The sequence below is a fragment of the Budorcas taxicolor genome, chromosome 23, assembly GCF_023091745.1.
Source record: "Budorcas taxicolor isolate Tak-1 chromosome 23, Takin1.1, whole genome shotgun sequence".
Lineage (NCBI taxonomy): Eukaryota > Metazoa > Chordata > Mammalia > Artiodactyla > Bovidae > Budorcas > Budorcas taxicolor.
Genome location: NC_068932.1, coordinates 34,105,446 through 34,176,040, shown reverse-complemented (window position 1 = coordinate 34,176,040; position 70,595 = coordinate 34,105,446). Strand labels below are relative to the sequence as shown.

At 49.4% G+C, this 70,595-nt stretch overlaps 1 protein-coding gene across 1 annotated transcript; it reads left to right on the top strand.

Annotated features, from left to right (window-relative positions):
* The first annotated feature begins 25,425 nt into the window (after positions 1-25,425).
* Positions 25,426-67,525, top strand: AFAP1L2 (actin filament associated protein 1 like 2). Its single transcript, XM_052660745.1, has 19 exons — positions 25,426-25,507; positions 33,052-33,126; positions 34,486-34,580; positions 42,863-42,953; positions 45,470-45,553; positions 48,268-48,473; positions 49,597-49,776; positions 50,617-50,706; positions 52,730-52,814; positions 53,369-53,473; positions 55,917-56,128; positions 58,762-58,907; positions 60,194-60,305; positions 62,278-62,523; positions 62,619-62,784; positions 63,299-63,454; positions 65,202-65,383; positions 65,490-65,612; positions 66,518-67,525. Exons 2-19 carry the CDS (start codon positions 33,075-33,077, stop codon positions 66,542-66,544), a joined length of 2,358 nt encoding a protein of 785 aa, XP_052516705.1. The 5' UTR covers positions 25,426-25,507; positions 33,052-33,074; the 3' UTR covers positions 66,545-67,525.
* Positions 67,526-70,595: the final 3,070 nt, after the last annotated feature.

Genomic DNA, 70,595 nt, shown 5'->3' with positions numbered 1-70,595 from the left:
ACAACTACCATAGTAAAATGGCCATAGGAAAAACATATGGGTTTTCTGCCACTCATTCATGCATGGAGAACCACCGATGAATATTGGGGCATTAAGAATATCAGGAATTTTTTACCCTAGAATATTAGTCATAAAAAAAGAATGAAATTTTGCCACTTGCAGCAACATGAATGGATTCAGAGGACACTGTGGTAAGTGAAATAAGTCAGATAAAGGACACGGTGTATGGTATCACTCATGTGAACTCTAAAAAAGACAACAAATAGTGAATAAAACAAAAAATCATAGCAGATATCGAGGACACACTAGTGGTTACCAGTGGGGACTCAGAGAGAGAGGGCTAATACAGGAGTAGGGGGAAAGAAGAGCAGGAGTTTTGTAATGATGTTCATCTAAAAGTTGCTGAAAACTAACATAACTAGAGTGAAAGAATTTATACCAAAGGATATTGATGGGTACTTCAAGAGGGCCATACCCAGTTTATTTAGTGGTTGAATCTAAAGGTCTAACACATATTTGTGTGTGTGCTAAGTTGCTTCAGTTGTGTCTGACTCCTTGTGACCCCATGGACTGTAGCCCACCAGGCTCCTCTGTCCATGGGATTCTCCAGGCAAGAGTACTGGAGTGGGTTGCCATGCCCTCCTCCAGGGGATCTTCCTGACCCAGGGATCGAACCCAGGTCTCTAACATTGTCTGCTGCATTGCAGGCAGATTCTTTACTGCTGAGCCACCAGCAAAGCTCTTCACATGTATTAGGTGCTCCAAAAATATTTGGTGAATAGATGAATGCCTGAAGAAATGCAGCTGTGAGAAGACTAAGGACAAGGTCACCTTGAGACAAGATCCCGCTACGGTATATGACCTCTTAGCTGCCAGAGTAAAGTTGAGGTGTTCCTTCACTTTGCACAGTCTTTGCAGCAGAGCCTCTCTGCTCAGATGTCACCTCACAGATGGAAGTGCTTTTCTTAGGGAAAGAAACAAAATTAAGTTTATATTAAAAGTTGGATGCCAGGAGTTTGGGAATAATCTTGACTGTCTCACTGTTATATCCCAACTGGGATCAGTTGAGACATCTCAGAGTCCATAACCTTCCCAGGCAGAAGCTTGTCCACCATTTTCTGCCAGGGTTCATTTCCTGACTCTGGGTCCCACGATTTCACAGGAATAGAATATAAGCAAATGGAGAAAATTTTTGTACTGCTGTGAAATTTTGCTGGGAAAAGAAAATGCATGCTCAAAAGTTCTAAGAACTTCTGAGCCTCGTACCCAAGAGACTGTACAGATTTGTGCATTTTGAACCATGCTTGTTGGAATAAATTTGGGTTGGGAAAGTAGCTAGGAGGTTTGAGGTTTCTGGACAATAGTGGTGAGTGTTTTAATTCCCAACCATGTGAAATTTTCCTTGCTGTTTCAAAATGTCTTTCAACTTGAATGGGACATCTCCTTGGTTTGCAAAGGCTCTGTGTATTAGAGTTCTGCAGAGAAGCAGAACCAAGAGGCTCCCTCCCTCCCTCCCTCCATCTACCCATTCATCCATCAGAAGAGATTTATTATAAGGAATTGGTTCCTGTGATTATAGAGGCTTGTGGCCCAGTCAAGTTGACCCCTAAAATTAACCTCGCACTGAATTTCTATGGCATATGTTCATTCTTAGCTCTAGTAAGGTGGCAGTGTCATAGATATGACCCCTTGTAACGTCCTTGGCAAAGGTATAGTCAATTGAAACAAAAGACTGTAGGAGCCAAGGCAGAAATCCAAACAGTGGCTCCTAAGATAGGATGTTTTCTTAGCCTTGTAAATGTCCATTGGCTTCCTTTGCTTCTTGTCCTGTCTGTGTCTGTTTCTCTTTTTTAAATGAGTGAAAGAAAAGATGGGTGAGATATGTTATTACAGTGCAGAGAGAGGTGTTGGGGTTTCTTTGACCACATCTACAGGGCTTTTGCTTGAAACCTGTTTCTAATAGACAGAGGAAGGCTTTGATTAAAACTATATTTGCTCGCCAAACTCTTTCCCTTTTTATTAACAGATATAGCTCTCCCCATTAACCCACTCTGACTGAGGAGACTTGCTATGCAGGGGGCAAGGAAAGTCAATTAACTTCCAGAGGACTTGGATGAATACCTCCAGTAGGACTGGTCCATGGATGTTCATTAGGCCTCCTTCCCACCACTTTTCATTTCCCAGTTGCTGTGTTGACTAGTGAAAGGCATGTTTACACATATGGCTTACAAAATACATTTGAGTGGTAGATTTTTGTTTTTAGCTAACTTGATTTATGGATGTGAAAGCTGGACTGTGAAGAAAGCTGAGCACCGAAGAATTGATGCTTTTGAACTGTGGTGTTGGAGAAGACTCTTGAGAGTTCCTTGGACTTCAAGGAGATCCAACCAGTCCATCCTAAAGGAGATCCGTCCTGAGTGTTCTTTGGAAGGACTGATGCTAAAGCTGAAACTCCAGTACTTTGGCCACCTCATGCGAAGAGTTGACTCATTGGAAAAGACTCTGATGCTGGGAGGGATTGGGGGCAGGAGGAGAAGGGGACGACAGAGGATGAGATGGCTGGATGGCATCACTGACTCGATGGATGTGAGTCTGAGTGAACTCCAGGAGTTAGTGATGGACAGGGAGGCCTGGCGTGCTGCAATTCTCGGGGTCGCAAAGAGTCAGACACAACTGAGCAAGTGAACTGAACTGAACTTGATTATAAGGTATTTAGTCTTCTTAAAACCAGGAGTCATTTAAAATCCAGTAATAAAGTCAACATTATTTGTAATATGGCCATTAACAGATATTGTATTAGCAAAATAATCACCATGCAAGATTTATTGGTAAACTTGTCAGGTCAATGTCATGCATCAGAAGCTTTAGTAATAGTGGTCTCAGCACCTAGTTAAATATATTTCCTGAGTGTTTTACTATTCTTTTTTTTACTGTGTTACTGTTCTAATGGGATATGATGTGGTCGTTGGCAGCTTGGATGAATACGGAGGGTTGAAGTGGACTACCAGAGGTCTTCTGTATGTTTATATGGATCTAGGCAATAATATTCTCTTAGGTATGCCAGCTCTGCTAGGTGCTGTTTTCTTTATGACTATTTTATTTATTTATTTGGCTGTGCCAGGTGTTAGTTATGGCATGTGGGATTTCAAACCCAGGGCCCCTGTACTGGGAGTGCAGAGTCTTAGCCACCTGGGCCACCAGAAAAGTCCCAAAGTGCTAGTTTCAAATGATTGTGAATTTCTTCTTCTTCTTCTTTGTAAGTTGGACTGTCTGGATATGAAAGAAGAAATTGCAGGGGAGGCCAGCCAGGGTTATGGTGGGAGAGGTGAGACTGATTTGCATTCAGATCTGAATTTACTAGCTGTGTGTGTGTGATTCTGGGCAGGTTACATAATCTCTCTGAGTCTGTTTCTTCATCTCTGGGATAGTTGTGTCTACTGTATAGGTTTATTATTAAGAGCTCGGTGTGGTGAAACTTGTCAGTCGTGTGGCTGACTTTATTCATAATAAAAGCAGTTTTCCTCTTTTGGTTTATATTCTTTCTCTTTTACTGGCTTATTATGACTAGCCTTTTGTGTTATTTATTTAACTGTAATTCTGTAATTCTGTCTTCCTTGTTGAAGTTTCAGTAGAAAACTCCCCATCATAGAATCTCTTAATCCTGGTTGCTGAATCCAGAGTTCATTGTATTTTTGTTTGACTTTCCACCAAATTACATTCAGAACAGTGGTAAGGCAAAAGAAGGCATCTTTATTCCCAGGTTTTAAGAATTAAGCCTTACTTCTGAGTAAGCAACTCCTGAACCAAGTTTGGGATTCAGAGCTAGGATTGTTCTGGAGATGCTGGATGGGTCCCAACAACCAGTTCTGAATGGGAACGACAGGTGCTTTCAGAGCCATGGGCTGGAATAGGGGGATTCTTCACCTACTATAGTCATCAAATATGTTAATGCCGGCTCATGGGAGTGTGAGCCTAACTGGTGCCTAACAGGTACCTGATCAGGGACTTACCAGGTGCAGCAGGGGATGCTGGTAAACTCTGAAGCTTGCACTACAGAGATCTGGTTTGAGATTCTGACCAGACACAATTTTAGCATTTAGGAGGCTTGAAAACACTTAGAAAGGAGCTGGTCCAAAGAAACTTAACATGGTACAAATAGCCCCTACTGTGGTCGGGAGGGGAGGTGCTGATTGAGAGATGATTGTCTGAGATGCCACTGGTTACAAGAAGCAACCTCAATTAAATAGCACCATGGCTGAGGGAAGAGAATACAGGAAGCACAACTACATTACCTGCAAACTGAGTTGCAACGTGCATTCTTACTTTATGATTTCAAGGAATATATGTCAACTGAAATAGACATGTGCCTGTTTTTCTCCCCTATCATATTGCTTTGCATGGTCCTGGCAGAGGGTAGGAGCTGACGTCGTTAAAGGGACCACTGATGTACAGCCGGTATTCAGGAAACACTTGCTGGACAGTTGGCATGAATAGACAGGTCCAGGGTACACTGTGGGTTGAAATGCTGACCATGCTTTGTGGGGCGGGCTCATAAAGCCTGCTTTGAAGGTCAAGCGGATAGTAGTTCAGAGAGAGTGTGGTGTGCATGAGTGTTGCATTAGAGAACTTGGCCCTGGCAGAGAAAAGATGTGGCTAAAGACAGTTCCAGAGTGCCCAAGGCTCGTGCCCACAGTGTTGGAGACATGGCCACAGGGAGATAAGGGGCAGAGCAGTCCCTCTGAGATTGGCCAGGGAGGCAAAGGGAGATGGGAAGAAATAGCCAAATGTAAACTTTAAAAAGCCTTCTCCCAAACTGAAATGCCCTGGAAGAGTCAGAAATTGTACTGCAGCAGTTTGCTTTGACAAATTTTGTCAAAACAAAAAAACAATGATCCAACTCAAAACTCTGTGATACCTTTATGTTGTTTATATAGAGGGTCTTCAAGGGTTTAATTCAGAACATTTCTGTGATGAATGACTGGCTCTTGTTCATGTAAACAAAAACCAGCCTGGACCAAGGAACCAAATCTTTTTCATCCGGGTCACAGCCATTTCCCTGAAGAGAGAACTTCCCCTCCCTGCCCCTTCTCACTTCTGGGAAACATGACCAACACTCTTAGAATCTTGTCCCTCATCTGAGGCATCTCTGCTGCTCCCATGGGACTCTCATTTAAGAGTGACCCTTGTGCTTTTCTTGGATAGGATACTACTTGAACTTAGATTTAGAAAGCTTTGGGCAGTTACAGGAAATACAGCTTTCTACAAACTCACCATATGACCTTGGCACAGTCCCTTTCTCTCTGAACCTTTGTTCCTTGCCATTAGAAAGGATAACTTTTTTTCTTGCATTTAAAATGCTCTAAGGAGCTTGCCTGGTGGTCCAGTGTTTAAGACTCCATGCTCCTATTGTCAAAGGTCCAGGTTCAATCTTTAGCTAGAGAACCAGATTTCACATTCTGCTAAGAGTTTGCATGCTAAGACCTGGCCCAACCAAATAAATAAATGATGATAAATATCGTAAAAATCTTCTAAAAAATGAATTTAAAAAATAAAATGCTTTGAGTCTACACTAGACATTTAAGACCAGTGCTGTCCAATAGAAATATAGAGCAAAACACATATATAATTTTAAAGCACGCTTAAAATGTTTAAATTTTAAAAACAGGTAAAATTAATTTTAAGAATGTTTTATTTAACTCATACAGCCAAAATACCATCACTTCTATATGGAATCAATAGAGTGGAAAAAAAACACAAAACTGTTAATACAGTTTACATTCTCTTTTGTGGGAGAGGCGCTAAGCCTTTGAAGTTTCGTCTTTACACTTATAGCACATCGCAGTGCAGACAAACCACATTTCACGTGCTCAGTAGCCGCATGTGTCTAGTGGCCTGAGAACCGAACAGTACCATTTGAGACCGTGAGTCATGAGAGACCCCCGTTCAGATGCAAAGTGAACCTGAGGAGGATCATTAAAAGGCCCTGCCTGTAGCCCCATGAATTTCTTAGACCTTGCAAGGTTTGGCTTAATTCATTAAAAGCCTAGTGTGAGTTTGCATTATCCATGAGGTCTTTTTCAAAAACTGGAAAATTAGAAGTCAGTTTTGAGGCAGAAGAAGGACAAAGGCCCTGCAAATCCCTTGATAGGCCCACAGTGTTATCTCCTCAATTCCCAAATCCCCAAACTGAGAAAGCCAGAAGTTTGTGTGTGTGTGTGTAAGGTTGGCACTGGTTAATTTGGAGGCATGTGATGTGATGTGAGGGGATATCTGCTCTCTCTAGCCCACTTAACCTACTTGATGCGTGTGTCAGGAAGTAGTAAGGGTTCAGATGTTGTTTAGCCACTTCAGTCATGCCTGACTCTTTGCAACCCCATGGACTGTAGCCTGCCAGGCTTCTCTGTCCATGGGATTTCCCAGGCAAAAATACTGGACTGGGTTGCCATTTCCTTCTCCAGGGGATCCTTCTGACCCAGGGATCAAACCCGTGTCTCCTGCTTGGCAGGTGGATTCTTGACCACTCAGCCAGCTTAGCTTGAGTGTTTGTATATTTTGCTGTAGAAATATTAATGGGTTTTATTCTTGTTTCCACAGACCTTGCTGGTAGGTTGTACACCATGATCCTTTTCTAGAATTTGAAATGTACTGACTTTCCAAACACCTCTGGTTTTGTGGGTTTCAAATAAGAGATCATGGACCTGTAGTTGAATTTTTCAAATCTTTTGATATTAACCATCGTAAGAAATGTATTTTACATTGTATGTCAGGACACACATGTTAAAAACAAAGGTTTTACGGAAGATTACACTCCTTTTCTAAGCTGCTGGCAACTCACTGAGTTGACAGCATAGCCCACTAAAGGGCCGTGTCCAGTTTATGAGCACTGCAGAAGGCTCTGTACTGGGGACCATGGAGAGCAGTTCAAGGACATGGACGTTAGTCAGAAAACAGAAGAGATGCACTCCTGGCAGGAGACAACCCCCCTTAACCCTGTTCATCTATCGCTAGGCCTGCTGCTTCTTGTGGTTTAAATGAACCATCACAGCTTCGCCTTCAGTGTCTGTGGGCCATTATCAGCTGTTTTACTGGTGGTTTCGGTACCATATTGGTCATCCAAGAAAATGACCTGGCTTTGTGCTTGGGCCTGTCAAAGGGGGCAGGAAATTAAGATTACTCTTGGGCCATTTTATGGCTTTGGGAAATCAAGGTACGCCTCATAAAAGAGGTGGTTTACATGAAGCCACCCTTTGTTCAAACTTTACTTAACACATGAATAAGGATTTTTTGATCACTGGTGAGTAATCCCGTTTATGTGAGAAAGGTTCAAAGGTTGTTGGCAAGTTCAAAGGTAGTTGGCAAGTTCAAAGGTAGCTTCAGGCATGGCTGGACCTAGGAACTCCAGCAATGTGGATAGGGCTCTTTTTCTCCAGTTACCAGCTTTTTTTCTCTGAGCGCTGGCTACATCCTCAGATTGGAAAGGGTGGGAGGGGACAGGGTTGACGGCAACTCTAAGTACATATTCTCATGGTTTATTTTCTGAAGACAGGAAAGACCTTTTTCTCCCAAAGCCAGCTGAGCAAATCCTAGGGAAAATTCTGTTCTTGCTTGAACCCATCACTGGGGCGTAAAGAATGGCCAGTCCTCAGCTGTGTCCCCACCTCCTATGGCTCAGGTGCAGTCAGCCAAATCTGAACCATATGGAATAGGTCCTCCCATTACTGAAAGAAGTGGGAAAGAATAGTAAGCAGAGCAAAATAATTAACTTTCATTCATTATTATTTTTAAACTTTTTATGTCAGAGTATAGGCATTTAACAACGTTGTGATCATTTCAGGTGGACCGTCAAGGCTCTTAGGTGCACATACCCATGTATCCATTCTTCCCCCAACTGCCCTCTCATCCAGGCTGCTACATAACATTGAGCAGAGTTCTCTGTACTATACAGTGGGGCTTTGTTGGTTTTTCATTTTGAATCAAGCAGTGTGTACATTTTTTTCCCAAACTCCCTAACTATTCCTTCCTCCCATCCTTCCCCCCAGCAACCGTAAGTTTTCTAAGTCTGTGGATCTGTTTAGTCTGTTTCCATTTTGTAAATAAGTTCATTTGTATCATTTCGTTTTAGACTCCCCGTGTAAACAGTATCATTTGATACTTCTCCTTCTCTGACTTGATTCACTCAGTGTGGTAATTTCTGTGTCCGGTGGAGATGCCGCAATGGCATTATTTCATTCTTTTTTATGGCTGAGTAATAGTCCATATATATATATATGTATCATATCTTCTTAATCCATTCCTCTGTTAGTGGACATTTAGGTTGCTTCCTCGTCTTGGCTGTTGTACACAGTGCTGCAGTGAATGTTGAAGTCCACGTATCCTTTTGGACCATGGTTTTCTCCAGATATATGCCCAGGAATGGTATTGCCAGATCATATGGTACCTCTATTTATAGTTTTTTAAGGAATCTCCATACTGTTCCCCATTAGCTTCCATTCATTACTGATTCCTAACTTTCACAAGGCTGGGAACTGATTCCTTGTTGATGGGGTTCACATATGGGATTAGATATGGTCTCTGCCTGATTATCAGTTCTCATCCACTGGAGATGTTCTAGCCAGCAGAAGCAGGACTGGTCTAGCTGGAAAGCCATTCAGAACTGCCAGCTTTATTAAAATTGATCCTCTGTGTGGGGACTTTTGCTTCCCCACCCCTCCTAGTAGTAAGGGCCATTTTAGGCAGACCATATTTTGTGCTCTCCCACAACTGAACAACCACACCCTCCCCATTGCTGTTCCATCCTTCTGGTCTGACCCTGGCACTGAGGAGTTAGCTTGGGGATGGCGAGCTCTTTCCCACCTCTTTTGCTCCCTGAGCCAAGAGTTGCAGCTGCCACCATTGTTTCTCCTGTCAGACTGCCCTGGAGGGCTCGGCTGTCTTGAAATCCATCAGTGTTGCCTGGAATAAGTGAAAGTCTTTTTTTCAGGTCCTTCCCCATCCCTGGATGCCATGCCCTGCTCTGCTTCTACCTGCTGGGCCTTTGGAATTTCCCTTTCAGTTTTCCTTCCCATCTTATTCCCGAGGTGGGCAGAAGTTTGTGTTCACTGCCCTTTATCCATGGGTCTCTGCCCTCAGCCCAAGCCTTGATGACATTTTATCCCAGGCTGCTCAAGGTACGTTTCTTCCTGGATATTTTCCCCACACTTTGCTTTCATTAGAATGTTTTTTATTTCTACTCTCTGGAGTAATAAGCAAATCTTTACCAATATAAAGTAGACTTGGATAATGGAATAAACTCTAGGTTTGAGGTCAGAAGGATCTGTTGTTGATTCTGAGCCCTGACGTTTACAATGTGACCCTCCTTTGGCCTCAGGTCTCCCCTCTGTGAAATGGGGATGATGATGCCTACCCAGCAGGAGGAACTGAAATTGTATCTGCAGATAGCTGGTCCAGATTCCAGGCTCAAAAAAAAATATGCTCTGGTAGTTGACTCGCCCTTTGCAAGTGAGAGAACCCAGCTCAATCTGGCTTAATCAAAAAATGGGATGTCCTGGCTGTCCATAACTGAGTGGTAGAGGAGAAGGCTAGTTAGACTCGGGGCTGAGCAGTCAGAATATCTAGGCTCTATTTTCCTTCCTTGGGAGGCTCTTCCTGGAGATGGCTAAGATGGCCCCAGACTGACATGCTAGCAGCTCAAAGATCAAGAAATAGTTCCAGGAAGAGTCCCAAGGCTGATGCCCATTGGTTTGGCTCTCGTCACGAAGCCATCTCTAAGCCAATCACTGTGGCTAAGGGAATGAAACACTCTAATTGGCTAACTCCAAGATCATGTGGCTGTCATGGAGTCAGGGGTGGGGCTTCTACTTCTATATAAGACACAAATACAGTTGGGTAAAAGGGCTTCCCAAAGAGAAATTGGGTGCAAATTAAAAGGGTAAGTGGATGCTGGGAAGGGAGGAAGCCTGTGGTAAGAGTCACTGTACACATTCTCGGGTTGTCCCTGCTGAGGCAGTGTCTGCAGTGGTGTTATGCTCTCTGCCCATTGGAATGTTACCTGGGATGCTGTCAATGGGTGTTGCCCAGGCTGGGGTTAGACAGCGTGGGAAACAAGCACAGGACCTGGTAGCCACCCCTCCATTCACAGCCTACCATTCACTCTTGTTCTGCACATAGGTTTCTGGTGTCAGTTTAAGCTGGACTGGGGAGCAGTGGAAAGCTTGGAAAACCCTCACTTATTTATTTTCAGCATTATGTGTTTCGAGAAATATGGTTCTCCAGAGGGGTTCAACCCAAATTCCACCTCAGTTACACTTGCTGCCTCTCTGCCAGGGCATAGTTTAGTAGTCCGGCAAAAACAAACAAGGATATTTCCGATCACTTTTTTGAAACTGTTCTACTAAACTGACAGTGTGTTTATGTGTGTGTGGGTGGGTGGGTGTGAGTGAGTGTGTGTTTATGGAGGGTCTTCCACATCCATTTTATAGGAGGGATTTAGATTTTATTTAACAGTGGCTCAGATGGTAAAGAATCTGCCAGCAATTCAGGAGACCTGGGTTCAAAATCTGAGTCCGGAAGATTCCCTGGAGGAGGACATGGCAACCTACTCCAGTATTCTTGCCTGGAGAATTCCATGGACAGAGGAGCCTGGCGGGCTACAGTCCATGGGGTTGCAAAGAGTCAGACACGACTGAGCTACTTTACATACATATACATATAGCAACTAACATTTACCTTAGTATGTGTACTTAATGGAATTATTTTGTGACCTTTATACCAATGCTATGAAATGCAGATACTGTTATTAATCCCATTTTACAAATGAGGAAACTGAAGCACAGAGAGGTCAGTTAAGCTCCAAATGCCACACAGCCTGTATGTGGTGAAACCAACCCAAGGCTGAGCCATGATTTGGAATTAGGATTAAGCAGTTTAAGTTTGCAGCCTGGTACAAGTGGGAAGGACATGGAGGACACTGCTTTCTCTGGACCAAGAACCAAGCGTGAAAGGTACTTGTTGTTCAGTCATTCAGTCGTGTCTGACTTTCTGCAATCCCGTGAACTGCAATCCCATGAAGCAAAATAGTGGAGGCTCCTCTGTCCTCCACTATTTCCTGGTGAACGAGTGACTGATAGTTGTTCAGTCATGTCCAATGCTTTGCAACCCTGTGGACTGTAGCCTGCCAGGCTCCTTTGTCCATAGAGTTCTCCAGGCAAGAATACTTGAGTGGTATTAAAGAAATGCCAATCAAAACTGCAGTGAGATATCACCTCACACGGGTCAGAATGGCCATCAAAAACAGTCTACAAACAATAAATGCTGGAGAGAGTGTGGAGAAAAGGGAACGCTTATGCACAGTTGGTGGGAATGTAAATTGATACAGCCACCATGGAAGATGGTATGGAGATTCCTTAAAAAACTAGGAATAAAACCACCATATGACCCAGCAATCCCACTCCTAGGCATATACCCTGACGAAACCAAAATTGAAAAAGACACAGGTATCCCACTGTTCATTGCAGCATGATTTACAATAGCTAGAACATGGAAGCAACCTAGATGTCCATCAACAGATGAATGGATAAAGAAGTTTTGGTACATATACACAATGGAATATTACTCAACCACAAAAAGGAACAGTTCTTTTGAGTCAGTTCTAATGAGGTGGATGAACCTAGAGCCTATTATACAGAGTGAAGTTAAGTCAGAGAAAAATATATATTGCATACTAACACATATATATAGAATCTAGAAAAATAGTACTGAAGAATTTATCTGCAGGGCAGCAATGGAGAAACAGAATAGACTTATGGACATGAGGGGAGGGGAGGAGAGGGTGAGAGAGAGAGTAACATGGAAACTTACATTCAGTTCAGTTTAGTTCAGTCGCTCAGTCGTGTCCGACTCTTTGCGACCCCATGAATCCCTGTCCATCACCAGCTCCCAGAGTTCACTCAGACTCAGGTCCATCGAGTTGGTGATGCCATCCAACCATATCATCCTCTGTCGTCCCCTTCTCCTCCTGCCCACAATCCCTCCCAGCATCAGAGTCTTTTCCAATGAGTCAACTCTTCGCATGAGGTGGCCAAAGTACTGGAGTTTCAGCTTTAGCATCATTCCTTCCAAAGAAATCCCAGGACTGATCTCCTTCAGAATGGACTGATTGGATCTCCTTGAAGTCCAAGGGACTTTCAAGAGTCTTCTCCAACACCACAGTTCGAAAGCATCAATTCTTCGGCGCTCAGCCTTCTTCACAGTCCAGCTCTCACGTTACCATGTGTAAAATAGATAGCCAGCAGGAATTTGCTGTCTGGCTCAGGAAACTCAAACAGGGGCTCTGTGTCAACCTAGAGGGGTGGGATGGGGAGGGAGATGAGAGGGAGATTCAAAAGAGAGAGGATATATGTACACCTACGGCTGATTCATTGTTGAGGTTTGACAGAAAACAACAAAATTCTGTAAAGCAATCATCCTTCAATTAAAAAATAATTCAAAAAAAAAGAATACTGGAGTGGGTTGCCATTCTTTGTCTAACCATCTCCTGGAGTTTGCTCAAATTCATGTCCATTGAGCCGGTGGTGCTGTCTAACCATCTCATCCTCTGTCGCCCCCTTTTCCTCTTGCCTTCAGTCTCTCCCAGCATCAGGGTCTTTTCCAAAAGGTACATGAGCACCCCCCCTCCCCGCCCCCATCCCCTACCCCAGGCTGCCCAGGACATTCTAGCAGTTCACAGGGAGTGTGAGGAATTTCAGGTCCAGTAGCCACCAGGGTCCAGGCCAGGCAAAGAGGCTAGGGGGCTGGGAGGCCTTTGTCTTCTAGCCCAGCCTCCTTGGAGCCCCAAGGAAGGGCTCTTGACTATGTAGGGCAGGGGGCACTGGATCAGGCTGGGGTAGCCTACTGCTGGCTGATCCCAAGGTCAAGGTGGTGGTGGTTTTGGACTGCTGTGGCTGATTTTGACCTTAGTGGCGGAGGCCTGAACAGGATCAACAGGCCGCACTAGTACATCAGCCCAATGGTGGGTCATTCCTGTTGCCAAAAGCTGGAAAGAAACAGGAAATCTGAAGAAGACGGTGATTATTTTTTCTTTCCATACATTTGTAGTTTCTGTTCTTTTTGTCCAACAGTGAATAAGGACAAACCTCAATTTGCAGCCAAAACCGAAAGCAGAGCGGCCCCTGGGCAGCATCTTCTCTCCGTGTAATAACTCACTGCTCTTTTGTGTTGATGAACAGGGAAGGATATAAAGAAGGAATGAAAAATTTCCCAGAACCCCTCCACAGAGCGATAACCACTGTTATTTCCCAGACTTCTTCTTCTTCTTTTTTTTTTTTTTCTCTATTAGACGCTGTAGTTCCCAAACTTGCAAAGTGAACTTGAGTGACCCTCGTTCAGAGACTGCAATGGTTTGCACCAGTTGTTGTGGGCCCTGCCACTCAGGGAGCCACCCAGCTGAACCTCTGTGCCTCCCACCCGCATAACTGAGTCTGAATGAAGCCAGTCTTCTGGCAGATTGCATTTAAGGAATGTCCTCACTGAGCCAGGGGAACAAAGGCCCCCTGGGCCCCAAAGCCTCTTTGTCTGGCCGGGACCCTAATGGCTGCTAGAACCTGGCTGCCCCCCCCCCCCACCCCCACCACCCAACGGCCTCTACGGCCTGAACTGCTGGAGTGCCCTGGGGGTCGAGCTCCTTCAGCCCTAGGTTCCTGGTCTCTGGGGGAGCAGCCACCTCCATGCCCTTCCCACCTGCACCCTGGAAAATGTTCTCCCAGCAGAATGCTGTCCAGGTGTGAGATAGGCCCAGTGCTAGGGGCTGCCTCTGGGTGGTCCTCCCAGAGCTGTTAACTGTGGGGACCTTAATTGTGGTCTGTAACTGGTGAGCCCTCTGCCCGATCCTACTGGACAAAACTGCTCAGATACTTTCAGTGCAAGACAGTTCAGGAGGAGCCTTCACTGGGGGTGGGTGGGTGTCTGTGTGTGTCTCTGAAAGCCTTATGCTCAGCAGATGTTTTCCAAGCATCGACTTTTGAGCAAAGCACTGTTTAAGCATAGTGTGGCAGTTGCTCAATCATGTCCGACTCTTTGCGACTCCATGGACTGTAGCCCGCCAGGCTCCTCTGTCCGTGGGATTTCCCAGGCAAGAATACTGGAGTGGGTTGTCATTCATAGTGGGGGAAACCAAACCAGAAGATGTGGTCCCTACCTACTCAGAGCTTTCAACCTCACTGGGGACTAAGGACTTGCATTCATGGGACAAATAGAAAATTAGAGATGGGAGAATCGCCAAATAATAGCCCCTCTGATTTGGATTGGGTGGCCAGGTGGTGCTTCTGGGCAGGTTGAAGCAGAGGGAAAGTGGCCCTTGGCCTCTCAGCCTTGCTGTGCTTAGTTTGATGTCTTTAGCGGTTGCTGTGTGAATTTCTGAGGGGCCATATCTAAGCGGCTCCGGTTCCAGCTGGCTCCGTCACTGGGGTTGGAATTCTGCTCTTGGGGAGGTTTGTTCCATCTGAGAGGTCACCAGTGAGCAGCTCGAGTTGTTTTTCCAGGAGTGCAAGCCGTGGCAGAGCATCTGTGCACTCTTTTCAAGCCCACACAGCTAATCTGGAAGGGCAGAGAGCAGCCTTTTCTTGGAGAAAGTGTTTAAGTGATGAGACTCTGAGATAGGTGAGAAAAGGCAGATCTTGCAAAAAAATAAAAATAAAAAGGATGACAGACCTTGAAGGTCAGGCTCAGCAGGGAGCAACGCAGTCACAGCCCTGGTAAAGGGAGCACGGCCGTCTCCCCCTCGCTGGTTCTTGGAGATGGAGATAAAAACGCCTGGAGTATTTATCCTGGAGAAAGTTATTTACATTTCTGGCTAGTCTCCTGAGGTCCAAGCAGACAGGATCAGTGATAGCCCACCAAGGAGGGTAGCCTGCAAATCTTGTGGGTGCCGATTGTCAGTGATAAGAACTCCCACTTGTTCAAGCAGGACAAAGAACTGAGTTCTGTGATGTGTCAACACAAAGACTTCTTGGTTCTTGTCTTCCGCACTTCCCTTCCTCACTGTCTAGAAGGGAAAAGATGTTAGAAGAAAAAAAAAAGATATTTTCAAGTGTATCTAACTTTATATACACTTTGCTGGTAGAGGTCTGCATAGTCAAAGCTGTGGTTTTTCCAGTAGTCATGTATGGATGTGAGAGTTGGACCATAAAGAAGGGTGAACACCAAAGAAATGATGCTTTCTAGTTGTGGGGCTGGAGAAGACTCTTGAGAGTCCCATGGACTGCAAGGAGATCAAACCAGTCAATTCTGAAGGAAATCAACCCTGAATACTCATTGGAAGGACTGATGCTGAAGCTGAAGCTCCAGTACTTTGGCCACCTGATGTGAAGAGCCGACTCACTGGAAAAGACCCTGATGCTGGGAAAGATTGAGGGCAAGAAGAGGAGGAGGCAACAGAGGATGAAATGGTTGGATGGCATCACTGACTCAATGGACATGAGTTTGAACAAACTCTGGGAGATAGTGAGGGACAAGGATCCCTAGCGTGCTGCAATCCATGGGGTCACAAAGAGTCGAATACGACTTAGTGACTGAACAACAATTTTATGTAACAATCATGAACCTAGAAAGTTCTCCATGTGAAATCAGAACTGAGTTATGTAGCAGCACTATGGTTGTTTTGAAGGACTCTTATACAGTTTTTTAAATTTAGAAGACTTTTCATGAAGCAGCCATCACACCTTTTATCTCTCTGGTTCATCACCTTGGCTGCATGGTAGAATCATCTGGAAAGTTTTGAGAACTCCTGAGGCCCAGACCACACTCAGAGCAATTACAGCAGGAGCTCTGGGGATGGACCAGGCATCAGGAATATTTTCTGAACTCCCCAGGTGATTCCAGTGTGCAGGCTTTGGTAAGAATCACCGCTTTGTCTTTTGTATGTCTTTTGTTTGTATGCCCTGAGTGGTCATCCATTTGGTGTTCAAGTCATGCCCTTGAAAGTCAGCAAGAGGGTATTCAAGAGCATGGAAAACTGGTGGGAGGACACAGAGACCAGCAGTGTCTGTGCTGAAGCCCCCAGCAGAGAAGATACCTTTGAGTTTATGGAGACATATGGGCTTGTGGGGTGGAATAGTACACAGCAATCAAAAGGAACAGAATCCTCATACATGTACAATGATGGACAGATCTGAGATGCCCTATGTTCAGTAAAAGGATCATCGTTCTCCAGTCTTGAGAGTCCCATATGGTCGTGAGAGCCTCCTGCAGGTTGCCAGGGCCTGGGAGTGAGGAAGGAGCCACCTGCAAAAGGGCACAAAGGAACTGTTTGGGTGATGGAAATGTTCTGCCTCTTGATTGTGGTGATAATTGCCACAGCTGAGTGTGTTTGTCAAAACAATAGAACTGTGCAGTAGAAACAGGACGTTACTGTGTACAGAAATGATAGCCCAATTAACAAGTTTTTTGTGTAATAAAATCCCACTTCCTCATTAATAATGAAGGGTTAAACAGAAGGTGGTATATCCATACAAGGGAACATTGCTCAGCCGTAAGAAGTAATGAAACACTATACATGCTATAGCTTGGATGGATCTTAAAATCGTGATGAATCATGAAAGAAGTTAGGCTCTGAAAGTCACATACTATATGATTGCATTTGCATGAATTATCCAGAATTGGCAAATCCGTAGAGACAGAAAGCAGAATTGTGGTTGCCATAAATCTAGGGGAGGAAAGAATGGAGAGCTACTGCCTAATGAGTTTGTGATGAAACAGTTCTGGAACTAGATAGTGGTGGTGATATTTGCATGGCATTGAGACGCCGAATTGTAAACTTTAAAGTTGCTAAAGTAAATAAACACAAAGTTATATTGTATTACCACCATAAAAAAAAGAAACCTACTTCCTATCAACATGCCTGGCACATACCCACCAGTACATTGGGTACTTGGTAAAGGTTGACTTGGCATTTGGCTCTTGTAAAGAAACAAGGCTTTGACCTCCTTAAAGGGCTGGGGGGAGGGAATCTCCTTTTAGGTGGAGCAAAGGGGCATGTTTTCCAAAAGTTCATTCTTTTCCTTTTTTATAATTATTTTTAAAAATAACCATGTATTTTTTGGCTGTGCAGGGTCTTTGTTGCTGCGCAAGCTTTTCTCTAGTTGCGGGAAGCAGGGGCTACTCTTTGTTGCAGTGTGCGGGCTTCTCATTGCAGTGGCTTCTCATTGCAGAGCATGGGGGCTGGGGCGAGAGAGCTTCAGGGGCTGAAGTACATGGGCTCAGTAGTTGTGGCTCCCGGGCTCTAGAGCACAGGCTTAGTAATTGTGGCACATGGGCGTAGATGCTCCACAGCATTTGGGCTCTTCCCGGACCAGGGATCGAACCCTTGTCTCCCACACTGGCAGGCAGATGCTTCACCACTGAGCCACCAGGGAAGCCCCAAAGGTTCATTGTTGAGAACTTGAGGATTCTCTAGGCTCAGAAGAAATCTGCTGGCATTTTCTGGTTTCCATGGCAACCCACCTGCGGCCGTTGCTTATCACAGAAACTGTCACCAGCTTCATGACTTCAATTGGTCTTCAGCAGCGGGTTTCATGCAGATAATATATTTATAGTGGCTCATGTTAGGAACCAGTGGGATACGGAGGGGAATGCATGTCTTTATACTTAAAGAAGAGTTCTGCTTAGTTTTATGTTTGGAAGGACAATCACCCTGAATCGTGGGTCTTCAGCACATGCAGCTGAATAAATAAAAATACGTGCATAAAACAGCAGGGGAACCACGAGGAGCAGCTTTTTTGGCATGTTGGGAAGACATGTATGTTTGGGAACTTAGTGACCACAAAGCGGGACTGCCTCAGAATGAGCGGAACCGGGGGAGGAGGTCTTCTGGAGGCAGAGCCTGGCTGGGCTGAGGGCAGTGAATCGTACAGTTGAACCCGTCCAGCTCCGCGTGGGCCTTGCGAGTCCTGAACAAGAATCTTATTGATGAGCTGTCAGATCGTGAGCAGACAGCTCTGAACTTGAACAGAGGCAGGATGCAAAGACTGCACAAGGGCCTACAGTTTGCACAGTGAACAACACGCTTATTTTCCCCTCCCTCCGCTGGAGGACCAGGAAGAGACCAAAATGAGCGGTTTGGGGGAGGGTGGGATGGGGGAAGGGAACTGAGCACGTTCCAGGGTCTCAATGAAAGGGCCGCATTCCTCTGAGCTCTGAGGGCTTTAAAATGTCACTGGGGTTGGCGCAAGATTGGGGCCTCGCTTTTATCAGTTGCTGTTTTCAAGGATCTGAGCTCTTGGTTTCCCCTTCTTTTCCAAAGTTTGCTTCACGCCACTTGGCTTTGACGAAAGCAGGTACATGAATATCTGCTTTGGCTAACTGAAATCCACCCAAAGAGGATTTTCGTTTTTCCAGAAAAAGATGGTCGCTGCTTCACCTTCTGCTTATTTGGCTTGTGAAAGTCTTCATTGGAACGCTTTGCTTTGGAATCGGGGGACCCCGTGGCTGGACCCTGGAGGGTACGATCTCACAAGCATCCCTGGCCTCTTCTGTGTTTAGTACCTTGTCAGAGGCCCAGACTTCCAGAGGCTGACCCTTGACCAGAACCGGGCTCAGGCCTAGCCCAGAATGTAGATCTGGTACAAACCGAGACAACCTTGAGCAGCTGGACTTTGACAGTGAGGTCTGTAGGGAGGCAGAGCTGGCCAGGGAGCTCGGTCATGGGAGGCTTTGTGGACAAGAGACCTGGGGAGACCTTGAGGGACGACATGGATCCAGAGAAGAGGGAGATGACCTCCGGGCTTTGTGACTTCTGCTGCTTCTGGTCCTGTCTTTCTCCAACCCCGGGGCTTACCTTTCACCTAGCTCAGCTCTTTTCATGAGAAAGGAAGCTTTCTGCTTTCTCAGTGTTCCCCATCTGCCCATCTTTCCTGTCGGCCTGGCCCATCGGTTCCCCAGCAGCAGGGACCACAGCTGCCCGATTGACTGCAGGGTCCTCAGGCCTGTGTGTCTGGTGGCATTCCACATCTCCTGGCCACCCGCAGGCACCTTCACTCATAGTCTCCACGTCTGATGGAATGATCACCGAGACCCATGGCCGCTGCCTGTCACGTGTCTTAAGTACAACCCTTCCATCCTGTCCCCTGCTACCTTGTGAAATATAGAGGAACGGGAAGCAGAAGCCGTGATCCAGGGAATCTCTCTGACTTCCCCTGGGGACAGTCTGCAGCCAGCAGACTGGACTGGAGCCCCAGTGCCACTGCTGACTGTGGATGTGACGAGTTAGGTTGTAATCCAGCCTCAGGAGCGCACTCTCTGGCTCCACGTTTGCAGGGTGCTCGGGAGAATTGGATTTGGTGGGGGGTGTAGCACCCTGTACTGTCCCAACCGCTGTGATTAGGACACACCGTCCTTGTCATCTGTGCTAATGCAGTCATCTCACCGGCCTCCCTGCCTCCCCTCCCTGTCCCCAGTTCCCTTCTATCGTCCTCCCCACAGTCGGCAGTTATTTTACTTCTAGCCTGCTTGGAGAATAGTATTATATGGCTTCCTCCACTGCGTTGCCCAGAGTCCCTGCTGGAAAAGGCACAAACTCCTTAGCAAAGTAGATAAAGAAAGCCCTTAGATCTGCCCACCTGATCTAATTCTGCAGGTCTGGCCACAGAGCCCACCTACTCCCCTTTGAAGCCCACCCACTGTGCCCTCTGCTCTGAGTGCCCTGACACACAGAGCTGCTCATGGTTTCTCAGATGCCCGTGTGCTTTCAGTACCTGAATTGTCTGAGTGTCTCATTGCCTTTTCTTTAAATGCCTTTGCCTCTTTCTGGCAAGCTCCTATTCATCCTCAATGACCAGCTTATACATTCCTCCCCCTGAGAACCCCTGAGTTTGTTTCTTTCCTTGGTGCATTCCTGATCCTTGGAGATGTCCCTGGATCCCTTCTGTTTTACCCAGTGTATTCACTGGCACCCCCATTTCCAAGAATCTGGGTCACCTTTGTCTCCCCAGAGCCAGGCACAATGCTTTTCATCCTTTGGCTTGGTATGTATTTGCTCACATAAGAAATAAACAAAGGCTGTTTTCCAGGAATCGGGCAGCTTTGGGGAATAGCTGAGGATGTGGAAGCAAGGGACACTTTCAGTACTTGGGCTTATTTTCTTTTTTTGTTAGCAGGGGTAGCAGGAGTAACAGCCCAGCAGAGGTCAGAAGGTCAGGAAAAATGTGGTTGAGATCCTAATTGTTTCTCAAGGTTCTTCCTTATCCACTGCAGCTGAGGTCAAGGAGAAGTGTCACTTATCCTTTGTTTTCCTGAGTTTGCCTTCTTGAAACTCAGTGCTTTTTAGCCTGTGAGTTTCTGCAGCCAACAGGAAACTCATGAATAGCTGTTCAAAATCAAACCAAACCAAACAAAAAACAACACAAAGCCTTACTCTACTATGGCCTCTTCCTAGAAACCTTCCAGCCTTCAGCCTCTTGTCTATCACATGTGAAGTGATATCACCTGCTTGATTCTTGAATTTTTGGTGGCATACCTTGGTCTGTTGATCACGTCACTTCACCTGTGCTGGTCTTGCCCTGCCAACGAGCTTGCAAGAGAACAGAACCACGTGATCCTGATTGCCTTTCCAGTTTCCCAGTAAGTTTAGGCTGAGGGCCTTGCTGAGTGCTGGGCACACTTTAGGGTCTCACCTGGTACAGTAAGTCCCCTGCAATCAAACCTTTAAGTTGTGAACTTTCAAAGATGCGAATGTGCATTGAACACCTAATGGAATTAGAGGCCCAGAGAAAGGATTAAGAGAAGCAACAGGAGGAAGTAACTGAAGAACCAAAGAGATTCACGATGAAGTAAATGGCAAGGGGAACTGCTTCATTTGAGGAGGCACTGTTCGTTTCCGAGGCATGGGACAGTTCATGCAGGTTGCAGCAGCCATCCAGAATACAATCCCGGGCTACCATGTCTTCTATGACAAGCAAATAGGAGCTGCTACCCAGATGTTGCTGGACCATTTTTTCCCCAGAGAGTAGATAGAACTGAATCCCACGAGGAACCAGAACCTGTACCATCAGCATTAGGTGAAAATTGCAGCTTGCCCTCCGTCTCCTGTTGTTGACGACCCTTCAGTTCTTCCATCTCCCACATCCTTTCCCTCCTCCGGTCAGTAACTCTTCTTGCCTGTTCACTCATTGCCAGCCCCTGTATGCCAGCGGTCATGCTGTACTACTGGACTTTTCAAGATGCAAACTGTAAGATTCAAAGTGTTCTATTTTTTGTTTTTTTTTTTTTAATTTTTATTTTTACTTTATTTTGCTTTACAATACTGTATTGGTTTTGCCATACATTGACATGAATCAGCCACAGGTGTACATGAGTTCCCAATCCTGAACCCTCCTCCCACCTCCCACCCCATATCATCTCTCTGGATCATCACTGTGCACCAGCCCCAAGCATCCTGTATCGAACATAGACTGGCAATTCGTTTCTTACCTGATAGTATACATGTTTCAATGCCATTCTCCCAAATCATCCCACCCTCTCCCTCTCCCACAGAGTCTAAAAGTCCGTTCTATACATCTGTGTCTCTTTTGCTGTATCGCATAGAGGGTTATCATTACCATCTTTCTAAATTCCATATATATGTGTTAGTATACTGTATTGGTGTTTTTCTTTCTGGCTTACTTCACTCTGTATAATAGGCTCCAGTTTCATCCACCTCATTAGAACTGATTGAAATGTATTCTTTTTAATGGCTGAGTAATACTCCATTGTGTATATGTACCACAGCTTTCTTATCCATTCATCTGCTGATGGGCATCTAGGTTGTTTCCATATCCTGGCTATTATAAACAGTGCTACGGTGAACATTGGGGTACATGTGTCTCTTTCAATTCTGGTTTCCTCGGTGTGTGTGCCCAGCAGTGGGATTGCTGGGTCATAAGGCAGTTCTATTTCCAGTTTTTTAAGGAATCTCCACACTGTTCTCCATAGTGGCTGTAAAAGTATTACACATCTATTACAGTACTATAGAGCCGATTGTGTTAGTTGGGTCCCTAGGCTAACTTTGTTGGACTTAACGAACAAACAGGATTTATGAACAGGCTCTCAGAATGGAACTCGTTTGTAGGTCGGACACTGACTAATTCAGTGAGCTCAGGGAACTTTTGCTGGTGCTCTTTCAAAATTCACTCCGTAAAGACTTTGATCAATTTTAAGTAAAACTGGGCAAAAGCCACTGGCCTCTTGGAGACTTCTCAGGGTGCTCTTTCCAATACATAAGGATGGGGCAGGAGGCTCTGCTGTTGGCCCATGGTTCTTTGCCAAGCAGAGCTACCCAATGCGGCTTCTCTCTCGTCTCGCCTCACCTATCACTCACCATCTACTCATCTCATCTCTGGCAGAGCTGAGGGCATCTCCCATCCACCCCCTCATCTGAGTGAGCAGGCTATTTGATCTGACGATCACATGTGTCCATACTTTTGTCACTCTTTGAAATAAACATCCTCATTCCCCTTTTGTTTCCTCCAGCTCTCTCCCAGTCAACGGCAATACTCATTCCAGGGAGTTTGGTTTTCCAGGAATGAAGTCGGAGGCTACTGCCCCACTGAGAGTCAAAGGGGTATTTGAGCAGAAAGAGGCCACTGAGCTCTCCGTTAGAACTAGGGGAGCATGAGGGCTTCCTTAATAGTCAGGGGGGAAGTTAGCAGATAGTCTCAGATTCTGGTTCAGTTCTGGGGAGCCAGGCCTTTCCGGGATGCTGGAAGAAGGCCCTACATGGAGGTATCAGTTGGGGTGTTGCCAAGAGCTCGGTCTTGGAGTCAGAGAGCAAACCCAGCTCTCTGCTACTGGCTATGTGGGGCATTATGGGTCTTCTCTGGGCCATGAGGTTTACATCTGCAAAACGGGCATAATGTTACTTACCTCCTAGAGTTGTTATGAGCTAGTAGGTGCCGAGTTTACTCATTCATTTATTCATTCTTTCCATAAACATTCATTCAACACCTATAACAGTGTGAGGTGCCAAGGATTAGGACGGATGTGGTTCTGATTCTCACTGAGCTAACAGACTAGACCAGGGTGAGAAAGACAAAGATGCCTGTTAAAAATGAGCAAGTAAATAACAACTATTATTTCATTTGTTATTGATGTTACTCATTTACAAATCTTAAAAATGAGGTATATTCTTATTACTAAGAAGTAGCCCTACTTCTAGGCCTAGGGCTATGAAGGCCTAGATGCTGAGTTAGAAAATGATAATAAATAGCTAGTTTGGAGAAGGTGGTCGAGCAAGGCTGCTCTGAGGAGGTGACCTTCCTTTCCTTCCATCACCTTCCGTGGTAGGGAGTGTTAGGGGCAAGGTTTTGTGTTTTTCTCTAAAGCGGAGCTTAGAGATGAGGACTCCAAGGTGGAGAATAAGAAATAACCAGTGATGCCACAGGATGGGAGGAGACAATGACAGAGCTCTTCGTGTGGTTAGCGTAGCATTTCACAAGTGAAGCTGTGCAGAGCTTCACAGGTTTTGTCTTTTACACCAGCCTTGTGAGATGGGTGGGGCCCACGTGGTCTTCTCCATGGGACAGAGGAGGGAACAAGCCTGGAGGTTGTGCGACTGCTCAGAGTTCCCGCAGTAGGTGGTGGAGGGCAGGCCTGGGCCACTCGGTTGCTGCCCTGGAAGCAGAGGCCACAGGTGTGGCCCCTGGCCTGGCGTTCAGACCCATGCTTCTCAGCTTCAAAGGCTCATACTGTTTGTTTCAAAAGCTCAACAGATGAAAAGTTTCTTTTCTAGGAATAAGACATTTCTTGACACCTTTATCATGTATAACAGATCTTTGCTTTCTTTTTTTTTCCTTGTGGTCTTCCAAGCTTCTGGTTAGAGAAAAAGAAAAAAATGTGTCTTAAGTCCATCACTGTTAACTCCCTGTGACAGGGAAGAATAAAAATAATTTAATAGTTCAAAAAATAATAATGCTGGAAGCTGTCTACGAAAGACTGAATGTCAAAGTAAAAAGTGTACATACTTGTAAAAGGAATTTTTAAACATGTTTATTTTCTTTTCATTTTTTAAAATTAAAGGGATAGTTGAATCAATAAGCATGTCAGGTTTATTGCTGCAAAAATAAAATATCTGCATATCAGAATCACCTGGAGAGGTCTGAGAACTACTGACCCCTGGGTCTCACTCCCAAAGGCTTGGATATCCATCTGGGTGTGGCTTGGGCGTCAGGAGTTTGAGAATCTCCCCAGGTGATTCCAATGTAGCCAGGGTTGGAAAGTACTGTTTAGACCCTCAAAGCCGCTGCTGTTAATGAGCACATTCAGGAGAGCCAGCTGGGCAGGGAGAGCCAAGGTGAGGACCCCACCCGTGAACGCCGCATCCTGTTCTTTTTTTATATATATTTGTATTTATTTGTATATTTGGCTATACTGGGTCTTAGTTGTGGCACTCAGGATCTTTGATCTTCATTGTAGCATGAGAACTCCTAGTTGCTGCATGTGGGATCTGGTTCCCTGGCCAGGGGTTGAGCCCGGGTCCCCTGTGTTGGGAGCGTGGAGTCTCAGTCACTGGACCATCAGGAAAGTGTCTGACATTCTGTTCTTGGATGAGATTTAGGTCATTAACAGTAACAACAACGACAGAAATGGTGTGGGGAAGGTCCTGCACCTTCCCAGTTGCCCAGTGCACTAATAATTTCTGCAAGGTGCTTCCAGCTGGAAGTCGACAAGTGCTCCTCTAACAGTGGCACTTGAGAGGCGCCTGTTAGACACCACAGATAAGGGCTGTGGATTCCGAGGCATGGCAGCCCTTAACCACCTTGGGAGTGATGCTGGACTCGTGACATTGATTCTCAGTCAGTGAAGAATCTTGGAGAAAGGTTTTGTTTGTCCAAGCGTGGCTTTTGAGGGGTTGTCTATATTCCTGCAGGGACAGCATAATCACTGTTTCATCTCCCTGGAGTGACTCTGTGTTTCCCCATCTTTGGGGAAAGGTTTAACAACTGGGTCAAACACAGCATTTCTTTTGATGGTTGTGGGTTTGATTTGTGTTTGAGTTCCCCAGACCGTGAGCTGTTCTTTACTTGAGGAAGAAAATCCTGTTTCCAGACTCTCATGGCCTGAGAGGCTTGATCGGGGCACTTAGACCACTGTCGCTCCAGCAGATGGTGGCCCTGCAGCTTTGGCCGAGGTTGTCCATCCCAAAGCTAAGGGTGTGTTGGCCTGTCCCCACCACCCTGGCGCTGGGAATCACACCTATTGGCTGAGTCCCCTGTGTGCTGCCCGACCTCACCCCACACCCCTCCCCCTGAGACCAGAGGGTCCGTCATGGGATGCTATGAGATCAGAGGTGTATCTGAGTGGGGCCTTTAGGGAGAAGGCAGCTGCTTTAAGAGTGTCTCCTGTTTTCTGTCTCTAGCCCTGGAGCAGCTGCTGACAGAGTTGGATGACTTCCTCAGGATTCTTGACCAGGAGAATCTGAGCAGCACAGCCGTGGTGAAGAAGAGTGGCCTGGCCGAGCTTCTCCGCTTGTACACCAAGAGCAGCAGTGAGTGTGGTCGGGGCCTTGGTGAAGGGTCCCCGCGGAAACGGAGGTGGTCGTCAATGTGTTAGAGCTGCCGTGATAACAGCCTCGGACTGGGTTAAACAACAGGAACTCATTTTCCCACAGTTCTGGAGGCTAACAATCTGTGATCAAGGTGTTGGCAGCGTTGCTTCTTTCCGAGGCTGATTTCCTTGGTGTGTGTGGATGGTCCTCTTCTCCCCGAGCATTCACATCGTCTTCCTGTGCATGCACGCCAGTGTCCAAATCTCTCCTGTAACAACACCGTTCATATTGGAACAGGGCCCACCCCAGCGCCCTCATTTAATCTTAATTATCTCTTTAAATATCCTTTCTCCAAATATAGTCATATTCTGAGCTGTTCAGGGTTAGGACTTAATTTATGCCTTTTTAGCAGGACACGGCAGATGGTAACGATAGTACAGAAGTGATGGGACGTGTGTGGCAGCCCCACGAACTCTCAACACAGTAGCCCACAGAGAGGTTTCAAACAGTGTTTTCAAAGTAGTTTTTCTATTATTGAAAGTAGAGAAGGGAAAATAAACTAGTATTATAATGATAGCTAGTGCTTCGTTGAGTTCTTCCCACCTGCACATGTGTTAACAAGGCTTCATCTTCAAAACACTCCTGTGAGGTTGGTGCTATTATTACAGATGAGGAGACCGAGGCCTAGAAAGTCTAAATAGCTTGTCCAGAGTCATAGAGCCCAAAGGAAGACTGGAAAACATTGCTTTAAGACTGTATATCACAGAGCTTCCCTGGTGGCTCAGTGGTAAAGAATCCGCCTGCCAATGCAGGAGATCTGGGTTTGATCCCTGGGTGGGGAAGATCCCCTGGAGAAGGCAATGGCAACCCCCTCCAGTATTCTTGCCTGAAGTATCCCAGGGACAGAGGAGCCTGGCAGGCTACATCCATGGGGTTGCCAAAGAGTCAGATATGATTTGGTGACTAAACAACAACAAATCAAAGAACCCAGAGTTAATTATCTTTTCTATCTTTTTAATCAAGCTAGATTCTGTATCCGGTCAAGTACACAAATCTGGAGTAGTCAATTCAGTGAGTTTTGACAACTGTATGCACATGTGTGTGCGTGCAGGTTAAGTCCTCTGTTAAAATTTTTAATAGAGGAGGGCAAATTCAACCTACAGACTACAAGAGTAGTAAAGAATATTATGAGCAATACTACTTTATTCTTATTTTAATTTTCTCTTCAGTGGTTTTAATTGAGAATGTAGTGTCCGACTCTTGCGACCCTATGGACTGTAGCCCACCAGGCTCCTCTGTCCATGGAATTCTCCAGGCAAGAATACTGGAGTGGGTTGCCATGCCCTCTTCCAGAGAATATTCCGGACTCAGGGATTGAACCCGTGTCTCTTATATCTCCTGCATTGGCAGGTGGGTTCTTTACCACTAGCACCACCTGGGAAGCTCATACACCTGTGCACCCAGCACCCAAATTAAGACACGGAACATTTCTGTTGTCTCGGGAGCTTTTCTGTCTTTCAAGGGCAAGAATTAATCCCCACCCACCCCAAGGCAACCATTGTTCAGATTTTTTCCACCATTGATTAGTGATGCCCTTTCTGGATATTCATATAAATGAAATTGGATGGCTTGTCCTTTCGGTTGGGCCCCTTTCACTCAGGAGATTCTGCCATGCCATGGGTTGCATCAGTAGTTCCTTTTATTCCTGATTGATTTTTCATTCTTTGAATATACTGCAACCTGTTTATCCAATTCATTTGTTGATGGACATTTGGTTTATTCGCAGATTTGGGCTGTTAGGAATAATAAGGCTGCTTTGAACAGTCTTGTACAAGTCTTCTTGTAGACATATGGTTTCATTTCTAGCACAATTTTTTTTTTTTAAAGAAGAGGCTTCTTGTGAACTCATAACAGTTTAGTCAAGTTTATTTTTATGTTGGATGTTTGAGAACTGAAAGTGATATTTTAGGATCGTAAGAGGGCATCAAATCCATCTGCCTCACCGTGGGAGCAGCTCAGATCCATGCCAGGGCGAGAGGTGCACCTGCTCTGGCCGTCAGTCAGGAACTACCCCCTGACATCCAGCCTGCATCCACTGGGCAACATTTCAAAGTCCCTTTTCCTTTTCTTTGTTCCCTGTGGAATTAGTTTCTATTGTCTGAATATCAGAGAAGTTATAAAAGCCAAAGCATGTTGTTATATGCCTGGCAGCCTTCTCTTCTGTCGGCATAATCTGGCTCCCTTAGCCTTTCATCAGAGGCATTTTCTTGGAGCCCCTTCATTGCCTTTGAGCTCTGCTGGCCACCCCCTGGTTCCCAGGCTCCTCCTGGCTTTGTAGTGAGCGTCTGCTGACCCGCCTTGAGTGCTGATCAGCAGTACATCAAAGGTGGGACGAATGGATGGGAAATGCGTGTTCCAAAGCAGGTGAGTTAGAGAGGAATGAGTCACTCTGCAGAGGGACTCATTGGTGGAACCCTTTAAAGAGCACACTCCCAGACCATTTAGATGTGCTCTGACTTGAGAATGTCTGATGGTAAAGAACACTTCTGTTGGAAATTGAAAAACACCGCGGTGGTGGCAGCTGACCCCTGGTTTCTGGTTCTCACCGCTCCATCAGAGCCCCTGGTGCCAGGGTCCCTTTCTGGTTTAGTGTGACTTCCTGTAGGTGACCTCTGTTTCATCCTTAATCTTTGTATGTTCGGCTCTTATAAAATCAGGCCTTCCCCAGCCTTGGTCTCTGCAGCATGAAGGGCTGCAGGAGCTGCCGAGAGCGGGTCAGGGGCCTCCCCAGTCAGTGTGAGTCGCCCCCAGAGTGCACCCAGACTACAGATAAATATGCAAAGCCATACTGGGACCTTTGGCTGTCACTTCTGTTCAGCTGGTGCTAGTGGTAGAGAATCTGCCTGCTATGCAGGAGACGTAAGCGACACAGGTTCGATCCCTGGGTTGAGAAGATCCCTGGAGAAGGGCATGGCAACCCACGGCAGTATTGTTGCCTGGAGAATCCCATGGGCAGAGGAGCCTGGTGGGCTACAGTCCATCGGGTCACAAAGAGTCGGACACACCTGAAGCGACTTAGCATGCAAACTCTGTTCTCCAGGTCAGTGCCCACGGGTGAGTAGCCACTATTTATAAGTTCCCCCTTCTGGTTCTCTTAGCATCTTCTCACATGGCAGAGTGGTTACAACAGCAACTGACATTTTTTTCCCCCTTTTAAAAAATATTAATTTATCTTTCATTGAAGGGTAATTGCTTTCGAGTATTGTGTTGGTTTCTGCCATCCATCAACATGAATCAGCCGTAGATATACATAGTCTCCTCCCTCTTGAACCTCCCTGCCACCTCCCACCCCATCGCACCCCTCTAGGCTGTCACAGAGCCCCGGTGTGAGCTCCCTGAGTCACACAGCAAATTCCCACTTGGTATCTGTTTTACCTGCGCTGGTGGATGAGTTTCCATGCTGCTCTGTCCGTCCGTCCCGCCCTCTCCTTCCTCCACTGTGTCCACAAGTTTGTTCTGTACGTCTGTGTCTCCATGGCCACGTGTGGCAGAGCCCAGCAGAGGCCTGGGCCAGCCGACCTAACCCTGATGCTACCCTCCCCTCTTCACCGTCCAGATTAGTCTGCCCCAGGTTAATTACTGTGCTGCAGAGGATAGAAGGCACAGCCCCTTAAACTGAAGGCATTCTTTTTTTTTTTTTCGCTCAGCTTCCCAAACCTGCCTCACTGTGTGTAAATGAACTCAACTTGCCTGGACTTGTAAGTGGAGACAGGCTGATCATTTCAAGATAGCCTGATCTCCACTGGCTGAGCTGTTGTTTACTTCCACACCTCTGGGGCAGAATATGAGTGTGTGTGTGTGTGTGTCTGTGTCTGTACTTTTCACATTTAATTGTCTGTTCTCTGATCTTTCATGTATAAATACTATTCAGTTTTCTTCTCTCTTTTTTCATCTCAGTAGTGAGATCAAGGCATGGATTGAGGTCTGTTTATTGGGATCCTGATATCTTTTCCTGTCCTAAGCCTGAGGGCTCCCCAATACCCTGCTCAGAGACTCTGGGAACATTTCAGGGGCTGCCCTTGTGATGGGACGTGATTTGAACATTTAGTCTATCCAACTGTAAGGGAGAGGGTCTGGGCCCCTCCCCCCAGCCCTCACCACCACCCTCTTCAGTTGTTTTCCCTGGATCCGCACACGTGGTCAGAGCGTTGGGAGCTCTCCTTTCCTCCCCCGTAATGTTGTCACTCCCGACATACCTGTGCGACTGTCCATCCAGATCTGCCTCCCTGTCCCTCCCTCCCGCCTGCCCCTGCCCCAGTGGGTTCATGAAGTCAGAGACAACGTCTGTTTTGTTCTCTGCTGTGTCCCCAGCACCGTGCAAGGTGCTGGGGCTCAGTGCACTTCTGAAAATAAATGAGAGAATGATAGAAATTCCCCAACCCCAAGACTGCCTCCCAGACCTGGGACAGCTCATTAGCCTCCCCTCTCCAAGGCCCAGTTCACAGGATTGCAGACGGTCCTGCGAGCCTGTTACTTATTCACTGGATTCTGGGGGATTAGCAACACTGAGTGGAGAAGGAAATGGCAACCCACTCCAGTGTTCTTGCCTGGAGAATCCCAGGGACAGGGGAGCCTCATGGGCTGCCGTCTATGGGGTCGCACAGAGTCGGACACGACTGAAGCGACTTAGCAGCAGCAGCAGCAACACTGAGATCAAGCAGAGCCTGCAGAGTGTCCAAGGAGGGACACGCAGCCTTGTGACATGGACCAGAGCCAGTATAGTCTGCAATTTACAAATAGCCATCTTGGGGAGGAATCACCTGCTCAGAATCTCACAGTTAAAACAATAATCAACAATATCTTGCCTTTTTTTTTTGGAAAGGAGTGTGGGCTTAGTCAACAATTTGAAAAAAGAAATGAATGTGAAATGAACGTTAAACCCTGTTTACATTGCTTTGATTCCTTTAGTGATCTTTCTTGGTGTCATCAGAATATTTTCTGTATTTTGTGGTCTGCCTCTACGTTCTGCTCTGTTATTTTTGTGTTCAGTGTTGCTGCCTGTGCACATTGCCCTGTGTTGGCAGTTTGTGTACTTTTTCACTTCTTTTTTTCTTTTCTGAAACATGATCCTTTAATTTTTGGATATCTTTATAAACAGCAGACATAGCGCTGCTTTGTTATTTTTCGTAGGTAGGTAGTGTCCACTGATGAATGAGAAGTGTTCAACTAGTTCAACTAGCCCATTGTTAGTGAGCATATAAGTTTTGTTCTTTAAAAAAAAAATTTTTATATAACATGGCAATGAACACCCTCAAATAAAATTTGTTTTCATGCTGGAGTTTATCTTCAAAATACTTGGATATTTTTCAATTCAAAATATTGATTTCTGACAAGGAAAATGCTGGGTTAAAGACCAGGAACACTTAAATAAATCCTCTAAAATCACTTCCATGATGTTTGGCCCATTTACACACTCTGCAGTAATCCATTTATTTATTACCTGTGTTGATGCACTATGGTTTTTTCACTGTTTTCCTATTATTGAGCCTTTGAGTTATTTGCTATAATTTAGATGGTCTTTTTTTCTTTCCTTTTTTTAACTTTATTTATTTTTGTGCTAAGTCTTGGGTGCTGCATGCGGGCTTTTCTCTGGTTGTGATGAGCAGGGGCCACCCTCTAGCTGGGGTGTATGGGCTTGTCACTGCAGTGGGTTCTCATTGTGGAGCACAGGCTCTAGGCACACAGACTTCAGTAGGTGGGGTGCACGGGCTTAGTGCTCCGTGGCATGTGGGCTCTTACCGGACCAGGCATCAAACTGGTGTACCCTGCACTGGCAGGTGGACTCTTAACAACTGGACCACCGGGGAAGTCCTAAGCTGTCATTTAAAATCTTAGTTATAAGGTTACCTTACTCTTTCAGATGGCCTAGTATTTGAGTTTTGAACTCTTGAGAACTTCAGTTAGGTAGAAATAGGAAATATGTATGTATACATGTGTGCTCAGTTGTGTCCGGCTCTTTGCAGCCCCATGGACTGTGGGCTCCTCTGAACATAGGATTACCCAGGCAAGAATACTGGAGTGGGTTGCCATTTCCTTTTACACGGGGGTCTTTCCAACCCAAGTATCAAACCCAAGTCTCCTGCATCGGCAGGCACATTCTTTACCACTGAGTCACCTGGGAAGCCCCAGAAATAGGCAGTATTTCATCACAGTTGTTTTCCATACTATGCAGACAAGAAAGCCAAAGCACACAGGTTGGGTGTTTTGCTCAAAATTACTATTGATGGCAGAGTTTGGCTGAGGACCACCCCCCACCCCATCTCCTGCCTCCCCCTGCAGAGTGCTTCTCCCCATGCCAGGTTCTGGAGAAGGTACAGACTCAGCCCTTTAATGGAAGTATGCAAGCTGTGGATAACTGCATTTAGACCTCGTAGTTCCATCCCGTTAGCTGCCACAGCCCTTGGTATAGGGATGACATTGCTGACTGGCCCTGGCAGGGCTGGGCACCAGGGTGGCAATCCCACAGCCGATGGAGGAAGCTCCATCGAGCCGTGTCCTCTTCCAGTTTCTCTGGGTTCTCCAGGACTCTGTGGAGGCAGGCCTGCTGGCTGGAGTCCGGGCGGTCTGTGGTGGGGAACTGGCTGAACCGCCTCCTTTGCCAGGGGTGTGGATTGGGCTCCTTGGCTCAGTAGCACCGTCTCTAGCCACTGGAATTTATCAGCCACAAGTTTCTAGGAAATGCAAATTAAGAACTGCAAAGAAATGCAGGAGGATTGCTAAGAGAAAAAACACTGGGATGAGCCTCCTCTGCAGGCTTCTGAAGAAAGGCTCCTTGGGGCATTGGGAACTGACTGTGTTAGAAGACGAGCCTTTCTCTGCCCAGATGTGCAGGGGGAAGGTGACAACTTGTACAGAAATGTTTTTAAAGGAAGGGAAGGGCTGTGCTGCTGAAGGTAGAGCAGGCAGCTGCTGGTGCTGCAGGCCCGCATCCCAGCACACTCACCCCTCCAAAAACAGCTCAGGGCCCCACAGCAGCACTCCAGCTAGAGGCCTGGAAGCTAAACTTCCAGATCCTCAATGTGACCTATCTTATATAGACATTGCTCTGATCAGCCCATGCATGTAATTCAGACTAGGTTGAGAATGACTGATAGGAAATGTTTCACAATTTAAATGAAAGGCTAGGAAAAACCAGAGAAATCTCTGCTTGGTGGAATCTGAGGCAGATCCTTAAGCTATGGGTGCTTTTCCACATAAGACTTCTATTCCCAAAGCTACCCTTCTGCACCCTCGCTTTCTGTCCTCTCCCCTCTTCCCAGGACAGAAAACTTGAGTCAGCAAACTAGGCATTTCTTTTTCTGGAAATCCGTCAACTCTTTCTATAATGGACTCTTCCAATCAACTGAAAATGTTGTATGCTTTTACTGGAATCCAAGCTGATGACGGTGTCTCGAGGGTGGCGGGGGCGGGGGGTGTTTCTCTCTAGAAGCCCTTTCCCTTCATGAAATCACCTGGACCCTTTGTCTTCTATCCCCCTCCTGCAGGTTCTGATGAGGAATACATTTATATGAACAAAGTGACAGTCCACAAGCAACAGAATGCCGAGTCCCAAGACAAAGGTATGGGCTTACTGCCGATGGACTGGCCAGCTCCTGGGAGCGGGGCAGGTTTAAGCCTTGGTCCCACACCACCCCTCCTTCCTTCCAGCCAGCACCACAGACAGGCCTGGTGGAGTTATTTTGGGAAGTCCTATTTTAGTTGATGGTATTCTGGGTTGATGTATTTTGGGGAAGTTTCACCAACCAGGCCACCTCCTTGCCTCTTAAAGGTCTCACATCCCCTTCTTGGATAAGGCATCTGTCCCTAAAATCTCTCAGCATTTCCCAGCATCACCCCAGAAATAGGAAGTTATAATTCAGATGTCCTAAGAAAGCAGCTGTGTATGGTGCTGATCCCACGGCCCCGGCTTTATGACTTTTGATAAGTCTGGATTTTATGAGTGTGTTGGGGGTGGGGGGTAGATAGGAGTGATGGGGAGGAAATGGTGCTGTCAGCAGTTGCCTTAATATTTGAAGATTTTGTTCAAAGGTGATCTCTTGGCAGAACATTTTATCTTCCATTGAAAGGACATATCATCTTCTGTGGTGTCTTACTCTCCTGCTCTGTTCTGCTCTCTGCTTTTCTATGAAAACCCCCAGGACTGGGTCCAACAGGATCCCAGGGAGGTCCAAGGTTTGCACAGCTGCCTAGTTACAGAGCACAGGGGATTAGAGACCCCATCTCCCAACTCTCAAGTCCGTAACTCAAATGCAGAGGCTTAGCAAGAGGTGGGAACACAGCACCCCAAAGCATTCAGTCTGGTAAAGCCTTGGCTTCAAGACATCAGCCTGAAAAGCCCCAGGGTCAGATCTGCCTGGGCCTGTCCGGCCCGGCTGAAATGGGCTCAGAAGAGCCTTTGGCGCTTTTTTCCCTAAAAGTGCACAGACGGTTGGTGGTCCAATTACCCAGTGTGGCTTTTGCCTCCTGCCCCACCGCCAAGCATGGACTCAGCAGAGGTCCCCTGCATGAAAGCATCCCATGTGCCTAAGGTTGTCAGGCTGCCTGCCGGGGAAACTGGGGAGGTGGACAGACGTAATCACAGGCTCGGTGCTGAGAGCCGCTCAATATAGTGTCCACAGGCAGCTCCTCCACTGCCAGAGGTCTGTGGCCAGATCATTTTGGACATGGGGCAGGTGGAGGAGAGGGTGCGGAACCTGCCAGAAACCTCAAACTAGTTCCTTCTGAGGAATCTGCCCGGGGCCAATCTGCCCTATTCTTGGAGGAAAAACAGCACTGGCTCCAGGGACTGCCTGCCTGGGTAATTAACACCTGCTCAAATAGAACTCAGGGCTCATGTGACCAGACATTCCCGGATAATGAGACTCTGCTGGGAGGCCGGGTGCCCCTCATGGAAACCCTCTCCTGCTTGCTGCCCACAGCGCCCGAGGAGCAGAACCCGCTAACCAACGGTGAGCCCCCGCAGCCCTCCTCGGCCCCTCAGAAGAGTCTCCCAGACCTCCCGCCTCCCAAGATGGTAAGTGTGGGTCTGGGACCCCTGATTTCCCTGATGTGACCCTGTGAATGTCCAGTGGGTCCTCCAGATAGCAGTCCACCAAGCATCTGGCATTTTTGGAGCATCACTATATGGGGGGCAGGAGGAGAAGGGGATGACAGAGAATGAGATGGTTGGATGGCATCACCAACTCAATGGACATGAGTCTGAGCAAGCTCCGGGAGATGATGAAGAACAGGGAAGCCTGGCGTGCTGCAGTCCATGGGGTCGCAAAGAGTCAGACATGACTTAGCGACTGAAAAAACGACTGTGTATGGGGCCTGGGGTAAGGCACCGGGAGAGATGGATCAAGCCAGCCTGCCCTACGGGTGATCTCATTTGCTCAGTACAGAGAGGGATGGCAGTGGGAGATGAGGGTCACCGTGTGTCCGAGGTGACCTGCCAGATTCTTTTCCAGCACCCCCTGAGCGGGGCCGTGCGCAGCTGTGGTCACCAGCTCCAGCCACAGTGGTCTTTTGGAGACATAAATCACATCACACCACTTCCTGCTTGAAACCCGCCAAGAGCTCCTACTGAACTTAGGACAAAATATCCACACTCCTTCACTTGGCCCCAGGGCTCACCCTGTCTGGCCCAGCTGCGTCTCCAGCCTCACCGCATCTGCTCATCACCGGCCTCCCCTCTGTTCCTGGGTTGTGCCCTGTGGTCAGTCCTGCTGTAGGGACTTTGTGCTTCTTGCGCCCTGACTCTTCAAAGTTGCCCTTCCTTAGTCTCAGACAGACTCTCCCTGGCCTGCCCACAGGTGAGACATCCCACCTCGGTGCCTGCCCCCATCACTGCCTGCCTTACCACCTAGCTACCCTTCCGTGTTTATTCTTTGCCTCCCAGAGCAGATGTAAGCTCCCTGAGGCAGGGGCCATGTCTCATCTACTGCTTCATGCTCTGTGTCTGCACACAGTAGGCCATACATGTGTTTGTTCATGGATGGATGGATGGATGCATGGAATTTCGGACTACTCCAGACCTGGGTTCAGATCCCAGCTCTAGCTCCGCCAGTACTAGGCTCCTTGACCTTAAGCAAGTTATTTAAGGCCTCTGGCCCTTGGTTTCTTGGTGTTTAAATGAGAGGCATGTGAACATCTCTCAACTAAGATCTCTAATCTTTGGCCTGGCAGACCACGTTGGTATTCAGCGAGGTGAGCAGTAGTATTTACACTTTATAGGACAGGAACTAGGAGTCAGGAGGTTTATAATGTCTCAGTGTTGCACAACCTCAAAGTGGCAGGACATGAACCTGAGTTCTTTCCGCTTCAGGATCTGGTTGGGGCAGCTTCCTGGGAAAGGTGTGAGCTGGGAAGGATTTCTCAGAACATGGGACTCCACGGTGACTGAGCTCACACCGAGCCATCCATCGCCGGGTCTGTGGGCTCAGATCACCACTGAGGGGGTCCTGACGCCAGACTGGCCCCCTTCATTCTTGCCTTCCTGGAGGTAGCGTGGTTCTCCCTGCCGCCCTCCCAGCTGGCGGGGCAGGTCAGGAGTGCCTCGGCAGCATCCCACATCTGGGTGACAGCTGGTGGGGACCCTTCAGCCCAGGCAGAGGGAACCTGATGGACTGAGACTCGCTCCTGGGCATATGCCGATGATGCGAGGGGCTGCTGTGCTGTGAGCCACTGCCCGCCTGGCCCTGGTCTCCACTCAGCTTGTCTTCTCAGTCAAGTAGAGGTACAAGTTGTGTCTCTTCCAGCTGTGGTCCCCCCTCGTTTTGACCCCGAGACTTGGGAAGGGGGCACAGCCCCTCAGCTTCCATCCAGTTGCTGCTGGTTTTAAGCAGGTGGGAGGTGCCGTGGTTTTCGGGTGCACCCTAAGCTCTGCAGGCTTCCCTGATAGCTCCGTTGGTAAAGGATCTGCCTGCAAAGCAGGAGACCCTGGTTCAATTCCGGGGTCAGGAAGATCTGCTGGAGAAGGGATAGGCTACCCACTCCAGTATTCTTGGGCTTCCCCTGTGGCTCAGCTGGTAAAGAATCTGCTTGCAATGCGGGAAACTTGAGTTCGATCCCTGGGTTGGGAAGATCCTCTGGAGAAGAGAAGGGCTAACCACTCCAGTATTCTGGCCTGGAAAATTCCATGGATTGTATAGTTCATGGGGTCGCAAAGAATCGGACACGACTGAGCGGCTTTCACTTTCACTCACTTAATAAGCTCTGCTCTCTGGATGTAGGGAGGAGAGGTGGCTGCTCTGAGCCAGGGCTGGAACTTTCGTAGCCTGAGTACGTGTATGATTCTGACCAGGGTGCCTTTGGCCTCTGCACAATGGAGGTGCTGCTGCCGGCCCCATGTGGGGCAGCTGCCTATGGACCCGCACCGGGCGGAAAGGGTGGAACCTCCCAGGCACAGACTCCTTCTGGAAGCCTGTGTTTGAGGTGCTGGACCAGGTGCCCAGGGTCTGGGGCTGGGTTGTGGCTATACACTGATCAGGTCACAGAGTCCCACGGCCCGGGACTCCAGCTGGCTTTTCCTACTCCCTTGCCAGTCTCCTGTGACCCGGGCACAGAGGCCCTAAGGGCTCGGGGGCATGAGATGCAGGACCATCAAGCAAGGCCAGGGCAGAGGCTGGCCCCTGGAGCATGGTCTGCCGGCGTTGGCTGTGTCTGCAGGCCGTCGGGGCCAGGAGGGGCTAGAGAGGGACCTGGTGCTGGAGCGGGGAAGATCCCACCACCTGAGAGCCCCACAGTCCTGGAGTGGCCTTTCAGATGCACAGTGACAGTTCCTGTGGACACAGTCCAGGCCCTGGGGTGACTTCCAGCAGAGCCAGTAACCTTGACAGTCTCCCTACCTTGTGGAATTTCTCTGCCAAGAAGGACCTTTCCTGGGTCCCTCCGAGTCCTGTCTCCATCACCCATCTCCACCCCAGGAGCCTTCCAGGTGTGGAGTGAGGGAGGAGGGGGCGGAACCCGGGGTCCTCCCCACCCTGCCCGCACGCACCTGCCTGCTCCCCTCCGGCCTCTGCTCTGGTCCAGTCTGGCTGAAGACTTCGTCCAAGGCCCCCAGAGGAGTGCCGTCCGGGCGGAGCAGGGAGCAGCTGTGTCTTCTGGCTCTCACGAAGAGAAGAAACAGAGCTGCAAGTAGTCTGGGAGGAAGGAGAGAATGTGGCCACCGGAGCCTGGGCGACCCTGGAACCGCTCTTCCTCAGCCAGAGAAAGCTGTGTCTCTTTCTGCCCCAACCCTGGAGCTTCGGGGCACTGCCCTGGTTTGTCTGCCTGGATGCCCAGTCCCGGGGCTCACCAGTGGCTGTGGCAGAAGCTGGGTGTCTGCCTGGGGTCCTCAGTGCCCAGGGCTGGCCAGGAGCATGGCCTCCGTCCCAGGCTCAGCCCGTCCAGTACCGGAGGGGGCAGCCAGGGGTCTGGGTGTGGCCAGTGACTCAGGCGGCCCTTGGCACGTCTAGGCCGCAGTTGGCCCAGCCAGGTGCTGTGGTTGCTGTAGGAGAAACAGATGTTTGCTGGCGCCATTCCGCTCCTGGCCAGTGCGGCCGTCTCCACTCCTCCCCACTGAGGCCTGCACACGCGTCGGTGCTGGGCTTCTGTGAGGGGAGCAGCTGACGCCACCGACGGCATCACTGTGGTTGGTCTGGGGAGCCAGGACTGCGTCCGCTCGCCCCCACTCCGAACCTGCCACAGTGCACCCTGGGGCTGGTTGTTCAGAACTGCAAGAACGCCTCAGGTCACCTGGGGCCGCCCCTCACCTCCAGCTCTGTGTCTCATCCAGAATTGGTGCAGTACTTGCATGCTTAGTCATTCAGTTGTGTCTGACTCTTTGCGACCCCATGGATGGTAGCCCGCCAGGTTCCTCTGTCCATGGGATTCTCCAGGCAAGAATACTAGAGTGGGTTGCCTTTCCTCTCTCCAGGAATCTTCCTGACCCAGGGATCAAACCCAGGTCTTCTGTGTTGCAGGCAGATTCTTTACCCACCGAGGCATGTGGGAAGCCAAGCCCGTGACCAAATCCTGCACCACCTGCTTTGGTAAATAACATTTTGTTGGAATTCAGCCAAGCTTATTCATCTGTGTATTATTTATGGGTTCCTCTGCGCTACAATGGGGAAGGAAATGGCAGCCCACTCCAGTATCCTTGCCTGGGAAATCCCGTGTTCGATCCCTGGGTTGGGAAGATCCCCTGGAGAAGGAAGTGGCAACCCACTCCAGTATTCTTGCCTAGAGAATTCCATGGACAGAGGAGCCCGGCAGGCTACAGTCCATGGGGCCGCAAAGAGTCGGACACGACTGAGCGACTTTCATTTCACTTCACTGCACTCCAGTAGCAGGGTTGCATAGCCCCAGTGGCCTGTGAGTCCCTTTTTCGCTCTTTATAGGAAAAGTTTGCCAACCTCTGGCACGTCACCCTGAGCGGGGTGGCTTTCTTCCCCGGCTCTTCTTGTGAACCGTGAGAACATTATTTCAGGTTCCCAAGTCACGTCTCCTCGGCATCCTCATCGAATGGCACCATCTACGTCATCGTGATGATGATTTAAATAATTTTCCTTTATTCTTAATTCCTGGCATTTAGGATCTCTTTCTCCTTCGACCTCTGGTAATAGATCGTTGGGTCTGTGTATCTGACGCTCTTCTGAATTGTTGGAATCGTTTTATCCTTTAACTTGACCTGAGCTCTTATCTTTGGCCCTGGCAACCCTGGGGACAGAGGCTGTCCTGTTCTTTAAGGAGGGAGAGTGTAGTATAAGCCAGGTCATGCTCAAACACCTCCTCAGTATCCTCCCAGACAGCTCGTGGTCTTCCTCCACCAAACATGCACACGTGCAGCTTTTCTCCCTTTGACATTATTATATTTTATTCTGAAGCTTAGTGAAAACTAGTATCTGTTACTTAATAATGCTGAGTGCAGTTTAATCCTTACAATGACACCATGTGATGGTTATTTCTGCCCTCCCCGTTTTGCAGTAGAGGATCTGAGGCCCAGAGAGGTCAAGTCAGTTGCCCAAAGTCACACAGCTCAGATGTGCCAGTGTCAGGATTCGAACCCAGCCCTGGAGATCAGACTCCTGCCTCCACCTTATATGCCTCTCTGTGTCAATCCATCTACAGATGATTTTGTACAGTGAAAGGTTTGGGAGACCCTCAAGAAACACCCCCTGGTGCTCCACTCCTGGACAAGAGGGCAGGCCCCCTATGGGGATAATGACCATCAGGAGCTCCTGCCGGAGGGCTTGCCCCCTCCTTCTGTCCTGTTGTAATCATGGGAATCCAGACTAGAGCTGGATCTTGAGTGCTCAGAACTTCTCTCCAGATGGGACCCACCTTCTCATCATGAGAAGAGTCCCCACACTCCCTCAAGGGGAGAAGGGTTTCTTGGAGGATGGAGCTGGAGGCCTGGCCTCTTCAGGAAGCCTGAGCCCCAGCACCCATCTGCAGAGACCTTGCCAGATCCCAGGGGAGGGGAAACGCTTTCCCCTGCTGACCCCAGGAAGTCGGCTCTCAGAGAACCACAGCTGGCTTTCACAGTCAGCCCTTCCTCTGGCTGACCAAGGGGCTGGGAATGCCTGGAGCAGCAAAGGTGATGGGTCAGCCAGGAGCAGCTCCCGCCTGTGTCCACTGTGTGCACGACCCCCGCCCCAGGGAGGAGCCCACCCCCCTTGCCCCACAGCCGCACCTGCCAGCCCAAGAACGCAGCTGGGCTGCTTGGGAAATGAGCAGAGTCTTCCTTTCCTTCCTGCGTGCTGAGGGGTGCACTGCTGGGGCTGAAAGCTGTTCAGAGCCTGCCTCTTGGACTTCTGTCAGCTCTCTTGGTGTCGGGCCAGATGGCGTTAGAAAAATGTGTGGGAGCCAGGTGGTGACCTGGCCTCTGATGGTCCTCTTCATGCGGACGTGTCTCAGCTTGTCGGACAGCACTCCTGTGACCTGGCCGATGCGGGCGCCAGGGCTGGGAGGCCCCAGACAATGGTGGCAAGAGCCTCCTTGTATTTGATGTGGCTTCCCTGGTGGCTCAAACGGTAAAGAATCTGCCTGAAATGAGGGAGACCCAGGTTCGATCCCTGGGTCAGGAAGATCCCCTGGAGCAGGAGATGGCAACCCACTCCAGTATTCTTGCCCGGAGAATCCCATGGACGGAGGAGCGTGGCAGGCTACAGTCCATGGGGTCACAAAGAGTCAGAAATGACTGAGGTGACCTTAGCAAACCAGCCCTATGGAAACTCAGTCATACCTGTCTCCTTGAATCCTCAAGGCAGGCTCTTGTTTTATGGAGAGGGGAAGTGAGGCACAGAGAGGCTGTCACATATCCATGGTTAAGGCTATGGACTCCTAAAGCCTGGATTCAAACCTGGTTAGTTTCACTCTAGAGGCCATATAGATAGATCCACTAGCCGAACCACAGAGGACTTGGCTCTAGGAGCCTGGTTTGGGGGCAGCAAGTGCAGGAGCATCACTCTACCTCAGGGGAAGCTGGGATCAGACGCCCCTGTGGCCCTTGCTGAGTACTGTCCCACTGGGACTCAAGGCCAGGCTGACTGTTCTCCCGCTATTGCTGGGGCCAGGGCTGGAGAAGTTCTGTGTCATAGGTCCCCCAAAGCAGCTCATTTTCCAAGGCAAAGATGTCTAGATTCCCTGTACCCTGCCTGCCTGGCCCTCTTTTGGGTAGGACAGCGAATCCCCAACAGCCCATGGGTTCCCCATGTGGAATGCCCAGCACAAGGACCTCTGAAAACCAGGAGTGGGAATGTACTCCAGCTTTTGCCATGTCTGTTCTCAACTCATGAAGGTTCCCTCGGCCCTCTGTAGGAACTTTGTGATTCAGATAGACATTGGAGACCCATGTGGATGGATGCTTACACATTGATGAACTGTATGTACTAATATTCACACCACAATCTACTTTTTTTTTTAATTAATTTTTTGTTATTTTTGGCTGTGCTGGGCCTTCGTTGCTACAGGCAGGCTTTCTCTAGCTGTGGTGAGTGGGGACTACTTTCTAGCTGCGGAGCAGAAACTTCTCGTTGCGGTGGCTTCTCATCGCAGAACATGGGCTCTACAATGCAGGCTCGGCTGTTGTGGCGCACAGGCTTAGTTGCTCTGTGGCACGTGGAATCTTCCTGGCCCAGGGATTGAACCTATGTTCCCTGCATTGGCAGGCGGATTCTTAACCACTGGACCACCAAAGGAGTCTTGCCTGTCTTTCTCTCCCCTGCTATTGCTTATATTACCTTCATAGTCTGGTGCCCATCTTACAGATGGAATAATGGAAGGATAGAGACCAATTTTAGCCTCTGTGCTTCTCCACAGTTGCATATGTTATTGTTTTTATCCTACTCAAATTATGCTCATTCACCCTCATGTCATGTAAGAAGTTCAAGGTTGTCTTGTCCTCTGAGCATCCTTCCTTGGTCCTAAATGTTCCTCATACCCTCCAGGCTCCCGTGGAGATTTGACCTTGTCTATCAGGAGCCATGGGCTTCCCTGATAGCTCAGTTGGTAAAGAATCCGCCTGCAGTGCAGGAGACCCCGGGTTGATTCCTGGGTCAGGAAGATCCCCTGGGGAAGGGAAAGACTACCCACTCCAGTATTCTTAGGCTTCCCCTGTGGCTCAGCTGGTAAAGAATCCACCTGCAATGCAGGAGACCTGGGTTCAATCCCTGAGTTGGGATAATCCTCTGGAGAAGGGAAAGACTACCCATTCCAGTATTCTGGCCTGGAGATTCTGTGGAGTATATAATCCATGGGTCGCAAAGAGTCAGACATGACTGAGTGACTTTCAGTCATTATCAGGAGCTGTGAGCATTCATTGCCTAGTTAAGTGTTCTCAGGACCAACTCCCAACCAGCTGCTTGCATCTTTCAGCTAGTCTGCGGGAGCCATCCAGTATCTGCTGAGCCAATGATTGAACTGATTATGGGAGACGTTTGGGGGTTAGAAGCCTGGTGCTCTTCCCCTGCGTGCCCCTGATGAGCTCTGGTCTTTGTAGAAAGTATATTCTATGTAGAAGCCATCATAGCTACCACGACAGCCTGATGCCATCTGGGCCTGTAAGTGTATTACACCCTGTGTACAACTATACTGTGTGTGTGGTGGGCGTCAGAGCCTCATTTTGCAGGGGAGAACTCTGAGGTTTGGTGAGGTTACATGACGCACCCACAGCCCTTCAGCTGATGCAAACCAAACACTGTGGACAGGGTGGCTGATGGGGGTCGCTGTAATCTCTGTTTTCCCTCCCGATTTTCCACCCAAAGGGTGAATTCCAAGTTGGTCCCAGTGTATCGTATCTGAAAATGTTTGTTTTATTTATTCATACCACAGATTCCAGAACGTAAACAGCTCTCTGTCCCGAAGATCGAGTCTCCAGAGGGTTACTATGAAGAGGCTGAGCCGTATGACACATCCCTCAATGGTACATCCTGGGGACAGGGCTGGGAGAGGGCTGACCACTTCCTGCACAGATGCCGGCACCAACCGCCCTTGCGGTGACCGGCACGCTCACCGTGGCTGGAAACACAGTGGAGCCTGGGATGCTCCTACCAGAGGGCATGGCCCAAGTCAAGAGCTGGCCACAGAGCATTTGACCAGTGGTCTGATGGTGAGCTGAGACCTCCAGCAGACCCAGCCCGCCTGCAGGGCAGGGCTTAGGATGGTCCCCAGCGAGCTGGGTTTACTCTGTCTGATGCTTTCTGTGGTCCTGCCTGGATGTTGCGGATTCAGAGGAGAGGTGTGCTGAGTGGCACAAGGCCCCGGAAGCCATGGAAATGTGGTCAGGCTGAGGCAGAGCCCACTTTCAAGGTTCTTTCACTGGACTGACGGTCCCTGGGCTCCCACTGTGGACCCAGCATGCTTCTGGGAGTGGGAACTCAGCACGAATCAGCAGTCACAGCACTTAGATTCTGGGAGAGAAGACAGGCAACAGAGACGTAGGATGTGTCAGGACCGAAAGTGGCAAGGGCTGAGTTGGGGCAGGAGAGGGGTGTTATTCTAACTTAGGGAGGGCCTCTCTGAGCAGATTTCTTAAAGAAGTGGCAAGTGGGTGGGGTTGGTACCTGCAGGAAGAACCGAGTGCACAGCACGTGCAAAGGCCCTGAGGCGGGAGGGCCCTTAGCATGTTGCAGGCCAGCGTGGCAGGAGCAGGTAGGGTTGGATGAGATGGATAGGAGATGTGGGCACAGAGGGCAGCTGTAGACCCCGGGAAAGACCTTAGCTTTTCTCTGAATAGACTTTTCTCTTGCCTTCAGAGGGTTACTTCGTGGCAGACCTAATATAGGTATTAAAAAGCCGGTCTTTGCTCTGGGGGCCGGGCTCACGCTGGCCTGCTCTTGTCCTCAGCCTGATGAGGCTGGATCAGAAATGCTCTTGTGGTGGTGGTTCTATAACACAGAAACACCTGAAGGTCCTGGGAGAGATGTTTGTGACCCTACTCTCTGGGTAGCTAGATTCTGGTCCCCTTGCTCTCTCCCTTTCTTACCTCCTTCTCTTTCCTTTTTTTGTAAGTGAAAGGTCTTTGAAAGCATAAGACAATTTGCAGATATGGGAAGTCAATGTCCCTGGTGGGGGGAATGAACTTGGCCTAAAGGGGCTTTGTTGGTGTCGGGGATGAGATGGGACAAGTTCCCTGGAGCACATGGGATCCTTGTCCTCTTTTTTCATGCCTCACCTACTGTCTGCAGTCCCAGGAACTGTGTGGGAGGCGAGGGCCTCTCTGGACTCATGGAATTTTATTCTAAGAGGCTGGCTTTGTGGGCAGACGTCACTTAGCTTGTGAGGTGTTGCCAAGTCACCGCTGGACTGTGATTTCAGACCGGAGCTGTGGGCGCAGCAGGAGTGTCTGGGTGCGTCTGGAAGGTGGGAGCCCTGACTCACCCTGGTGAGCACCTCCATGCCTCTGAAGCCCGTCTCTCTGGGGTGTGGCCCCTGCCAGCCAGGGCCTGCCTCCCAGACGTTCCCGGGGGCCTGTCTGTGGGGCAGGCACTTCATCTCGACACAAGTGGTCAGAAGGATCTTGGTGTTTGTCTCTCAACTGGAAATTCGTATTGGTTTTATCCGGGACTAGGAGGAGAGGGGAGTCATCCCAAGGTCAGCAAATAGAGGCAGTGGGAAGATGCCCAGTTGCCTTTTCTCTCCTGCCAGCACGACGACCGAGGATGACCTGAGGGATCTGCCCCTGCATTAAAAGCTGGGCTGTCCTTGTTTCCAGCCTGTCGTCTGCCCCACCTGGTTGACCCCTGGTCACAAGAAGAGGAGCAACCGCTGGACTCCAGCCCCATGCTCTAGTTCTTTGTCGTCAGCAATTTTGCTGGCTTCCTGCAGAAGACCAGGAGCCAGCTTCCTGGGCTGCTTTATCAGCACGGTCCCCTCGCGGCTCCCGTGTGCCAGGTGGCTCTCTCTGAACCCAAGTATAGTAAGCGCCCTGCTATGAGTATAGCTCCCGCACGGATGATGCCTCCTGCTGCGGTAATGGCAGCTGCTGTGACAAACAGCACCCCCTGGCAGTTTATAGTAGCCCAGTGCAAATCTGATTCTCGCTCTTGGAACAGCTCGGCGTGGGCATTGCTGGTCAGCAGGCTCCTTCCAGCGTCGGCTTGGCCACCCTCTGAGGCCACAGAAGCCTCTGCAAAGAGGGTGGAAGACCTCTGTGTGCTTCTTAAAGGCGGCAGCCAGAAGGACACCCAGGGCTTCTCTAGGCATTCCGTTGGTGACAGGCAATCACATCTCTGGATGGAAAGGAGCTGGGAAATGATGTCGTTGGCCAGGCTGGGACTTCGCCCAACAAGCCCACACTTCTGATGGGAACTCACTTGCTTCTGATGGACAGGCAGCCACGTCACCACATCTCTTTGTGTCTCTGCCTCTGGACCTGCCCCTCTCTTCATCTTCTCTCTTTCCCTCTTGTCTCTTTCTGTGCTTCCGGAAATGCCACAGGCCATCCCAGCGGATATCCCCCCTGTGGAGTCCCCAGATGGGTGCAGGTGCCTGAAGGAGTCATTTATGCCACCATCACCTTGGGTACTGCTCGTCCCAGAGCGGGAATGCCAGTGATCCTCTGTGCCTGCTGCCTGGCTCGCGGAGGCGGGGTGCATGCCTGAGGGTGGCCGCCGCCCTCTTCCCGTCCTCATGCGGGGGTCCTGCATGAGGATGCCCTGTGTCACCTGTCTGCAGACCCCTGCCTGTGGCATCTGGAATGATGAGGACGCAGAGCATGGCAGGGCCGTGCTGGCCTCTGTTCCTGAGGACGTGCCACAGGACGCGATGGCTGCGGTGCCCACCAGGGGCAGCCGAAAGGGGGCTGAAATTATCTGAGCATCCTGCCTTTCCCTCCTGCTTATCCTGCAACCTCTGGCAGCCAAGTGTCTGTTTAACAATATCCTTCATTTATGGTTGTGCCATGATGTCTCTTAGGGATGAATAAAATAGTCAATACGTTTGCCCTAAAATTTCCTCTGAGCCATTCCAGGTATCATCCCATTCCCCCTGGAGGCCAATGGGCAGACATTAGAATTCTCCATGGAACAGGTGGGGCAACCCCAGGAGCACAAAACAGCCGGGGGCGGGGAGGAGGGTGGGGTCTTGCCAGCTTCTTCACACTGTATGCTCTGTAGCCTCACCCACTAACCCACTGGAAGAGATACCCCAACGGCTGCATCTTCCTTCTTTCATTTATTGTGCAGCTAATGCAGTGCTGACAAGGAGGATTTTTTTTTTTTTTTTTACAGAATCACCCCACCACCAGATCAAATCATTGAATTCTCTGTGTGGCCTTTCAGTACTGTTTTCTTTGCATAGATGATTGTAACTGTGCTTTCTCACTTGCCATCTTAAGGAGTTTCTCAAATTGCAGACTAGCGTGCAAGAGCTTTCACTGATTACGGTTGCATGGTACCCTGGATGAAATCATGCTTTCTCCAGCCTCCTTCTGCTGACTGTTCAGAAGTACTTGCATGAATATCTTAATGCATGTAACCTCTCTCTGCCCGCCTTCCTTCCTTTTTAAAAAAGTAGTTTCCTCGGATAAACTCCCAAGACTGGGATTATTGGGTCAGAGGGGATGGATGTTTTTATGGCTTTCAAAAAAACAGGCTGATGGGTCGTTTCCTGAGAGGCTGGTGTTAGTTTATGTTGCCACCAGCTATATAAGAGGTCAGGGTCCCCTACCAGGTAACATCTCTATTTTCAGTCTGCTTACTTAATAGGTGTAAAATTGTGAATTCTGTGACTTTTTTATTGTCAGGAAGGGGAGTAGTATCACTGCTTTTAAAGAAAACTGATATTAAAGTAGTCAAAGTGTTATTTTTAGAAATATTAAAGCAAAATAAAGCACGTTTTTATTGGCATTGTAGCTAGAATAACTGTGGCCGTGGCCTTGTTCCATTTTCCTATATTTATAGTTCAAAGGTGGTTCTGTTTTCTTAGTATGCAGGAACCTAGCTATGCAGGGTGTACCAGAAGCTTCTGGAGAAGGGAAGACAGGGGACCCATGGACTGTCTCTTTCCTGATGGGTAATGTGGAGACGAAAGAGAGGTTCCGTTCACTCTGACTTGACGGGACAGAACATGTCTATGGAAGTCATAGAGAAGTAGATATGACTTTCTGTCAGAGCTGCCCAGTAAGGAAGCAATTGTCCAGCAACTGGGGGTAGTGAGCTCCCCATCCATGGGGGAATTCAAGCAGAGGCTGGAGCAGGGTTATGATAAGCAGGATTCCTGAGCTGAGCCAGGGGTTGCTGGACCTGAATCCTGAGGTTCTATTTTCTCCATGTCTTGCATTTGGGGGTTTGATTGATATTTTTTTCTGCACGTAGTTTCTGTTGGCCTTGAAGAGGGCAGTGAGGCCCAGAAGACAGAGCAATCTGGCAAGGTGGTGGGGGCAGACACTGAGGCACATGGAGTGGGTACAGGATTGGGTGAGATGTGGTAAACTGGGGGACTCTCTTAAAGAGAATAAAACTGTAAGGGTGGCACATTGCCAGGACAGAAGAGTATCAGGTGGAGATGAACAGGAGGAGCTGGGGTCATGCTGGGAGGTCTCCTGTGGGGGGAGAGAACAGTCTGTGGAGGGTAAGAGTGGATTCTCCAGGAGGGCTGCGACTGTGACCTTAGGAGGGAGAGGGTGACCGGAGGGCCCGCTCCTGCTGTGGGTTACTGCACTTTTGCTTCCAAGAGTCATAGCTTCTCGCTGCCCCCAGGACAGGACAGGGACAGAACAGGCCTGGTGGGCGAGTTCAGGGGGCGACTGCTGGAGGCTTGCCCACCTCTGGGCTCAGGCGGCAACCCCCTCGTCCTGGGGCCGTAGAATGATAGAGCATCACCCCCGCATACACACCAGAAGAACCAAGAAAGAGGTCACCCGCCGCTTCATCCTTCAGTTGAGGAAGCGGAGGCCCCGAGGCCAACACTGGTTTTCTCAAGAGCACACGTCTGAGGACAGTGTCTGGTCAGAGGTTTCCGTGGGGTCTGAGATGACAGGATTTGAGGAGGAAAGGGGAGACACCCAGTTTCACGTTATCTGTGTGTGTGACCAGAGGCAGCATCCAAGACCCTCTGCTCAGCGGTTTAGGGGCCGGAAAGTCTGCCTGGGCCTGCGGTTGGTGGTGATGGGCTGGTTCCAGGGCATGGGGCGGGGTGGGGAGGATGGCCTGGGGACCACCCTCCCAAAGGAGCAAAGCCTGTTTAGGAGCATCCCTTACCAGGCAGGGCTGTGACAGCGAGGTCTTCCCTTGCAGAGGACGGAGAGGCCGTGAGCAGCTCCTACGAGTCCTACGATGAGGAGGAGAGCAGCAAGGGCAAGTCGGCCCCCTACCAGTGGCCTTCACCCGAGGCCAGCATTGAGCTGATGCGCGACGCCCGCATCTGCGCCTTCCTCTGGCGCAAGAAGTGGCTGGGCCAGTGGGCCAAGCAGCTGTGTGTCATCAAGGACACCAGGCTCCTGGTGAGTGCCCTCTCCTCTCCTGGGAGCAGGATGGGGGTGGTCCTGGATGCCAGGCACTCAGAGCCTATTACATCAGGAAGTTTCTACTTCTCCCCAACCTGAAACTGCACACAGAACCTTATGAGCATGGGCGAACATGCTTTTTTCTTAACTAGAAAGGTCTAGTAGTTGTCAGCAGACTTTCAAAGGGGTCTGTGATGACCAACCCCCTCCTCCCTCAATGCCATCCCCTGGATATTTTTCCAAGGATCTTTTGGTCCTCTGGTCTGTGGGCTCCTCCTTCCTCACATCTCAGCCTCTGGAGGTTTGGGGCGGAGCCTGCTGCCCAGTTAAGGCTCCCCTGCCCAGCGCCCAACCCCACAGCATGCAGTGTGAGAACCATCGGCATCTGCACAGAAGTTGGAATATTCTGAATGACCGATCGTAAGACCCCTGAGGGCATCAGAAGATGATATTCTGACCACAGCCCTGTTTCTTGTTCTTTTAAATTAAAACTTGGTTTTATGCCCCAATTTGAGGTTTCACGGAGTCATTACAAACACCCCTTTTTCACTAGTTAAAATCTGTCCTGCTGTGTACAGATGTTTTCAGGTAGTCCTGTTAAGCAGCCTCATAAGAACCCCCATTTTACAAGTGAGAAACGGAGGGTAGTACGTTTTCCCTGATAGGGAAGAGAGTCGTCGCTTCCTTTCTTTGCTAACACATCATTTCTAAGTGGATGATAAACTTGGCCTTCATCCCCTTTGGACCCCTTACTGGGAAAGCTGAGCCAGAATGAGAAGCAGAGAGACAGAGAGCTGGGGAAAGTGCCTTCCATCCTGGGGAGGTGGGGGTTGCCCATGCAGGACTCCTAAAATAGGAACCAGCCCAGACCTGCAGGGGCATGAGAGCTGCTTGGGTAAGCAGGGCTCTGAGAGTTGGAGGGGGAGGCTTGAGGGAGACACAGATGAGCTCCCTGGTTGTTATGCTGACAACAAACTCTGCTGATGGTTGAGGTCACAGTTTTGCACTTGCACAAAGGTGTCCGACCTTTTGGTCCAGCTCTCAGCGGGCCTTGCCCTGCCTGGCGGCCCCCTCCTCTGCAGAACCCGGCCGACAGCGTCTCGCCTCTCCTCTCTCGCAGTGTTACAAATCCTCCAAGGACCACAGTCCTCAGCTGGACGTGAGCTTGCTGGGCAGCAGCGTGGTGCACAAGGAGAAGCAAGTACGGAAGAAGGAGCATAAGCTGAAGATCACACCACTGAACGCCGACGTGATCGTGCTGGGCCTGCAGAGCAGGGACCAGGCGGAGCAGTGGCTCAGGGTGAGGGAGGCACCAGGCCGCCGGGAAGCGGACCCACTCCCCTCTGTGATCCCCAGGGGTTCCTGCAGTCCCTGCTTCCCCAATTTTTCAAAGGGATGTCTGTGGTCAGGGTAGAGGATCTACCATCCTTCAAGTCCACAGGGCTTCCCCTGTCCTAAGTGTCAGCAATCCCTCTTGGGGAAGATAGATCACAGGGCTCAGTGGCCAGCTCTGTAGCCTTAGCAGCCACCTGGACTTGGGCTCCAGCTGAAATCCACTTGCCTTCTGGCCACCAGGGAGGCATCGCTGGCCCGTGAAAAGGCTCCTCCCAGAGGAGGCGGGGTGGATAGTGACAGGCAAGTCTGGGAACCAGGGTTGGACCAAGGCAGCACTCAGACCCTCCACAGTGAGCACCACAGCCCTCAGGAGCGAGAGGACCATCTGGCAAATGTTGCTTTTACCCCCACAAGGAGCAGCCATCCTTGCCCAGGATAGGGCAAGAGGGGGCTTGTGGAGCTGAGGGCAGCTGCTCTGGGCCTGCTTGGGTTCTGCTGCAAACCCTGCCCTCCATTCCCTGGTGCCCACCAGAACGCATGGGGCCTGCTGGACATAGGGCCAAGGAACCACCCCCCCCCCCCGCCCCACCCAGCTAGGGCCTGAGGCCATAGGTGGGCTGGGTGCAGGGGTGGGGTGCTCTGCTCCTCAGAAATTCTGCAACCCCTCTCTCTCACCCCCACCCGCCTAGGGGTGGCTGACCTAGGTGGGGTGGAGGGGGCACCCGCCCTCCCCCGACCTGGGGGGCAGGCTCCAGCTGTGGTCTGGCTGTAAGTGCAGGTCTAAAGGCTCTTCCTCTTCCTTCAGGTCATTCAGGAGGTCAGCGGCCTGCCTTCCGAAGGAGCTTGTGAGGGAAGCCAGTTCACCCCAGAGGCCCAGCGCCTGAGCTGTCCGAAGGTAAGCCTCTGGCAGGTGGTGGTTCAGTCGCTAAGTTCATGTCCGACTCTCGTGACCCCATGGACTGTAAGCCCCCCAGGCTTCTCTGTCCATGGGATTTCCCAGTCAAGCGTACTGGAGTGGATTGCCATTTCCTTCTCCAGGGGATCTTCCCGACCCAGGGATCTAACCCCTGTCTCCTGCACTGCAAGCAGATTCTTTTCAACTTAGCTACCGGGAAAGCCCAAAGTCTCTGCCCCTGCCCAGGATGGGGTGAGAGGGTTCACTTCCATCACAGGCCAGAAGAGAATTTGATTCTGTTTTTTGTTTTTTTTTCCCTCCATAAAATTACAGGTAGAAAATTGGGAGCTTTGCTTTTGTACTTCAGCCAGATTGATAAGTAACATACCATGCTTGGCTGAGGGCAGTAGCTTCAGCTTGGCAGGGAAACTGATGAGGATGATAGAGACTTATAACGTTTTCTTGCTTGAGTGAAAATTTATTGGGACAGAAGTCACTTGCCTCCCTTCTTGGGCAGGGAGATTTACTTTTCTAGGCTCTTCCCTCCCACTTACTCCCTAGTAGATCTTGAGAGGCTGGAGAACCATGTAGTTACGGACCTCAGCCAAAGAGTCCTGCTGCTCATTTGCAAGGAGCTATGGGGCCCCCGCTTTAGGGTCAAAGTCAGGAAAGTTGGGCTGGGTGCTGGCCCAAGGGGGCTGTCACCAAGGGGTCACATTCCATGTCCCCAGGTATCTGCAAGTGGGTACCTGAAGCCTGGTGTGCACAGAGCGGAGGGTCCCTGTTTCTCATCTTGGGGTCTCCACCTGTGGCAGGCAGGTGGGCATAGGCCACCCCCAGGGAGGAGAACCCACAGCCTTCTAGAGTGACAGAAGAAGGGCTGATGTTTTCCTTGTCTTATTCAGTTTTTGGTCACTGATAAGAAAAGTCAGAGTATACCTGGGGGTTCCTTCATGTTGGGATGAGAAACGAGTTCTCCCTACAGACCTGGAATGCAGATGCCCTGGCCAGGTCCCGCAGTCCTTGGCGCCCAGTGAAGGTCCTATGGTTGGGAATCCCTGGGTTTCTCTTCCAGAGGTCTGGAGTCAGTGGTTCTAGAAGAAGCCTGATCAGAATATTCTGAGTGTCTTTTCTAGGGGACTGTCTCTAGTCTCACAACAGCCCTGGGAATGCAGACAGGGGCAGTCTCCTTATTTTATACACATGCAGGGTGGCACTCAGAGAAGGCAATGGCACCCCACTCCAGTACTCTTGCCTGGAAAATCCCATGGACAGAGGAGCCTGGTAGGCTGCAGTCCGTGGGGTCACGAAGAATCGGACACGACTGAGCGACTTCACTTTCACTTTTCATTTTCATGCATTGGAGAAAGAAATGGCAACCCACACCAGTGTTCTTGCCTGGAGAATCCCAGGGACAGGGGAGCCTGGTGGGCTGCCATCTATGGGGTCGCTCAGAGTCAGACATGAATGAAGCGACTTAGCAGCAGCAGCAGCAGCAGCAGCAGGATGGCGTTCAGAGAGGTCCCGCCTGATTAGAGAATGTTCTAAGTGGGATTTGAACCGTGATCTAACCCTGTGCACACAAACCAGCCCTTCTCCAAAGCCTGACGTGTGGGTAGCACAGTCGGTTCTCAAAAGACACCCTCACACCCTCCTGCTAGGGGTGAGTCCCAGGGGCCTAACAGTTAGCTCCCGTCGCAATACTGACTCTCGTGCTCTCCCCTGCTTCAGGGTGTCTGTCACGTCAGTGGAGCAGTCACCCTGAGAACTCGTGAACGAGGATATGTGGATGGCTTGAAGAAGGGGAAGATGCTCTGGGATGGGGCAGGGAAGCTCAGAAGGGAGGGCAAAGGCAGGTCCTCCAGGGAGCCCCAGGGAAGCCTGGCTATGGCCACCAGTGACTGGGACTCCAAGGTCACCCCTGGCCTACACCCAAGAGTCATCTATTATGTCCCTTCAGTTGTGGTCTCCAAGGTAACCATTTCCAGACAAGATCACTCACTCCTGTCTCTCTCTTCCACAGCCAGATATAACGGAGAAGTACCTGTCAGCCTCGGAGTGTGGAAGCCCCATAGATGGTCACCCTGAAGTCCCAGAGACCAAAGACGGTACACACGCTTTGGCTCTCAGCCTAGGGCAGGGAGAAGGGTGGTATCCCAGTTTGTGAGGCTTGGCCATTTGGCTCAAGTCTACTGGGTTTTAACAGCTAATTGCAACACGCTTCCAATTTCTAAACTACTAAATATACAGCTGATGGATTCCAGAAAAAGAGAGCAGCCCAAACTGACGCAAGTGTCATGAATAGCTGGGGTGGAATATTCTTTCATCTCTTATTTGCTAACCCCGGTTCAGATTTCTCTGAGCCAGTTCAGTATGTAAAGATTCTCCAGTGCTGGCATATTCTATAAGAGAGGTTGGTGAGCTTCTCTTGAGGGTGTAGTTCTAGAGATATCCAACTTTGACCTGTGGACTCTGGCCTTGAGCACAGATGTGTGCATGTGGGCGTGCATGTGTGAAGAACAGACGTGTGTGTGTGCGTGCACATGCGTCCACACTGAGGAACAGACAGGAAGGGAACAGTTCTGCTGTTTTTTCTGTCTTTCATGAGACCACGTCTGTAGGCTGTGTGCAAGGCTGATGACTTTTCCTCTCATCTTGACAGTCAAGAAGAAATGTTCTGCTGGTCTCAAACTGAGCAACCTGATGAACCTGGGCAGGAAGAAATCTACCTCGCTGGAGCCTCCAGGCAGGTCCCTCGAGACATCCAGTAAGACTTACAGCCGCCTGCAGGACCAGAGGGCCGGCTGTCCCCCCGGGGCTGTGGCTGGTCTCCGGGAAGACAGCTCAGACAGCGAAGGCAGGGGTGTGGGGTCTTGCTCTAACCCCTCCCTGGCGGGTGAGCCCACGGCCCACAGTTTCTGTTGATCTTTGCAGCAGGGAGCTCTTTATGACTCCCCAGGCTCTCTGGCTGCAGTGCTGGCCCCTGTGTGGAAGTGAAGGGTAATTGATGACTGTCCTAATGGTCTTTAAGATTGTGTTCATTTGATCACTATGTCAGGAGCATGGTAGGCGCGGTGTTAGGGAAAGGGGACAAAGGAGACAGAAAACACGGTCCTGAGAGCTTACAGCTCAAGAGAGGGGATGGCTTTATACCCAGAAGCACACGTGGTGAGGTCTGAGGAGCTCCAAGGACTCAGGGACAGAAAGAACCTCTCTTACTCTGTGGTCAGAGACGGCTTCCTAAAACTGAGCCTTGAAGGGCAGGCAGGAGTTGATCGGACTGGGCTGGCCCCGCAGGCAGGAGCAGAGACTGAGAGGGGCCCAGAAAGAGCCACTAAGGGGGCAACAAAAGCCTGTGTAGCTGGTAGAGGGTGTGCAGGTGCTGGAAGACCCTCGAGGTCATCTCTACTGCCCTGACTCGGCCTTGAGCAAACTGAGGCCAAGGAAGAGAGAGAAAGAAAGAAGAGATAGGAGACTTGCCCAGAAAATACCCTGGCTTCTGACCTGAGGCTCGTTGCTGTGCTTACCTCCGGGGCCAGAAGGCCACCACTGTCCATCCTTGGGCCTTTCCCTCCTCTTCACGGAACCCGTGTCCCAGCTCTGGGCTCTTTTCCTGAGTCCCAGTTCAGCTCTGTGCTTCATGGCTGGCAGGGTGGGCTAGTGAGACAGGAAGGCAGCAGAAGGTGGGGTCTTCTCTTTGGAGCCTGCTGGTCCTCCAGCCAGGGCCTTGGGTACCGGCCTGGCCAGCCTTTGTGCCTGAGAGGGCACGGCACTGGGCCTGGGAGCCTGGTCCCAGTGAGTCACTTTGGGAGATGCAGCTGGGCTATTGCTGGACGTTACTCAGCAGGGAAGCACGCTCCTGTCCCCTGTGGCTGGGGAAGGGCCAGAGAGAACACAGACTCCTTCCCAGGGCTTGGCAACTCAGCTCCCCGCCTCTCTCTGGCCCAGAGAACTGTGATGGGCAAGTGAGGCGCCTGCTTGAGTGAGCCAGTGTTCCGAAGTCCTGGGCTCACATTCTTCCACGTTGTTGCTGTGATGGGATGGTCACGTGGCTCTGAGAAATTCACGACCCACACTGAGAGTCCAGCATTGAGCTGGGTGCAGAGGTGGCCATGTGCTTTGGTGCGTGGGCCTGGGTCATCCCTGCTAAGGGTCACAGCAGCTGCTGCTCCCTTAAGACGGAGAAGGCATCCACGCTGCAAACTGGTGCCTCTGGGAAGATGAGCAGCACAGACAGACGTCAGCTCACTGCATGCAGGTGGGACAGGGTTCTGAAGGCTGGACTTTTACTGGTCTTTCCAGCCCCAGGGACAAGGCTGTGCTTTGGCACATGGTGTCAGCTCCATAAACGTTCGTCTAAGTTGGGGAGGAAGCTGAACCTGACACACGCAGCCATCTAAAAACAAGAAAGGCCTGAAGGATGGGTGTACCCCAGCGCTGGGAGGCCCTGGGTGCTGGCGGAAAAAGGAGGGCTCCCTAGTGGAGGAGCCACAGGGCACAGACCCGGATGCTCGAGATGGACATGGCAAGTTCATGCCCTTGACAGCCTCTGTGTCCAGTTGGGAAGCTGACATGGAAGCAGAGTGTCACTGTTCCAGTTCTCAAGTGTTCTGAGGCTAGCAGAGCTGGTGGAGGGGTGGGGGGTGGCGGCAGAAACCAAGAGGATGAGGCGGACTTGGCCAAGGGGAGGGGGCCTCTGCAGGCTGAGACCAAGTGACCCATGGTGGCAAGGTGTCAGGGGAGCTTACGGAGCTAAGGCTGTGGAGGTGAGGGGACTGATCATGGCTGGAGGAGGGCTTCCTGCAGGTGGCCTGGGCTGGCAGAGGTCGGGGAGGGCCGCCGCAGGTCACGGGCTTAGAGCCGGGAGATGAGGCCAGGCCAGGGACCCTCGATCCAACACACACACACACCCACACCCCCTGGCCTGGTCTAGTCCAAGACACAGTTCACTGCCCTCTGGACACGCCTTTTCCAAAAACCAGTAGGGCTGTGTGCTCCCCTCCTTCAAGGGGTCTAGCCCCTCACACAAAGGAAGGAGAAAGACTGAGGTTCACAGCCTCTATGAGGTTAAGAAATTCTCTCGGGCAAAGCTTGGCAAGGCTTGGAGCTGAGACTTAAGAGGCGCATTCCCGGAGGTCCAGAGGCAGGCAAGGGCAGTCCTGGACGCCCTCGGCCACCGACACCCCCTCGGCCGTGTCCCTCCCCTGCAGGCTACCTGAACGTGCTGGTCAACAGCCAGTGGAAGTCGCGCTGGTGCTCCGTCAGGGACAGTCACCTGTACTTCTACCAGGACCGGAACCGGAGCAAGGCGGCCCAGCAGCCCCTCAGCCTGCTTGGCTGTGAGGTGGTGCCGGACCCGAGCCCGGACCACCTCTACTCCTTCCGCATCCTCCACAACGGCGAGGAGCTGGCCAAGCTCGAGGTACCGCTGGCCGGGGCGGTTCGGGGTTGGGTAGGCAGACACGGCCAGGGAGGAGGTCACGGTCACAGCTGTTTGCCCCAGGTCCTGAGGACTGCAGTCCTACCACGGGAGATTCAGCTCAGCTGCACTTTATTTTTACTTCCTTTGCCTGAGATTGTTTGCGTTTTTAAAAAATTTCCATTCCCTTTCTGACCTCAGGGTGGTTGTGTTATAGGAACGGGACAATGAGCTATTTCCTGCACTTAGGGTAGAAGGAGTATTTATAACTCCCTAAGTTGCTGGAAAAACTTTCTGGGGACTCAGAGCGGGTTTGTGATTTCGTTTGTGTATCACCAGATGGGACCCAGTACATAAAAATGCAGACGGTTAGGGTTCATCTTGGGGGAAGAATAAGGTTTGTGACCCAGTTGCATTATTCCCACTCCCCACCCTCTGTTTGATGTTAATGTTACATTTACAAAAAGAGAGGTGACATAACGCCTTGCCATGAACTGGGCAGGCCCAAGCCAGAGTGCTTTATACGCACTTAAGCACACACCCCATTTCATTCTTGTTCACCTAGTCCTAGCTCCAGGGGTCTTCATCCTGAATTTGCTCCAATACTGTCCTCTTGTGGCTAAAAGGGGCAATTGCTCCCCAAGCACAAGCTTGTGTTCATTCCTGCATCCAGCCATCCCGTTGACAGATCAGTACCATGATATGGTGAAGCAGACAGATGTGTTCCCTGGCATGGGACCTACCTTCAAGAACAAGAGTGAGATATGATTCAGTATCCACTTTATCACTTTTCACGGGCTGCCTCTAGCTCCTGCTGACTTAGTAATCACTAAGTAATGACTAGTAATGATAACTGAGTAATCACTGAGCAGTGGGGCAGGAGCTGTGAATATGTATGAAAGTTTGAATGTTGGGTGGGTGGGGGGCTGTGTAGAGAAAGCCTGTGGGAGGGAGTGGGGGTTGATCTTAAGAGCAGTGGTAGACCCGCTAGTCAGGCATGGAAGTGAGGGATGGACCATAAAGAACGTTGAACACCGACGAAGTGATGCATTTGGACTGTGGTGTTGGAGAAGACTCTTGAGAGTCCCTTGGACTGCAAGGAGATCCATCCAGTCCATCCTAAAAGGAATCAGTCCTGAATATTCACTGGAAGGACTTAAGCTGCAACTCCAATACTTTGGCCACCTGATCAAAGAGCCAACTCATTGGGAAAAACCCTGCTGCTGGGAAAGATTGCAGGCAGGAGGAAAAGGGGATGACAGAGGACGAGATGGTTGGCTGGCCTCACCGACTCAATGGACATGGAGTTTGAGCAAGCTCCGGGAGATGGTGAAGGACAGGGAAGCCTGGCGTGCTGTAGTCCATGGGGTCACAAAGAGTCAGACACGACTGAGTGACTGAAAACAGACCCTGAAGGGTTTCAAGGGAGGGTGTCGTGGTCAGATTTGGATTCCAAGATGTGTCCTCCAGCTGCTGGGTGGGAGATGGAAGGAAGGGGGACATGAAGGGGTAAAATGAGACCCATCACCCAGGGCAGCGATGGTGGCAGCAGGAACTAGAGGCAGCCCTTGAAAAGCTGTATTGAGAAATCCACCTGAAAATGAGTGGGAAAAGGAAACCAGCTAAATGTCGGACTGCACTTTCAGCTGCCCTTCTCATCATGAGCACAGAGCAAGAAGGTGGCAGAGCTGTGGCATGCTGCTCAAGCCAGCATGGCGGTTTGTTTCTCCTCAAGAAAGTTAACCTGCGGTATCTGTGGAATTCCCAGTTCTTTCTCATTATAAAGCCCAGGAACCATGCTGGCATTTTAATAGAAAATACTCAGTGTGCAATGATTAGAATGTGTTGTCGCCTGGGGAAAACCAGGCGCCGACTTCACTGGGATTTAGTTCATGATTTGTTGGAGGTAGCTGACCTGGCATAAGGCGTATAAGACAGTTTGATTGTTAAAACCATAAACAAAAATACATTAGAATTTTGTTATTTCTTAGCAGGGATCCAGGTAGTCTTGTATATATGCATTAGGGTTGTAAACTAAAATGTGATAATTCATAAAATAGAAATGTCAACCTAAAATGCATACATTTTAACAGTCCTCTCCAAGTCCATTAGCCCTCTAGAAATACCTGCCTACAAATATTACATGTGATGGTGCACGCGTACTTCGTCACTTAGTCATATCCGACTCTTTGCAACCCTTTGGACTGTAGCCTGCCAGGCTCCTCTCTCCATGGGATTTCCCAGGCAAGAATACTGGAGTGAGTTGCTGTTCCATTCCCCAGGGGATCTTTCCAACCCAGGGATCAAACCCATGTCTCCTTCCTGTGTCTCCTACATTGCAGGCAGATTCTTTACCTGCTGAGCCCCTGGGGAAGCCCTCTAGAAATACATCTTTATAAACATTACAAGTAATACTGGGGACAAATGCCCACAGCATCATTGAGGCAGCACCAGGTATCACTAATAGCAGGAAATATTATCTGGGGTTCCTGGGGGCTGAAATATACCAGTGAAAATGAGGAACATGGCCTCAGAGGCCATGCCCAGCAGGGTGGGCATCAGGGAAGAGGTGAAGAGGTCTGGGCGCCAGGCAGCACACTCCAGCCCTGCTCATGTCCCTCTTGGCTTCCTCCCAGGCCAAGTCTTCTGAGGAAATGGGCCACTGGCTAGGCCTCCTGCTCTCTGAGTCGGGCTCCAAGACAGACCCGGAAGAATTCACCTATGACTATGTGGATGCCGATAGAGTTTCCTGTATCGTGAGTGCTGCCAAAACCTCTCTGCTGTGAGTATTCAGGGACCTCTCACTCCTAGCCATCATGCTTCTAGAGCAAGGCCTAGACTGGCCTCTGGTGGTCCCTCGAGCAGCTGGGAACTCTGGGTGGGCCCTGTTCTCCCAGTAGCAGGAAGACCAGGGCCAGGGAGCAGCCCTCAGGGAGGCCCAGCAAGGAGCCAAGCCAGGCCACTGGCCCGGGGAACAGCCACTGCATCCCTGGCTCTAATTGGATTCTGTTCAGCCCACTCCAGTGTTCTTGCCTGGAGAATCCCAGGGACGAGGGAACCTGGTGGGCTGCCGTCTCTGGGGTTGCACAGTGTCAGACATGACTGAAGCAACTTAGCAGCAGCAGCTCCTGAAGGCAGAGTGGGCACCTCTCCTGGCCTTTGCTTTCCTTGCTGTAGAGGCGGCACTTCTGCATGGCTCCCTTCCTGAGTCCCAGCACACGCTGGTGTGAGCTGACAGCGGGTACTTCTGCCTCCTGGATGAGCAAACTGGGTCCCGGGGAGAAGTGGTCTTGGGGAGGGGGCGGGTAGAGGCAGCATTGCTGTTGTTCAGTCGCTCAGTTGTGTCCAACTCTTTGTGACCCCATGGACTGCAGCACCCCAGGCATCCCGGTCCTTCACCGTCTCCTGGAGTTTGCTCAATCTCATATCCATTGAGTCAGTGATGCCGTCCAACCATCTCATCCTCTGCCGGCCCCTTCTCCTCCTGCCTTCCATCTTTCCCAGCATCACGGTCTTTTCTAATCAGTCAGCTCTTCCCATCAGGTGGCCAAAGTGTTGGAGCTGCAGCTTCAGTCCTTCCAATGAATATTCAGGACTGATTTCCTTTAGGAGTGACTGGTTTGATTTTCTTCCTGCATGGGTGGAAGCAAACTGGGCCAAAATGGGGAAAGTGTCTGTCTGTGCTGGCCCAAGGGTACTGTGAAGGTAAAATGACAGAGGATTTTGTTGTTGGGAGGAGGTCCTGAAAGGGTGGAATTCCGGGTGAGAAGACGGCTGTACTGTGCTTAGTCGCTCAGTTGGGTCCAAGAGGAGGGGTATGGGGCAAGGGAGGATTATTTTTCAAGAAGAGACACTTGGAACCGGGAGTTCTAGTAAGAAGACCCTGGGGAGAGAGGGAGGAGATACCCCTAAACAAAAGAATTCATTCTACAAGGAGATCAGGGCTCGTCCTCAGGTCTCCTGCATAGCCCGCGGATTTCACTGCGCCTCTCATTGTTTGGAAGCCTTTGAGACTGGTGGCTTTTAGCCCCACCCCTATCCTGAATCCTCTCTCACCATGTCTTCCAGGCTGATGCAGAGAAAGTTCTCAGAGCCGAACACTTACATCGACGGCCTGCCCAGCCAGGATCGCCAGGAGCTGCTGTACGACGATGTGGAGGTGTCAGAGTTGACAACCGCGGTAAGGATGCTGGCTGGGTGGCAGCCTGGGGCTGTCTATCCCCTTCCTGCCAAGACCCAGAGCCTCAATGCCAGAGGTCGTTAGATGGTCCCCGAGAGGAATGGACTCCAAGTCACCTGCAGGGCCATCAGTGGAGAAAGCAGGGTGCAGTGAAGTTCTCTCTTATCTGCTGGGGTGGTACCATCTGCCTGGCCTGGGGACTCATCCAGATAAAAGAGCTGGTTAACCACTCTGGTTAGAGCTGGGGTGGACAGTGAGGTGCTGGGATGGAGAACAACACCACCATTGGCCTTTTCTAAGAAACTGAAATACAGTTGATTTGCAATATTATATTTGTTTCAGATATACAGCACAGTTAGTATTTTTATAGATTATATGCCAGTAAAAGTTACTATAAAATAATGGCTATAATTCCTCATACTATACAATATATCCTCGTTGCTCATCTATTTTATACATAGTGATTTGTATCTCTTAACCACATACCCCTCTCTTGCCCCTTCCCTCTCCCCTCTTCCTACTAGTAACCCCTGGGCTGTTTTCTGTATCAGTGCGTCTGTTTTGCTATATGTAATTCATTTGTACTATTTTTTAGATTCCACATATAAGTGATACCATACAGTATTTGTCTTTCTCCGAGTTTATTTCACTGGGCGTAACATTCTCCAGGTCCATCCACATTGCTGTAAATGGCAGAATCCCATCCTCTTTCGTGGTTGAGTAATGTTCCGTTGTGTGTGTCTGTATACATGCATCCATCTTTATCCGTTCATCTGCTCATGGACACGAGGGTTGCCCCCACCTTGGCTACTGTAAACAGTGCTGCTATGAACTCTGAGGTGCATGTATCTTTCCAAGCTTGTGTTTTTGCTTTTTCCATGGTACAGAATTGCTGGGTCATATGGCAGTTCTATTTTCAGTGTTTTGCGGCACCTCTCGACTGTTATCCATAGTGGCTGCACCAGTTTACATTCCCGCCATCAGTGAACAAGCTTTCCTTTTTATCCACATCCTTGTCAACACTTGTTATTTGTAGGCTTTTTGAAGACAGCCATTCTGATAGGTTCGTGAGGTAGTTTCTCATTGTGTCTCTGTTGCATTTCTCTAATAATTAGTGATGTCGAGCATGTTTTCATGTTGACTGTTGGCCATCTGTCTGTCTTCTTTGGAAAAAATGTCTATTCCGGTCTTCCACCCATTTTTTAATGGGGTGGCTTTTTTAAAATATAGAGATATATGAGCTATTTGTATATTTTGGATATTAACCCCTTGTTGGGTCATTTTCTCACATTCCATAGATTGTCTTTTTTATCTTGCTGATGGTTTCCTTTGCTGTGCAACAATTTTTAACTAGGTCCCGTTTATTTTTGCTTCTATTTCTTTTGCCTTATTAGACAGACCCCCCCAAAATATTGCATGATTTCTGTCAAAGAGTGTTCTGTGTTCTCTTCTAGGAGTTATGCGGTTTCTGGTCTTACACTGAGGTCTTTAATTCATTTTGAAATTATTTCTCAACTGTGGTATGAGGAAATGTTCAAATCTTGTTGCTTAGACATTAGCTGTCCAGACACTATTAGCCTTTGAGGCTCAGATCGGTGGCGGAGGTGGAATCATCACCTTGACAGCTGGCTCCAGTCACGGGGCATGGACCTCTATGCTGGGGCATCTGTGGGCGATCTCATTTCATCCCAGCCACCTGAGAGGGAGGGACTCCTAGCCCCTTCTCTCCAGATGAGGAAGTCAAGTCAGGGAGATGAAGTACTGTGCCCTGGGTCTCCCACCTCTTGAATGGCCTATCCAGGAGGTGAGCCTGGGCCTTCTAACTCCAGCTCTTCAGGAGGCTCCTCAGGAAGGAGGTCTGGTGACCTTGGGCACAGGGAAGGGACAGGAGCTCTGCAGCAGAGCTGGCATCCCCTCCAGGGCTCCAGGACCCAAGGCAGTGGAGAAAGCCCCCCGATTCTTCCCCATGCAGGGGGAAGCCCCCGAGGAAGCCAGCCCTGCAACAGATGTTTCGGGTGAGCCTGACCCTGACCGTGTGTACCTGGACCTCACGCCCATCAAGTCCTTCCTACACAGCGACAGCGGTGCACAGGCCCGGGCCGCGTCACCCACGCCGCCCCACCAGGACCCTCCGGCCGAGACTCTCCCTCTCCCTGAAGACTCGGACCCTGCCCCTGATGAGCCCCTCATAAAGTCTCCAGAGAACCCCGAGTTGCAGGTACAGGGGCTCCCGCAGTGGGTGAGCTAGCCTTACCCTCTCGGGGGGCCCCTTGGCCGGCTGAATCCTGTTTGCTTTCTCCTACCCAGATGCAGCAGGAGAGTCAGGAACCTGAGGAGCCCTCCCTGGGAGGCACAGAGGTCAAACTCCAGGCTGCACAGCAGAAGGCCTCCTCTTCCCTGAGCTCCCCTGACACGGTGGCTGTCGCCCCGGCCGGGTCCAGCCCGCCCGTGAAGGACAGGCTGAAGGCAACCAGTGCAGGTGCCTGTGCTAGATAAGAGCTGAAGGTTTTGGAAAGGGCTTGGGGGCTTCCCTGGTGGCTCAGATGGTAAAGAGTCTGCCTGCAACGCAGGAGACTTGGGTTCAATCCCTGGGTCGGGAAGATCCCCTGGAGTAGGAAATAGCAACCGACTCTGGTATTTTTGCCTGGAGAATTCCATGGACAGAGGAGCCTGGTGGGATATAGTTCACAGGGGTGCAAAGAGTTGGACACAACTGAGCGACTAACACTTTTACTCAGAGAGGTTAGTCTGATTGCCTCCCTTTCAGATGAGGAAAGAAAGGCCCAGAGAGCTGGAGGACTTGCCCAACGTCTCACAGCAAAGGGGAGGGGTAGGCTCAGTTTCCGTTTCTGTCCCTGCTAGGCTGGTCTGGCATCCACCTCTAACCTACTTCCAGAGTGCTGGGTTCTGCCTGAGCCTGTAGAGTTGGGTGGGACTGCCCTCAGGGGCCAGGCCGACTGACCCAGGGGGTTCCCCTCCCTCTGGGTCTGCAGAGATCAAACTTGGCAAGAACCGGACAGAAGCCGAGGTGAAGCGGTACACAGAGGAGAAGGAGAGGCTTGAGAAAAAGAAGGAAGAGATCCGAGGGCACCTGGCTCAGCTCCGGAGGGAGAAACGGGAGCTGAAGGAGACCCTGTTAAAGTGTACAGGTAGGCACCACCTCCTCTCAAGGGAGACGGCCCCTGGAGGGGCCGGGGCTTTCCAGGGGCGTGAATCCAGATCTGTGCACATGGCCTGCAGCCCCCTCAACCTTTGGGACAGGTGGGTGCTCCCCGCAAAGTCCTCCCCTTCCAGCCTGTCTGAAAGGTCACTGTCCTATATCAGGATGTAGTTGAAAAAGCAGGAAATCTCTATAATTATGTGTCTCGACCTGAAATGTGTCATTCCATTTAAGACAAATGTCTGTTTCTTGGCCCATCTTCTGCAGTAATGCCAAGGTCTTTCCCTGCCCTCTGTGCCGGCTGATGCGAGCCCCGGGTCATGGTTCCCGCATTAACCACATCTCTAATGCTTCAACTGGCCATCTCTTTACAAGCGCCTTAAGTCTGTGTTCATTTTAAGGAAATCTGCATCCTTGTAGATTATTTTCCAAGTCATCCTCATATCATCCTTCAGCTGTTTCCTAGCGGCTTATCCCTCGTAAGACCTTTAAGCAGCATTTGACTTCATTTTTAGAGAGTAACTCCATGTACTTTAATATTTAAGCTGTGAATGTCTCTCAGTTGTGTCTGACTCTTTTGACCCCATAGACTATACAGTCCATGGAATTCTCCAGGCCAGAATACTGGAGTGGGTAGTCTTTCCCTTCTCCAGCGGATCTTTCCAACCCAGTGATCGAACCCAGGTCTCCCACATTGCAGGAGGATTCTTTACCAGCTGAGCCACAAGGGAAGCACAAGAATATTGGAGTAGGTAGCCTGTCCCTTCTCCAGCGGATCTTCCTGACCCAGGAATCGAACTGGGGTCTCCTGCATTGCAGGCAGATTCTTTACCAATTGAGCTATCAGTGAAGCCCATTAGACTCGCACTAACCAACATAAGCAGTTGATCCCTGAGAATCTTACAAACATGATTGGTAGAAGAAAGGTAAGGGGGGCATGAGATGTGACCGACTTTTTAAAAAAGATTACATCTTCATTGATAAGAATTCATAGACCACACGATGACCCATTTGCACATGGTTTTCAGTATATTCACAGAGTTGTGCAGCCATCGCGAGAGTCAACTTGAGAACCTTTCCATCGCCCATACTCACGGGCAGTCCCTCGGTGCTCAGGATTCCATACTGAACATGTGGTACCATCCTTTCCTCTGCAGTGAGCTCCTAGCATGGACTCTTGGTTGAGTCATCATTTCTTGGTGCTACAGGAAGAGCCTGAGGACACCAGGGTGAAGAGGGGAGGGTAAGACAGGGCTGAGAAGGTGGCAGGGTTGAGGACCCTGGCTCCATTAGGCCCAGCGAAGCAGCACGTGCCAGGAGGATTGAGGGAACCACGTGGGGCAAGTTGAAACAGCCCAACCATCCTCCAGAGGTCACCAATAAACTTCTTTCTCCCTTTGAGGTTGCTATCACCATGGCAGGTATTGACACAACCAGAGTCCCTAAGGGCCTACCAGGAGGGACGTTAGGCCTCAGATTCAGGCCCTCTTGTGAAGGCGGAGCTCTGCTGCCAGAGCCTCCCCAGCCTTTGCAGAATGGAGACACAGGACCTGGGCTCCTGGACTTGGAGGCTGTCCGCTACCCGCCGAGAGGCCTGTCCCCGCTCTCAGGGCCAGAGTCAGGGCAGTGGTCCACAGCCCCTTGGGGGCTGTGTTTCGGCATGGTGTGTGTGTGTGTGAACCCATCCTGCCCCTGGCACGACTTCTGGCTGAAAGGCTGCAAACTTCTCTCTGCAGACAAGGGGGCGGCGGCCAGCCTGGAGCAGAAGCTGAAGGAGGTGGACGAGGAGTGCAGGGTGGAGGAGCGCAGGCGTGTGGACCTGGAGCTCAGCATCGTGGAGGTGAAGGACAGCCTGAGGAAGGCGGAGGCCGGGCCCGTGACGCTGGGCACCACCGTGGACACCACCCACCTGGAGAGCGTGAGCCCCCGGGTGAGTCCGGGTGCCCCATCCCCAAGGGCCAAGTGCGGGATGAGCCATGCCTCCCTGCCCTTAACTCAGCCCTCGCTCTCCTCTGACACCACAGCCCAAAGCGGCCACCCCGACTCCTGCCCCCGACTGTACCCCGGTCAACTCTGCAACTGCGCTCAAGAACAGGCCTCTGTCAGTCATGGTCACGGGCAAAGGCACCGTCCTCCAGAAAGCCAAGGTAAGCGGTCACTCCTGTACTCTTTCAGGGCCCCCTGGAGGACAGAACTGTCACCAGGGTGGTGGGGGGCGCCCTTCTGGCCCAGGCGGCACTTTCCTCCTCTGAGCACAGGCTCTGCGGGAAGAGGCGGGAGGCTGGGACTTGGCTGTGTCTTTGGCCTTGACCAACCAGAAAGGTGCTTGCCTTGGTTCTGTGTCCTTGCAAGTCCACCTGAGGGCGTGCAAATGCTTTGCACTGCCCACCGCGTGATTATCAGTAGATTGGGGGCGGTGGCAGGGGGGGGCGCGGGGGGGGGGGGGAGGCGGGGGTAGGGGAGAGGAGCAGCTCAGAGACAGAGAGGGGCTGGAGAGTTTTCTAGTTTAAAGAGAACCTCAGTGATTCTGAAGGATGTCTGTCAGGAAAACGAAAGCCGCAGATTCAGATGGGTGATGGGTTTGCCGGAAGCCACCCATGCAGCTGGCGGTGAGGGGTAAATGAGAGCAGATTTATCCCTGGGGGCTGGATGAGGAGCGTTATGAACCCTTGACTCATTTGTACAGTAAAGAGCATGCCTAGAGCTGCCTGTGTTTTTGGCAAATGCTGCTCCTTAGCACAGGAAGCTCTCATTGCTGTCCTGCTTATTACCTGCTGGAGGTATCATGAGGCACCTGTACCAATGACTGTGTATTAAATCCATGTAAGCACATGAGCACCGAGGCAGACGTCACTCAGCCTCTGTCTGTTGCTCCATGGCCTCAAAATCTCTGAACAGGGGCTCCAAGCAACAGGGAACAAACACACGGGGGCTGAACCTTAATTGCCATCTCTCTTCCTAGCTGCTTCTATGAGTACGTAGGTTGGCTGCGGAGGATAACTAACTTTCTTCTCTTGGGGGGTGGGATGCTGGTGTTTGAACGGCACCCTAGGAATGGGAGAAGAAAGGAGCAAGTTAGGAAACAAACTTCATCTAAAGACTCTCCTGTCAATATGGACCTTGGTGACAATCCTGCTTCGCTACAGTCTTCATTCAAGCAGCAACTCTGTGAAAGGGTGAGTCTGTTTACAAGGAAAAGGAAGAACGGGGGTTCTGTGAATGGAATACTTCGGCTAAGAGGAGCCTCTGTCCCTGTGCAGGGCCAAAGGAAATAATACAAGACTTTTTTGGAGACCCAAGTCTATTGGTTGTAAACAGGACATTGCTGTAGTTAGGAGTATTCTGTGTTTCTTCCTTGCAATTTTCATCAATTGTTTTATCAGACTTTTTAAATGAAAAGTTTCTGATGTGGAGGCCTTGGTGGAGGAGAAAACAAGGTAGCAGGATCTTGTCTCACTGATCACAGGGCTTTGGTGAGAGTATATCTCAACTCCTGACCGTCATCTCCTATCTGATACTTAGTAGTGTCAGGGGCTAAACCGTCCTTGTCTTCAACTGTGTAAAAACCATCTTTTTTTTTTTTTTTTTTTAAGAAATGGTAATTGGGAAAATATCTGGGACCAAGCTGAGGCACTGTTCCTGGTAAATTAAGGACTTTTTTCAGGCTAAAGTGGGCCTGAACCAATTGCTTTTAAATAAAAATTTTAAATGATGCTGTATTATATAGGAAAAAAAAAAGTTTAAAGTCCTGTAATTTAGAACAGTGAAAAGTGTCTTTTAACTGACTTTTTACATTACCATAGAAACAAGATTACCCTGTGTTTACAGATTCAGTCCCATGGAAAGGCCATTTTTAAGAGAAGTTATTTAATCCAGTGCTCTCTTAGTCCCTGTTTTTTAAGTTGTGCTTGATGTCCAGGCCCTTTCCAAGAAAAAAAAGGGGGGGCAAATTTTGTTTCGGGTGCTCTCTTTTTTTAAAATTGACAGTGCTCTTGTTTATGTTGCCTGTTTCTCTTCCGATGGCATTGTTAACACAGGTTAAAACCATTTCATCTATCATCTCTGCCTCATTTCTGGGGGTTCTGAATCAGAGTTCTCTAACACTGGTTCCTGGGAACTAAAGGTCTTTTGAGTCTGTCTTCTTATTGTCTTTCTATTCCCAGGACATTTATTTCCTTTGTCATTAACACTTGGTGTCCCAAGTGGTGAGTTAGATTTTTTTTTTTAATAAAATGTTCATTGTATTTTGGGTTTTCTTGTATTTCATGGGATAACGTGGCAAGGTCTACCAGGTAGACTTCTACTTCAAGGGGGAAACATTGTGGATATTTATACACTGAACTTCAAACTATGTGAGTAAAAACACAGAACTACAAGGTGGGATCCTAGCAGGAGACTTTAAGCCTCTTAACAACAAGTAGCAGAGGTAAGGCTGAAAGATTTTAGTATGATAAAGACATGGGAAACATCTTTAGAAGCTGATCATATATAACAATGACTGAAAATCAATACTTTAAAACATACTCCTAGATAATTCTTAGTAAGTGTTAGTCACCCAGCCGTGCCCAACTCTTTGAGACCCCATGGACTGCAGCCCACCAGGCTCTTCTGTCCATGAGATTTTCCAAGCAAGGCTACGGGAGTGGGTTGCCATTTCCTTCTCCAGGGTATCATCCCGACCAAGGGATCAAACCCGGATCTCCTGCACTGCAGGCAGATTCTTTACCGACTGAGCTAATAGATAATTCTTAGGGGAGTAAAAATCATACCCATACTTGAAATGTTGCCTTAGTAGTAATAATTTAAAATGGCAAAACCAAATTTCTGACTCCTTAAAAAGACAGCCTACAGCAATATTAAATGGCAGAACTGAAAAAAGAGGCCTTAAGTACCAATACTGACAGTCCTTTTGAATTACAAGAAAAATGCTATGAATATAGCAGCTTGAAAGTTTGAGGACTATATATAAATATTTTTCATTTTAGAAAGTTAGCACAGCTCTGATACCAAAATTCCAACACATAAAAACATTCCAGTATATTAGACAATCTCATTTTTGAACATAGATTGAAAAAAAACTTTAAAATATTGGCAAATGAAATTCAGCAGTGTTTAAAGAACCAGACATTGCAACCAAATAGCATTTATCCAAGAAATCAAAGGTGGTTCAACAACTGAAAATACAAATAGGCATTTTATCATATTAACCAATCAAATGTGAAAAAACATCTCAAAGGGAGCAGAAATGCAAACCACAAATCTCAATACTCCTAATAAACACTCTGTAATCCAGGAATAGAAGCAAGCATTCCTTATCAAGTAATGCACAGAGAGTAACAATGATAAAAACGTCCTTTCAAGTCAAGAACCAGCTACAGTCCACTACTTGTTAAAACATCATTCTGGAGGTCCTAGACAATGCAAATTGACAAGAAAAAGTAGTATAAAATTTCAAAAGGAGAGACAAAACTGTCATTACTTGTAAATGCTATTTTTCTAGAAAAGCAAGAGTGTCAGCTATTCAAACTAGAGCAGCTGGCTGGGATAAAGATCATTTGGAGAAAATAAAAGACTTATGATCTATCGGCAATGTTTAAGTTTTTACAAGGAGAACATATTTGTATATTATGTAATTAAAAGCCAGTTTCTTTAAAAAGAAAGAAAAAGGGTTAGCTGGGAAAAGATCACTTAAGGTTATCTTGTCAGGAATTCCCTCTTCCACTACTAGAACCCAGAAAGGGTTAAACTTCAGCAGCACCTTCGCTAGAAAAGGTTAAAATTTTTTTCACCCCCAAGGGCTGAAACCTAAAAATAGCAACAGTAAGGTCTTTAATATGTTAGGCTAGGCCCAGGGCCCAGTTTTGTGCGGTTTTTAAGTCCAGTTCAAATGGGACATCCAAATATCAACCCTGAGCCAGACAAAGAGCCTACATTATGAAACGATTAAACTGCTGTTAATGTAGAAGACAATGGAGTTCTCTAACATCAGCCATCAGCACCTACCGGGTGGGCACGTGACTCTGCTCTGATATTGCTTTTGCCTTGGCAGAAGGCTACGACTGGAATGGAAATGACTGTCATGCACAGTGCTTGGCACACTGGACTTGTTTTTAACATCTAATAAAACCACAGTGATGACCTTCCAAGTACTTTGCACCAGAAATCCTGAAGTTCTTAAAGCTAAAAGCAGTATTTAAATCAACGTAGCCTTGAATGTTTGCCCATAAAATATCACATTAAGGTATTTACATTAAAAATAAAAACTATGATAAAGTGTCTGGATTTAAATCAGAGCTCTGCAAAGGCTTCTACTGAAAACCAACTCCCAACTCGACCACCTGGGCAGAGAATTGATTTGTTAAGGACTGTGGGATAAGCAAATATGCAGTTCGCCAGAGAATATGCTATCTAAGCCTTTTTGCCATTTAGGGACAAATGCTCCTGTTAAATAAACACAACCAATGTCACTTCTTGAAATATTCCTTTTAAAACCAGGTATGAAAAACAAAACTAAAACCAAGGCAGCATAAGATCTATATCGAAAAAAGCCAACCCCTTCAAATCTCTTTGTTCTACCTTGACTGAGTTGAAGAATTCTGCTCCTTTTTGACCCCCTTTTTGAGTAAGACAGGCACTCAAGAAACACCCCCACAATGAACCCTCTTAAGTAAACACTAAGAAGCCTCTCGAAGGGAGTGCTGGTCAGCTTAGGTGGCCCCTCGGGGCCAGGGCTGTTTGCACACTTAGCCCCTCCCCCCCAGGGCTGTTTGCACACTCAGCCCCTCCCCCTCAGGCAAAGAGCTGGTCAGTCAGTCTCCTTCCAGTCTGAGGCCTTTCCAAGTCCCACACAGGGATCCCGTCACCAGAACAAGTCACAATGCCGCCCAAGCCCCTCTTCAGACTATAGAATGAATGCATCTGGAGCATCTTCAGGGAAAGATGTGTTTAAAAGTCCACCCTCCGTCCATCCTGAGATGCCATCATCGAGTCAGGGGTCTGTCATCACTGCCTTCTTGGGCATAACTGTCCCAGCAATGTCCTGTTTAGCCATCACTGTGGGCAATGTGAGCTTCAAACAGGCCATCAGAAGTCTCCAGGTTCCTCTGCTGCTCCTCGGGGGACACGCGGCA

Excerpts from the sequence above, each read along its gene's own strand:
- AFAP1L2 (XM_052660745.1), top strand. The coding sequence starts at position 33,075 with ATGAACAAAGTGACAGTCCACAAGCAACAGAATGCCGAGTCCCAAGAC. Across the intron at positions 58,908-60,193 it reads GCTGCCAAAACCTCTCTGCT|GCTGATGCAGAGAAAGTTCT; the intron begins GTGAGTATTCAG and ends CATGTCTTCCAG. Across the intron at positions 62,524-62,618 it reads CAGAGAACCCCGAGTTGCAG|CAGGAGAGTCAGGAACCTGA; the intron begins GTACAGGGGCTC and ends ACCCAGATGCAG.